Consider the following 72,089-nt stretch of genomic DNA (forward strand, 5'->3'; position numbering starts at 1 on the left):
ATACAGGATTTCAAATCTATTTTTTCCAAAATGAATTAAGAATGGCGAACGACGAACGAAGTTGCTCACTCCTTAGCAACAGAAGGTGTGAGGAACGAAGAGTCAACTTATCTACTAAATGATGTGCCCCTTTATGTTGTTGCGGCAGCGGAAATGGATCGATGGTGGACGGATCCGCCCAACTGAGCCGTATTGTTGTTGGGAGCTGATGATGGAAGGGGTCTCTGGAATTGTTTTCTTCAAGAGACTATGACGTTTCAAAGATAGTTTTCTTTATTGTTGTTTTAAATGCTTCGAGAGAAAATTGGCTCTTTTTAGGCTGGGTTTTTTTATTTTTCTTTTAATGTAACCGTTTCTTTGCCCACTGGCTTGTGTCTTGGAAATTGTTTATTTAATAATATAATCCAACTTGTTTTACTTCAAAAAACAAATTTCCCGCTAATGCTTCACATTAGGCTGATTATTTGTTTGTGTCAAATTATAAAGTAAAAATTTTAAGATTAAAATATGCTCTATGTCATTATACACTTCGTACATTTGAAATTTAGTTCTCCTACTTTTATTTTCAAGAACATAGTTCTCTACTTTTCAAATTTTTACCAATTTAGGTTCAGTTGTTACCATTGTTAAAATTCTTCTATTAAAATTCTTGGTGTGAAATTTTAAAAATTTTAAAAAATTCACTTGATTGTTGTATAATAATGTTAAAAATATTTATTATGTTTTTTTCTTAAAAACACTCATTCAAAATTGTGATGATAAAATACTATATTTTCTGCTGAAATAAAGTTCTTGAGAAAAATTGGCATTATTATTTTGATTGAAATAGTTAACAATATTAACTATTTAGACTAACTAACGATATTATTAAAGTAGATGGATCGAATTGTGTCAAAAAAAATAAAAGTTTCAACATAGTTTAGGGGCTAAAATTGAAAGTTGACCATTGTCTTATAATATCAAAAAAAGTGACGCAAACCTCAATATCTAAGACTTTTGTGCTACGTTTGGTAGCAGTATTATTTTTTTTACACATGTTTTAATATAGGGCTTAACAATAAACTAACTCAATTGGTAATAAAAATTCTATTTTAATATAGGGCTTAACACATGTTTTAATATAGGGCTTACCAAAAAATCTAGTTGTCTTTATCAATTTCAAAATCTTTATTTTAAGATATAAGATAATCATCTGTTTGACTATCTAACTCTATTTTCCTTTTTCCATAAGGATCTATTGTTTCAGTATCCATAGGTTTTGGAATTTCTATATTTTCATCTTCAGATGAAGTGTTTTCTTCATCAGAATTATAAGTAGAGACTTTTATGTCTTCATCTTGATCTGTTGAAGTTTTTTCTTCATCAGATTGTTTTTTTAAATAATTATGTATTTTCAGAATTACTTGAACTACTACATCATCATATTTTAACATATAATGATAATTAAACATATTAAATAGATCTTTATGTTTTTCATAAAGTTCTTCTATTAATTTTAAATATTCAACTCTTTCTAGTTGATCATTACTATTAGTAAATTTTTCTTTTCGATGTTCTATAAGGGTTTTATAGGACTGGAAATCATATTCTTGTTGTTTATTATCTTTTTTTACGTTTTTTTATGTTTTTTATAATTTTTAACATAAATGATGAAGCTAATTCCTCTGACGAGTCATTATCTTTTTCAGATGACACTAATATATTATCTTTACCGTTACCATAATATAAAGGACCTAAATCTACATCAGATTCCATATTATTATTAATAATAACCTGATCTAATTTATTATTAACATTAGTTAATATTTCTTTAGACTCATGGTTTAAGTCTAAATTTTTAATTTCTCCTAAATTATTTACTTTCTCTTCTACAGAACTAACCTTATTATATAACTTAGAAAAATAAAAAGGAGTCATATCAACAAGACTATTTATACCCTTACTCAGAGATGAAATGTTATTTTCATTTCTAGAGTCTATATGCGTAATATGATTACAAGTTTTATCTTGAAATTGACACTCAATTTGTTCCATAATATTTGTTTCTGGTACCTAAGACCGTCTATTATCTTTATCGTCTTCACACAACGCCTAACGTTCTCCCTGGACTCAACGGCAACAAGAAGACAGAACAACAGATATATGGGTTTTGAAACAAATAACTGTGAAACAAACAGAAATGTAAATCAAAGACAAAAACTTACAATGGATATTACGATATTATTTCTCCAGAAATTCGTTACACCGGCACCTCTGAAACCAATGTCTGGGGAGTGAAGGGATTTTAGAGTATGAGCGGAAGGTTTTATAGACTCTAAATTACAAAAGGAAAAGTTTGCAAAAGAGAAAACTAAAAAGGAAAGTATTTGATAATTTTTAAGATGTCTATACAATTGATCTTTCCTCTCTATTTATAGAGGAGATTAAAAATTCTATACAATTGTATTTTGAATCTCAAACAGTGTTTCTGATAAGGATTCAGCTTCAAATCGATGTGGCTGCTTCCACGTCTCATTTGTCTTATTGCTTCTTTAGTTGCATGGTCATGGTTGTTTTCACGTTGCATGCTTGAGTTAATGGCCGCTTCCATCACTACTTGTGTCATGGTTGCTTCCATCACTGCTTACATCATCATTGTTTTGATGATAGCTTCCACGTTTCACAGTATTGTTCCATCATTGATTTGATGGTTGATCCACGTTGCAGTACTTTTTGTCTGCATTTGGATGCTATTAACTAGCATTAATGGTTGCTTCCATTACTGCTTGCGTCATCATGATCTCCTTGTTTTCAAACTTTATTATTGGTGTATAGATTTCCTTTATTTTAGGTTACCATCTTTTTTTACTTCAACCATAGTGATGAATGGTAGAAATATCTTGATGACAATTTTCCCATATGCTTCTAATTTGTTGTAGAATGTTTGATGGGAAATCTTCGATGTCCATATCTGCTATCTTTTTTAGCAGTTGAATACCTTCCTCATCTTTTTCTTTAATAAGATAGGAATGGTATGCCAATATCCTTCTTCCATCAGTTCTGAATTGATAATCTTTTTGTTGAAGAAGATATTTAGCTTTAGCCATTAAATCAATCCCAGCTTGGATCTGATAATAGCTTGAATTATTCTGACACTTGTCAATTGTTTTTGCCAAGCATTCTTTATCTTCATTTAGAGCAGATAATCAGGGGCTTCCGAGCATCGTGTGAATATCCCATATTTGATATGGCTGAAAAAATCTTTCTTTTTCAGAAATATCAATAAGAGTACTAATTTGGATATAAAAATAATAGAAAAAATCAACATTGTTTATGATGGTTTGTAATAAAGATTTTACTACTGCTGTAAAATCTTTTAAAAGATGAAAAGAGAAATTTTGTACTACAATTTCTCTTACAAATCCCTATTCAATATTTGTTTTATCGAATGGTTCGTGATCCAATCTAAATTTTATAGTTGGAATACTATTTCCAATAAAATTGGTAAAGACATAAGATTGGAGAAAATATCCAGAAAAAGTTTTTCTAAATTGATTCTGCTGGTTGCAGATCATTTCAATAATTTTATTAAATATTTAATTTGGTTTGAATTTTCCAGAACTATAACCACATATTAATTCTTCATTATTAGTAGTATTAGCTTTTAAAATACATCCTTAATAATTTTGTGATGCATCTGTTTCCAAGATTAATTTATCACCTATTTTAGGTAAATAAACTTTTGGATTATAAGTTATCTCTGTTTTTAGATTTTTTATACTTTCTGAATCTTTTTTAGACCAGTAAAAAGGATTATCCTTTTTTAGTTTATCAATGATATATTGGTAATATTTTTAGCAAAAAGAAAGAAATATTTTTGCTTATTTTGATGAGGTCTTATTTTTTACTAGAGTTTTTAGTTATCTTTTTAATTTTAAGTTTAAATTTGTACTAACTATTCTTTATTTTTTGTCTAACTATTGTAATACATATGTAACAAATAAGTTTTTTCCACATGTTATTACATTAGTAACTAAATGAGGCATTATGATATTCAAATTATATATAATCATGTAATGTTTTAATCGAAAAATCAACGATATTGATTATTTAGACTAATTAATAATATCATAAAAATACAAAAATAAAATTATATTATAAATTTAAAGGATAGATATTAAAACTCAAATCTAAATTATTGGAGAGAATAAAACTAAGATTTAACCATTTTTCTAAAATGTAAAAAAAATATGAAAATTAAAAAGAAAGAGAGTATAATATAATGGATGTACCATGTGTCATTCTTTTTATATATAAATATATAAAATTTAGATGGATGAATAAAATCTAATCCTTTCAAGTAACTCAATTAATTCAATATTAAGAGATTGAGTTGTGCATTAAAATTAAAACCAATTACAACTTTGTAAATTTTCTCAAATAAGGGTATGTTTGCTTCATTGAAAATGGTTTCCGAAAAATGATTTTTGGTGTTTGGATGATTCTGTGTGAAATATTTTTTTTGTTTGACAGATTTTTTTAAAATATTTCATAAAAGTTGTTTTCAATTAAACATACATTTGAGATTTTCTTATCTTTTCATTGTTTAATTGAGTTTATTTTATATCTGTAAATTTATATTTTACATTGTTTTTTCATATATTAAGCATATTTTGTTAAATTCAGGTTCATTACAACGTCATTTTTTAGTTAAAAATGTGACATCAATAAAATTGACAAAAAAAATTAACAATGTCAAGAATTGGACTTTATTTTCAAATCTGAAAAATAGAGGGACTAAATTCTTAAAAATAAAAGTATCGAGGTTAAGTTACAAATTTGTGAAGAGTACATAGACTTATGACATATTTTAACTTTTATGCTGAAAAACATTTATTATTAATATATTTATAATTGTAATAAATATTTATTATTAAAATATTAATATGTGAAGAATATTATTTAAAATTATTATTTGTAAAATTTATTATTAAAATAAAATCAAAATATAAAATAAATTATTATATAACTAAATATGTATGTTTTAGCCACTAATTGGAAGGATGGGTCTATAAAACTTGAACTCAATTCGTTAGGGTTTCCAAAGGGAGACATGGAAGAAGCTGCATTTCATCTTTTTATGTTTTCAAAGCAAAAGTTGAAACTGTAGCATGGTTGTTGAAGGGCAATGGCCTAGGGTTCTCCTTATTTACACGTATTTATTTATGCTTGCTTTCCTCTCATGCTTTGCCTTTCTAACATAATGAAAGCGAAAAAGTAAAAAGAAAAAGTTGATGTCTCCCACAACTCTCATTAGTTCCTTGCTTCTTCAACGCTCTTCTTCTCAATTACATCCGTCCCTAATAATTACACTTTCTTACATCTTTTCTATAACAAAATGAAATGAGGAGCAATTTCTTTTTGTTCCCAAAGACATGATTGAGGTTTCCAGAGGTTGTCTCTCTTTGAATATGGGAAACAAGGCCAATCCCAGATTCCACCCCCATCATCTTTGAATGTCTATAATAAAACTAATTAAAAATTCAAGTCTAGAATGTATATGGATAAATTGGTATATAAGTAATTATTTGAATTTAAGAATCTATTTTTCTAGATTTATGTTAGAATGATATTTTAAATTTACAAAAAAAAATTAAAATTTTAAGAATATTGTTAAAAATGAGAAATCAAAAATAAAAATTATTTAGAAAATTCAAGTCGAGAATGAACATAGACAAACAGGTGTTCAAATTCGTTTGAATCAAGACATTTATTTGTCTAGATCCATTCTAGACTCAATTTTTTAAATTATAAAAGCTTTAAAAAATGATTAAGAATTTATAAAACATTGTAAAATTATAAAAATGAGAAATAAAAATTCAAAGAAGTCAAAGTAGTATTTATTTTATTTTTATTTCATGTCATTATAAAGAATCTAATTGGGGCACAATTTCAGTGTTTTAAGGCAACCATATTAGCTCAATTAAACAAGTTGAATAACACCTTTATATTGGAGACTCGGTTTTTGTTATGGGAACGAGAAAATAGCTAGCCCACAAATTTGTTTATTATAGCAACTTGTTTTGAGCGCATATTATTTTGTAAATAAACTCCTTTTAATTAGTTTGTGATTAAGCTTTTGAGGGGAAAATATTTAGCGAGAGATTGAATCTTAAATAATTGTACAGGAGAGAGATTACAACATGAGAAGAGAGTCGAGCTTAAATAATGTCTTGTATTGTTGAATTATAGTGAAATATTTTTTGGGCAAGACTCTTTGGATGTAAGAAAAGATTTTGAACTATACAGCCAACTTGTGCGCTCATTTTCAGTTATATTTTTAGTTGCAATTCACTACAATTGACAATTCAACGCTAAAAATTTATATTAAAATTGAACACCAAACGAAATTGATGAAAATCCTACAGCTTGGAAGAAAGCTTGAACTCTAGACCCCTTATGTTGGATTGCTCCAACCATACTCAATAAAAAGCACACATGAGGAGGTTTATCAAGTGGTTTGATGAGAGAGTGTGGAGAGTAATAGTTACTAGATAGGCACCCCGCATAGCTGTTGTAAATGGTGTTAGCACTCCCAGAGACAATTTGGACCACCGAGGTGGATACCTTAAAGGTTTTGAATGCCATTTTTAACGAAGTGGACCCCTAAAAACTTAGGAGAATATCCAAGTGCTCACTGCTTGAGAGACTTGGAACATTTTCGAGACAGCATAGGAAGAATTTTATTTTATGATATCCATAAAATTGTTTGAACTAATAATTTTTAATCCATTCAAATTGGTTGTATTATCTCCTACTACCATGATTGTTTCTATATTTGCCATTTATCCAAAAAGTAAAATAAATATCAGGACCTCACATTTTTCTCCAGCAAAGATTGCTATAACTCTTCATCTAACAATTCCTTACATCTGCCCTTTATAATATAAAAATAACAAATATATATTTTACTAAACAATATAAAGGGCTAAATGTGTAAATCTCACATATAATTTCTTTTTAAAAAAAAATAAGAAATAGATATTAGGTACTTTTTTTCACATTCAAATGATTAATTTACGTCATGATAAGTCATTGTGTTGCACCCCTCTCAAAATTATTCAAAAAAAAAATATTAATTTATGATTGACAAATTTTAACCCTCTTCTTTTTCATTTCAATGTTAAGTTGATATCTATTCGATCATAGAATAAATCATCAATTTTTAGTTGAGCTTTTTTTATTTTGGTGCATTTATATTTGCAATTTTACATGTCCTAATGGTCAACCTAAATGTTCAAATGAAGTCTTAATTAACATAAATTATTGAATTAAGCTTTAACAAAATAAATTTCTACAAACAGTGATGAATCACAATCAATCGCTAAAATTTTATTCTTCACATGCAAAAATCCTTCTAATCATGTAATGAAAAAATAAAATAAAACATTTATCTTTTCAAAAAGAAACGACCGAATGACATCTCGCCACGTCAAAGTGGTAACATGGCTTGGTGGGGGATAAGTCATGACGTGGCGTTATTTTTAACAAGGGTAGCTGTGACTTTTATGGAGGTTTACTGTTTAATTGGGTTTTCTCGAGATCAAAACCTAACTAACGCCAACAACCGGTGACGGAATTGGCTAGGCACTACTGCCGATACCGTGACAGAACCGGCGTTAGCCGGTCATTTCGGAGGCCTGCCTCTTTGACTTCCACACGTGTCCACATCTCTGCGGTTTTTCTTAACCTGATACTAAAATACAAATTTATTATTTACTTTTCTAAAAGGGTAAAACATAAGGCAAAAAAAAGACAACAAAAAAAATCTTTAATAAAAAATGAAGATTTTAATTTATTTCTTTTCCGGCGAAAACCGTTGATTGCGGTTGGGAATAAAGTGCTCTGACAGGGGACCACTCCTTTTTGACCGCATCTTGCATTGTCATTTTCTTTCCTTTTTCACTCGAACAAAAAATGGTAAATCTTAAATATTTGATTTTACATTGTTTTACCGGATACTGTCGGTGGACTTTAGAAAATATTTGTTCCAGTTACAGGCCAGTCTGGTTGTCGGGTTGTCTGGCTAAGCGAATCCTGGTTACACGCCAGTCTTTGGCGATACTGTTGCAGAGGCCAGGCGTTACCATAAATACACCGCCACGTTTTGGGGCTGCAAACGCCGTTTTTTTATTCATACCAATTTATATAATTTTTATATTTTTATAAGATATGATATTAAATAAGTTCTAAACGTAATACTCGTAATTATTTATGTGGTATAAATTTTGATGTATTTAAAGTTGAGGGTAATCTTTTTTTTTTGTTAAAATGGGTAAAAGTTTCATTGAGGTTCTTATAGTAGGGGCGGATTGCATTATGTTTGTTTTACTAAAAAATAGGTAAATTAATCATTATACGTTAAATCAAACAGTAAATTGATCATTCTGTGAAAAATTTGATTCATTTTAATTGTTAAAAACTAATCATTATACGTTAGTATAAGATACATGTGTTATACCATGTGTAATTATTTAGTTATTTTGTTGGCTACGTCGATTTTTAACAGTAGAAATAAATGAAAATTTTAATTTAAAATATAAATTTACTCTTGATTTAATGTATAATGATTAATTCACTTATTTTTTAAGTAAAAAATAAAATATAGTGTAGAAACATCTATAATACTTTTACCACTACAATGGAAATCTTGCCATTTACACTTTAGGTGGTTAGGTTGCAAACAGTGCCAAAATTAAACATGGTCTGCAACTTTGGTTGTCCATTAATGCTAAACTTTTCTAGTTTATCATGGCTATTCTTTTTTGTGTGTTCAGTTATTATTATTATTTTCTTAAGATCTACTAGAATATCTATATTAAAATATTTTTACATATTTAAATTAATTATATTATTACGATAATATTTTTATCTTTTTTATTATTTAAAAAAGTAATAAAAAAGTTATAAACATTAATATTTGAAATCGTATTATTAGTGTCTATAAAATATTTTCTTTATTATTTAAACCAAAAATTTTATTTAAACAGTATTATACAATCTAATGTTTTTACACAAATTGTTTCACCTGTATAATTTATTTATATTGATAACGTTATTGATTAAGTTATAATTATAAATCAAATCGGTACCAACTAAAAGAAAATGGCAATACCATGATCATTAGCGAATATAAGTGGCAAGTGAGAGCCACTATCCCCTTAGCTTTTTAAAAATTTACATAGTACCCCCTTTATTACATTAAATCCCCTAAAAATTTAAATTTTGCATTCAAAATAAAAAAAATCACCAACAGCTTTTAAAGTTTACCCTTAAGTCTATTTTTGGGATGGAATTTGTGGCGTCAACCAATAGGGTTTATCGTTTTTCTAATTTCTTCTCTAGCAGAATGTGAGAGATTACCTTTTGATTTACCAGAAGCGGAGGAAGAATTAGTAGCAGGGTATCAAACCGAATATTCAGGTATCAAATTTGGTTTATTTTACGTTGCTTCCTATCTAAATCTATTACTTTCTTCGTTATTTGTAACAGTTCTTTACTGGGGGTTGGAATATTCCCATTCCGTACGTATTCGTCCCGTATTTCTAGATCCGTCACTGACCATGATAGACAATTGAAATGCATTTAATATTCTTAATTTAATGTATTTAGCTATTTAAATTTTCTTTTACTCACAATTAAAACTTATTTGTTTTCCTTTTAAAAAAAAGTTTTTTTTTGTTAATTCAAAACACACATCTAATTTTAAATGTATAGTTTCCACACACATAATAAAATTTTTAGTATATTATTAATTATTTTAAAAAATAATATATTATTATATTTCTTAAAAATATTAATTTAATTATTTTAGAAACAATTCTTGAGCAATTTTATGGATAAAAAACAAAATTGTTGAGTGATCTTAAAAACAATAGACGTACGTGGAATTAATTGTGAAACATGACTAGTTTGAGCAGAATTATTATTTAATTATAAAAAAAGAAATGGAGAAACAAATAGATATGATTTGTTTGAAGTAATAAAATAGCAGTAATTCAAAAATTGGATTCAAATTGGGCGTCATATTTTAATCAGAAACATGCAAATTAATGGGCACTGCAAACCGTGAGTTGCCTGGAAGATTCGTGACCGATCCAGATGACTCCCAGATTTTGTGGCAATGAAGGAAATGTTGCACTGTAAATTGACAGCGGGGTTCATCCCACAATATGAAGAGCAATAATTTTGAGTTTTCCTCTTAATCTCAAACTTCATGTGATGTTTGTTTAAATATAATCAATGGTGAATCCAAACTATAGTTCCGACTCCCCAAAATATTTATGATCCATTTTTGATATCTTTAAAGTAATTTTCTAGTTCTGCTCTGATTGATTTTTTTCATGTTTTTTTTTATTCTTCAGATTTATTCGTGTCTAATTATCACAACAATGTTCAAAGTTTGAACTTACATTCTCTTAATTCTTTTACTTTCTTTTTTGTAAAGAAAATAAACCTAAGATTAACTTAGGAGTAGTTACAAGTCCTCACTTCCTTCTTTGTCGGCGGCTACAAGGCATGAGAGGTGGCTAGCCTTCTGCGAATCTGAAATGTGCAGCTTAGCCAAAGCATCAAGTGTTCCATTGACACATCAGGCAACATGGCTTATAACGATTTATTCTATGATTCTGATGTATTAGTTAAATAATTAAATTACATATTCAATGTTATTTATGGTGATAATAACTTTTTTTATTGTTTCAAATATTTATAAGAAGATGAGACAGGGCGATGTCGGTAAATGGAGTAAAATTTTAGGTATCGTATTATATAATTTATTTTGCACGTGTTACATTGTACAAATTTTCGTTAATGCTTTTAACACCTTCATCCCACCATCCTAGTTTTAAAACCTGAATCCCTTTTAGCTGGACTAAAAATAATGGCTTTTGGTTCATTTTCTTTTGCTTCATCATCCAACCTTCTTCAATAAATGGCATGCATTAAATATATAAGAAATTTATCTGGAGTACCGTTTTTATAATTTTAAAGGTCACAATGTTATATTTAGAGTATGATAAAAATAAATTAAATTGCTTATAAAATTAGAATAATCAGCATACAAAATATTAACCTTATATTTATTTAAATATTAAGTTACTCGTTTAAGTTCAAAAGCTTACTTGAATTTATAAGAATTTACATAAAAATATTAGTCCAAAAAAATGAGCTTAAATAAAAATTAGACTCATTAAAAATATGGGTTGAAATTTTAAGATTTTTTTTAAATTTATAGTATATTATGTAATTTATCATAAATAAAAATTAAATATATAATGATATATTGTAAATATTAAAAAATTGTATGTTAAATTTAATAAATAAAAACTTATAAATATAAAATAGTAACTTGGGTTGAACTGAATTTAAAAAATCATAAAATCTATTAATATTATATATAAATCAGGCAAGGGACATCACTTTTAGGTCTTAGTTGTAAAACTTTTACCTAATAACATAGACCTGAAATGCCGAACCCAATTATTTGCAAAGCCGAAATTGTCCAATATTTGTAGCCACAAGTTTGTGCAGTGCAGGTTTTGGTAGCAAAATGAGACATGTTTTTCTGACCGATTTCTGGGGTATTACGGACATTCAAAATCTTGAAACCTTCGGCTCCCAGAGCCCTGCGTTTTTTTTTTCTCGTACCTGTTTGGTTTGGCAAATGAGAACTCAGTCTAATCAAAATCAAAACATCACCTTTAGATTTTGTACGTAATAATATTTTCAACATCAGCTGCTATTTTTTTCACCCTAAAATACCATTAAAATCCACACCGACTCTTCCCAGTAAAGAGCCAGAGACACCCACATGATCCTGTTCTTTTCTTTTATCAGCCGTTTTCCTCTCCTCCAAAATGGCAAAATTAATTTTATTATGAAATAAAATTAAATAAATATTGCATTTATTGATCCCTGCCTATTTCTAGCCTCTCGGTTGCTTCCTTCCTTTTGCAATATATAGAGGCTTCAGCTCCTCTTCCATTTCCCATTCTCACTGCTCTCTCTTCCTCTCTATCTCCCTCTTGTTGGTGGGTTCATCAGGAATTTTAAACTGATAAAATTCTACCCACATTGTGTGTTTAATCCAAAATGGGGTCCTCTTATTAGTTTTAGAAAGTTGAAGGAAATCCCATTTTTGCAGTAAAGAAACAGATTTGTTTTTCACTCTCTTGAAATTTGATTTTTAGTGTCTTTCTGATTACTGTGAATACATGGAGAAATCAATGTCAATGGCTCCTCTGCTTTTAATGGTACTCTGTCTTCCTTTTGCATTGGGTTGGCATGACTATAACCAAGCTCTAAGTAAGAGCATACTCTTCTTTGAAGCTCAGAGATCTGGTTATCTTCCTCATAACCAGAGAGTCACATGGCGAGCTAATTCCGGCTTGAATGACGGCAAAGCCAGTGGGGTAAGCTAAACTTGCACTCCCACTCCCACAGTCCCACTTTTTTTTTTTTGAGAATTATGGGGTTGTAATTTGATTGTGAAATTTAACAGGTGGATCTGGTAGGAGGGTACTATGATGCAGGGGACAATGTGAAGTTTGGTCTTCCAATGGCATTCACCATAACAATGATGTCCTGGAGTATAATAGAGTACGGCAAACCAATGGCTGCAAATGGAGAGCTCGGCCATGCCATGGAAGCCGTCAAGTGGGGTACTGACTATCTTATCAAAGCCCACCCGGAACCTTATGTCCTTTACGGAGAGGTATATATATATTTAAATGCACTATTATTTTTTGTCACTAATATGTCCAGATCTTTTTCAAATCACCAACTCGACAGCAACATTGTAAGGCTAAGATCCATTTCCTATCAACTTATTCTGTTTTTTCTTTTTTAGGTGGGAGATGGAAACACTGACCATTACTGTTGGCAAAGACCCGAAGACATGACAACCGACCGTCATGCTTACAGGATTGACCCGAGCAACCCCGGGTCGGATCTTGCCGGTGAAACTGCAGCTGCCATGGCTGCCGCTTCAATCGTCTTCCGCCGCTCCAACCCTGCATATTCCAGCGAGCTTCTTCACCACGCTTATCAGGTATTATTTTCCTACTCCCTTTAGCTTACAATTACAGTTCACGATAAAATATTTATTTATAAATGAAATTAAAAAATTGTTTTTTTTTTAATTTTAGAATTTATTTATTTATTTTGGTGGTAACTGTTCAAGTTCCTTTTTCCCCAAAAACCTGTTTAACTTTTTGTCTCGTCGTTAAAGGAAACGTTGTCGTTTAAGGTAGTTGTAAACTTTTTCGGCGTATAAATCGGATCATGGCGCCCTTGCACTAGTTGTCTTATGACCGTGCAGATCTATTGTACTAGTAAATCTCAACCGTTCATTGTACCGTAAAGGTCTCAATTTAATTTTTCGTTTCTCATGTACTAACACTATGTCGACGGTCCAAATTAAGCTCGCACATCCCAAAATTGCCCTTCCTTCTTTCCACATATTACATACACATTTTGATATTTGGTTTCTGTTTTCAGCTATTCGATTTTGCTGATAAGTACAAAGGCAAATACGACAGCAGCATCACAGTTGCCCAAAAATACTACCGATCCGTCAGCGGCTACAATGTAAGCTTCTTCTTCTTCTTCTTCTTCTTCTTCTTTTTAAAAAATGAAAAGAAATTGTTAAACAAACTATTTGATCCATGTTACTGCAAAATGGGATGCTCATTTTTATTGATTTTGGGATTTGAAATTTTGTATAGGACGAGTTGTTGTGGGCTGCTGCATGGCTGTACCAAGCTAGTAACAATCAGTACTACTTGAACTATCTTGGAAAGAATGGTGACTCAATGGGCGGAACCGGCTGGGCCATGACTGAGTTTGGTTGGGACGTTAAGTACGCTGGGGTTCAGACCCTTGTCGCCAAGGTATATTCGTTGTCTTTATCAACAAGTAATTATTGTTTATGCTACAATTACTAAGTGGTAATAATGTTCTTGGTTAACCTGCAGTTCTTAATGCAAGGCAAAGCTGGTATGCATGCACCAGTATTTGAAAGGTACCATCAGAAGGCAGAGCATTTCATGTGTTCATTGATTGGAAAGGGTACTCGTAATGTTCAGAAGACTCCCGGTGGTTTGATGTTTCGACAGAGATGGAACAATATGCAGTTCGTGACTAGCGCGTCGTTCTTAGCCACCGTCTACTCTGACTATCTTGTTTCCTCTAGAGGAACTTTGAGGTGTGCTGCTGGCAATGTTGCACCAACCCAACTTCTTTCTTTTGCTAAATCTCAGGTGGATTACCTTCTTGGAGACAATCCAAGGGGTACAAGTTACATGGTTGGTTATGGGAACAATTTCCCTCGACAAGTTCATCACCGTGGTTCTTCGATTGTTTCCATCAAGGTTGACTCTAAATTCATAGCCTGCCGACAAGGTTATGCAGCTTGGTATACAAGGAAAGCAAGTGATCCTAATGTCCTCACCGGTGCTGTGGTTGGAGGGCCTGACGCCTATGATAACTTCGCTGATGAAAGGGACAATTATGAACAAACCGAGCCAGCTACCTACAACAATGCTCCTCTTTTTGGCATACTAGCTAGGCTCGGGAGTGGTCATTCTGGTTATAACCAGTTGCTTCCCGGTATATACAACTTATATCTCCATTATGTTTTATGGTTTTAACTTTTTGCAATCATGATGATCATGGCTTTGCCTATTAATGCAGAGGCTGTCCCAGTTCCTAAACCAGTAGCTGCTAAACCGAAGGCAGAGCCAAAAGCCAAATCGACTCTAAATCCTGGTACATGTTTCGTTTGATGAACATACTCGTAATCGATATTGAATCATGAAATCTAATTTGGGAATTCTGTTTTGCAGCCACAACTTCTAGTCCAATTTTCATACAGCAAAAGATGGCAACTTCTTGGAATGAAAAAGGAAGAACTTATTACAGATATTCCATAGTAATGACCAACACGTCTTCCAAGACACTAAAGGATCTAAAGCTGTCTATATCAAAGCTTTATGGTCCAATATGGGGTCTCACTAAATCTGGCAATTCTTATGGTTTCCCAACATATCTCAACTCTTTACCTGCAGGGAAGAGTCTCGAGTTTGTATACATCCATGCTGCTTCTCCAGCTGATGTCTCAGTTTCAAGCTACAACTTGGCTTAACAACAGAAGAAAATTGCTACAACTTGGTGTAAGATTTGTGCAGCTATACAGAATGCAGTCCAGGGGAAAAGAAAATGGTTATTTTTCATTTTCTTGTTTAAGGGGTTTCAAGTACTTGTTGATTTTAGGTAAAATAACAGCCGAAGATGGGAAGAGAAAGGAGTGAATAGATATTTTTAAAAAAGGGAATGCTCATCCTCTTTCTCTTTTACTTCATTTGTTATTTTATATATATGTAAGAGACAAGATTAAGAAGTTAGCTAAATGACTTCTCATACAGATTGCAAGGAGTCTTGTTTTTTTTATATGTACTTCAGAGCAGCTGATTTCCTTTGTTTTTTATTTTTATTTTTATTTTTTATTATCCTTTTTGGAGTTATAATGTTGCTAGCTTTTGTAGCATTTTGTATTTCCAATATAAATATAGTTTGTACAACAATGTTTTGTTTCACTTCTACTGTTCAAGTTTCAATTGAGTTGTGACAAGAATTACATGGCTATGCTACCATGAAAGAGAGAAATAAAAAACAGTTATCATTTAAGCATCAAGAAGTTTACAGTACTGGATCTTTTAATTTATTAAAATTGCTCTCTCCCTTAGAATCAAACAGAAAAATATTTACTGCTTTTGTAGAACAAACATTATATGTTAACCCGTTACCCCTCTGGGATATTAATATTACAACTTGAAAACAAAGTGAAACATATATAAAAAAGAGGGAATATAGAAGAGTGATTTCAAGCTTTCAACTCAACTACGATGACATTGATATTGTCAGTGCTCCCTCGAGCCACTGCTAACTTAGCTAGCATGGCTGCCGCCTCTGCCGCATGATTTCCACTACATCCGTCCTTGTGTTCTGAAAATGTTATCTTTATATGTCCATCTAAATATCTTTTCACAACTTCGCATGCAAGTTCATTCGAAACTACATCCATAAACCATCACTGGCTAATATAACAAAGGTGTCGGATTTTGTTCGTTCAATCACAGACACCTCTGGTTTGGAGATTACATACGGTTTCAAATATCGATCTCCTGAATCAGATTAAACACCATTTCATTATCAAATGATTTTTACCTATATAAGAAGGGATCAAGTATGGAGTTTTAGACAATACCTATAGATCTTGAAGTGGCAAGACCTCCTAAGATACGATTGCCATTAATGTTTATGACCCTTCCTCCAGCTACTTCCACTCGTTCCCATTCATCGGGTCTGTCAGGTGTTAGAACCAAAACCATGAAAGGCGTTTATTACAATTTACAATATTAATATCCAAGTTCCAACATGTACGTGTTCTTTGTTATGAATGGAGAAAATCACCTTATGATCATGGGACAAAGCTACGGCGGTGCCGGCACGACAGAGAACAGCTCTCGAGTCACCGCAATTTGCGACCACTACTTCTTCCCTGCTTACCAACACCACCACCGCCGTTGATCCCATCGTTTCCATGACCTCATCGACTGCAGTCGTTGTCCCACACTCAACACCGGTGACCTCCTCATCCATCTTCTCGAAACAAGTTGACATCACCTTCTCCCATCCTACTCCCTTTCCTCCACCACCACCACCACGTGTCCTTTCCTGCACCTCCTTTACCACCAACCGGTGCATCCTGTCACGGAAAGCGTTAGCGAGTCCTGCTCCACCATGATCGTAGTACACAGCGAAAAAATCATACCTTTGTATCACTTCAATCGCCACCTTCACCGCGTCTTCCATCTCTCTTCACCGTCTGATTACCGATATAAACCCATGTGACAGGCATGTGACACTCTCCCCTTTATCTCCTTTCTTGTCTCTCTTCTGTTCTTCTTCAGACAGTTCTATAAACCCCCCAGAATTTAACTCTTTGAGACCCCTTTTTTCTTGTTAACATTTCCCTCCATCATCACTTCAGAACCAATCACTCTTTTTGCCTTGTAACCCCCCATTAATTACATCTCAATATCCTTTTTTTGATCGTTCGTTGACAAGCCAGTTTTGGCAATGATATTTTTCTTCACTTCATATAAATTTTAATGCGGGAAACATGGAGGGCAGTAAGAAGAAACGATATTGAGCGTTGGATTAATGGCAACTCAATCCGATGAATGCCACGAGTTTCGAAACTTGGCTCAGGATGTTCTAAAAGAAGACATGGCAGCTAACTAGGAATCCAGGTGGCTTATGTATATATAGATAAGAGTTTGTATATTGAAAACATTTTCGGCGGTAGGAATTGAGCCGCTGGTTTCTTTCCATACATTCCTTGTTAATAGACAACGTGGGTTGGGGTCATTGTACTTTGCCGCTTCCAATTTTTATATATTTATAATATTTTTTAGATTAAATGAAGTTTTTGTTATCTAATTTCGATATTTCAGTTCTTCATGAGGATATTTTTTAAAGTCATACATAACCCTGTTTTTAAAAACCACACACAGTTTAACTCAAAAACAGTTAGATTATGGACATTGTTTTGAGACAAATGTCAAAGCTTATGACATAGAGACTTTTCTTTGAATATGGTCTGCTGGATAGTCGAGAAGTCGGCTGTTCTGATACATTCGAGCCGCCGCAATTTATTTTTAGTTATCGACTACTATGCAATAGATTCCAAGGGCAAGTAGCTAAGTTTGTTGACCTAATTTGCATCGAAACTCGATCACCTTTGCATGAAAATACACCCAAATTAACATGCACAATTTGCATGTTTGTTAGGTCATATGAAAGTGAAGAGTGTGTTTACCGTCGTCCTTTTGTTTGAATGGCTTTTGCAAATTTGAAGTGACTATATATATATCCGTCGCTTTGTTACAATGGCTTTTGCTAAATTTGAAGTTTACTTGTTGGAATTGTTGTCCATGATATAAAATATCTGAAACATTTGTTGAATATATATTCAAGTAGGAAATATCATTTATGAGCCTCTTTCAAGACAGCTAGATAGAATGCTGAACAAGTGGTACGTACGAAATATCAAACTTGATTGCTCTTGTTTTACAACAGAGGAGATAATAAGTCAACCATAATCTCTATGAATGGAAACAAGGCCCCTAGCCTTGATGCATACCCAACTAGATTCTTCCTAGCCTCCTATAGCATTGTTGGAGGAGATGTAGTGAAATCATTCAATGTTTTTTTGCCATTGGAAATATGTTAGCCTCCTCCAATAAAACAATCAAATGTCTACCCAGCCTTATCTCCAATAGCCAAAGTGTTTTAATGGAAGGAACTTGTGGATAATTTGCTACTGGCTTAGGAGTTGGTTCATGGATGTACCTTAGTGTTAAAGTATAAGAATACGTTAGGTTGTTATTAATCTATTATACAGATTGGCATATTATTAGTAGATTGGTTAGCAACAATTAGTCACACTCAAGTATATAAGTCATATTCCTGTACTAATCCAAGCAAGTTAATAATATAAGAATATCCAATCATTCATTCTATATTCCAAATTACTCTTTGTTATTCAATTTCATACAGTTACTAACATGGTATCAGTTGCTTGATTTCATGGAGGTCTTTCCCGCTATCGATCCATGGCCAATTTCGCTGATTCAACTGCTGCTGATCGTGGCAGTCCCTCGTTCTCCGGCTCTCGTTTGGTTTAGACATTTCCTCGTCATGATACAGTGAAGTTGGATGAAGGAAATTTTGTGCAATGGCAACATCATATCTGATTAATAATTAAAGGATATGAATTGCTAGGATTTTTAGAAGAGACGTTACCTGCTCCGCCTCAATTTGCCTCTTCTCCATATGGAGTTTTAACTCCGAATCTCGATGCCTCTCTATTTGTTCAGCAAGATAAGCTTCTTGCTTCTTGGTTACTTTCCAAGATTAGCTCTTCTTTGTTATCTTATTTTACAGCTGCAAAACCGACGTGCGAGGTTTGGAGCACTGTGAATCGCCTCTTTGTCGTTGCCACTGGAGCAAAGTTATCATGTATAAAGTACCAACACTCCATCAAGAGAGGGGTAATGTCTGTCAAAGAATATGTTGCTAAAATATAGAATACCTGCGCGTTGCTCGAGGCGTCTGGATCTGGGATATCTAGGGGTGTGCATTCAGTTAATCGACCCGAAATAACTATAACCGAATTAACCGACCTTCTAAAATTTTTAACCATTAACCGAACCGAAATTTTTTCGGTTAATTAGGTCGGTTAACCGAATTAACCAAAAATAGTATGGTTTTTATTTTTGGTTAAAAATTAACCGAATTAATCGAATTAACCGGATTACCCAAATTACCCGAATTACCCGAATTGAATCACTAAATAATTAAAAATATTACATAAGTCTTTGAATCACTACATAATTAAACATAATTCTTGAAATTAAGACATAGTTGAAATGTAAGTCTTTAATATTCTCCATTTATATCTATTTCTTCTCTTCAAAAAATCTCCATTTGCATTAAACCTAAAAACAAAATGTGTAATTGGGTAGATACTTAAGAAATGTGTAATTGGGTAGATATTTAAGAGTTAGACTTTAGTTTTATTTTTATTGGGTTGGTAATTGGGTAGACTTTAGTTTTAGTTTTATTGGGTTGGGTAATTGGGTTGGGTTGGATAATTTTATTTATTAATTTTTTCGGTTAGGTTAACCGACCGGTTTCGAACCAAATTAACCGTTAACTGAAAAATCATAAAAAAAATTAATCGACCCCTGACCCAAAAAATTTGGTTAACCGACCGATTAACGGAATTTGATCGCTTAACTAAAATTTTTCGGTTTTACCTGAATTATGCACACCCCTAGTGATATCGGAGGCAAAGAAGGTGGAGATCATCCTTGCAGGCCTCTCGTCAGGCTATGATGTCGTTCTAACCTTGGCTTCATTCTCGACTGAAACCCTTCATCTACAGAAGCTTATTGATGTGCTTCTGGAGTTTGAGAGTCGTCAAGCTCACGTGGTGACCGATGTGCCCTTTCATGTGCATCTAGTGCAGGCCGCTCTGGCGACACCGGTGGTGGACTCCGTGCGTGGTGGCCGTCCATCTTCTACTGCTTGTGGGCGTGATTTTTGGACTCGAATTTAGTGCCAAATCTGCAGTAGATATGGACATATGGTGCAACGGTGTTATTGTAGGTTTGATTGTGACAACAGTGGCTTCCCTGAATATAAGGATTTTTTTAATTTGGTTGTCTCTGACTTATGGAGACTGACGTCGGTTGTATGTGGTAATAATCTGTCTTATGTTTCGATCATTGACATGTGTAGCCGGTTTACTTAGATTTATCTCATTCAACGTAAGTCTTAGGCAGTTGAGTGTTTTCTTCAGTTTCATAAGATAGTCAAAACTTAGTTTGAAAAAGATATTAAAAGCTTTCAAAGTGATTGGGGTGGTGAGTATCGTGCATTCACATCGGTTCTAGCTGGTCTTGGGATACTTCACCATGTATCCTGCCCACATACGTTTGAGCAGAACGGCGTTGCTGAGCGAAAATAGAGACATATTGTTGAGACTGGCCTTACTCTTTTAACCCAAGCCAATCTATCCATGGATTACTAGGGTTATGCTTTTTGTAGTGCCGTTCATCTCATAAATCGACTACCTACTCTAGTTGTGAAAGGTTAGTCTTCCTATCAGATTCTTCATGGTTGTGAGCCTACATATGATCATTTAAGGGTGTTTGGGTGCTGTTGTTTCCCGTATATGTATCCGTTTACACATCACAAGTTGGATTTTCGTTCTCAGCTACGTACATTTTTGGGGATTTTCATTCCTAGCTATGCACATTTTTAGGATATAGTTCCCAACATAAAGGCTATCACTGCCTCACACCAGATGGTAAGGTAATTATTTCTCGTCATGTTGTTTTTTATGAACGTCGATTCTTGTTTTCGTCGCCTACCATGGACACCGTTATGCCTAGTCCGTGTGTCTCCACATATGTTTCTCTTGTTCAATCTATTGCCTCCCGCCCTGCTGTAATGATCGAGAGACCTACTGTTGTTTCACCTATTCCTCTTCACTGTAGTTCCATACAGTGTACACCAGGTGATTCATCGGTCGAGTTAAGGTCTGCTCGTAAGAAGCATAGTTCCTTCGGCTCCTTCATCTATTCCACCGTAGAATACTCATATTATGATTACTAGATTTAAGACCGAGATTTTTAAACCCAAGGCTTTCTCTGTTGAAGCCATTGGCTATGAACCACACACGATTAAGGAAGCGCTTGTTGATCCAGAGTGGAGACTAGCAGTCCAAGCTGAGTTTGATGCTCTAATGGCTAACTCCACTTGGGAACTTGTTTCTCTACCTTATGGTCGAAAGGTGATAGGGTGTAAATGGCTCTTCAAGGTAAAGAAAAATTCTGATGGGACTATTGCTTGACGAAGGACTCGATTGGTAGCAAAAGGGTGTTTGCAGGTCCTCGAGTGTGATTTCAAGGAAACGTTTGGTCCAGTGGTCAAACCTACTACTATTCGAACCATATTGTTGGTGGCTGTCTATTGTGGTTGGCAACTTCATCAGGTCAATGTCAACAAAACTTTTTTAAATGGTGACCTCACCGACGAAGTATTCATGCAACTGGTCCGACTGGTGAGCACTTGGTGTATCGTCTGACAAAGGCGTTATACGGATTACGTCAAGCTCTACGGGTCTAGTTTGATAAACTGAAACAGTTTCTTGTTTCTACTGGGTTTCTCGTGTCCAAATCCAATACGTCTCTTTTTGTTCGAGTAACGATCGAGTCTGTCATCTATGTTCTAGTTTATGTGGATGATATTATTGTTACAGGAAGTACAGCTGATAGTATAAATGGTTTTATTCAGCAGTTACATAATAAGTTCTCCCTTAAGGACATGTGAGACCTGCACTACTTCTTAGGCATTGAAATGCCTCAGTCTTCCACTGGGAATCTTCACTTATGCCAGCGTAAGTACATCAGGGATCTACTTGACAGAAGTTCTTTGACTAATGCAAAGAGTGTCGACACACCAATGATCAGTTCGTCCACATTATCTAAAGATGAGGGTGATCGTCCTGTTGATCCTACGAAATATCGAAGCCTTGCTAGTGCACTTCAATTTGTGGTATTAACCTGGCCTGATATTGCTTATGCCGTGTGTAATACCCAATTTTAGCCCGGGCTCACATATGAAACATAATTTTCGAGGATATACAATCTTAGATATGATATGCAATCTTAGATATGATATATGCAATCTTAGATATGATATATACAATCTTAGAAGATATGATTTTGTAATCTTAAAGATTTAATTTGTAGATACCCTTTAATCTTAGCCGTTGATGTAATTGATCTGTACCGTTGGATTTGGGGAGGCTTAGCTATAAATAGAGGCCTCTCCCTTCATTGTCCGAAAAAAAAAGAATTAATAAAAAAGGGAGAACGATTGGCAGTTTTTTAAAGGTGGCTTACTGTTTTTTTTCTTTTTCGATTATTTTTTACTTATTTACGATTTTAAAAAAGGAAGAAGGTGATACCACTGCGAATTTTATTTATTTATTTTATTTAGCTCTAATAAAGTGACGCGTTTCAAAGGATGGAGATATTTTCTCATTCGAGCCCTATGAGTTATTCGCGCCTTTTAATTGGGCCCTTCATTTTTTTTAAATTATGTTGATTTTCAATTTAATCCTTAATCTTTCATTTTAGGTTTTTAGTCTATTTTATTAATTTTGTTATTATTATTTTTATTATTATATTATATATTATTATTATACCTACATATATGTGCTCATATGCATGTTAATATATATACATATATATTTTGAACGTTTTAATATATATACATATTATATACATACTTTATTATTATTTTATTTTCATAGTTTTTTATACATATATATATACACATTTATATTTCATAATATTTATACTTTTGCCCATATTCTATGATTTTTATATGTCTATACATTTTTGTAATATATACACATATTTATACTCCATTCAAAGCTTATTATAAATATTTTCCACGTTTTATATTATAATTATATATTTCATTTTTTTGTAAATGCATGAATATATTTTATATGTATATATTTATATTTTCCTTGTTTTCATAAATGCATTATGTATTTTATATATATAGTTTTATAACCCAAAATTTTATGAGTAAATTATCTTTATGTCTTTTATTCTTCATAATTTCAAATGTATATATATTTTGTACCTTTTTCTCTTTATATTTTTTTGTTTATTTCCTTCATTTGCTTATTGATTTATGTTTTCATTTATATTCATTTGATATTTTACATGTTGTTGTTTATGTACATTAATTTCGTTTATTTCTATACCATTGTTGTATTTATTATTACATTTTATATTTAATGTAGCATCACATCATTTTTTTTTCGATTTTAAAATTTTTAAAATTGAGATAACGCTCGTATTTAGGATTTTCAAGGAAATTGAGCCCTAACGTATTGGGTTCCGATTTTCTTCATTAAATCCAACGATCGAGGGTTGCTCATTAATAAAAAATATATAAAATAAAAAGCTTGTTGTTGGGGAGTTAAATATGTTGTATCCTAACGTATTGGATGTGACGTATTGATTTCTCGAGACAAAGATTTTTTGAAAAAATAATAATAAAGGAAATATTTCAAGTTTGGGATTTTGAGGAATTGTGCCCTAACGTATTGGGCCGCGATTTCTTAAATCTTAAACAAATGAATATTCTTTTAAATTTTTGTTACACAAGTTTTAGACTAATTCATTTTTGAGGAAATTAGAATGTTGTGCCCTAACGCATTGGGTGTGACATTTTCTTTCTTCGAAATGATAAGAGTCTTAATAAGTAACATTTTTAAGTTTTTGCTAAGGATTATATTTTTTAAATTTTCGACATTAAGACACTAATTAATTAACTAGGTACCAATTTTGGGCGTTACAAGGGTGCTAATCCTTCCTCGTACGTAACTGACTCCCGGATCCATTTTTCTAAAACTCGTAGACCAAAGCCGTTTTTTAGGTGATTCAATCACACCTTAATAAAAGATTGATGGCAACTCCCAATTTTCTTTTTTTTTTAAAGTCGACAACCTAAAACTTTTATTTTTTCAAAAAAATGATTTCGACAACTTGGCGACTCCACTGGGGACTTTTAAAAAAAAATAAGAGAGTCGAGTCACAAAGTTGATTAATTTTTGTCTTATAGTCAAAAAAATAAAATTCGTTTTAAAAATCCTCTTGCATTCATGCTTAATTGATTTAAGTACTTTAAATTATCTTGCATTGTACATTACATATACTGGATAATTTTACCCTTTAAGTGGGAGCGAGAAACTAGTCATTCATGAGGTTTTCACCTCCGTGCAGGGTAGTGGACTACTTTCGGGATACATCCATACCTATGTCTTCGTGAGATTTCCATCTTCGTGCAGTCATAGGGAAATGTATTCCCCTGAACCGAACTTGATCCATATGAGCCTATAATGGGTGAGGATTGAGGAATCTGCTGGTTCGGGTACCTTTACCCTAGAAGCCGAACTTCATATAATGAACCTTAGGAATCCGCCCTAGGTAGAACTATACTAAACCCTAGTAGATATTCAACTAGGTATTTCTTGATTATATTTTATGTTTTTATATGATACTGACTTTTTGTGTTTTATTTTGATTGCATGACATGGCATTTCATTTCATCATAAAAGGCGTCAGTCCATATTCAGTTGCTAGATAGAAGCTTATCATGGAAAGAGGGTTTCTTGATAAAGTGCAGGACAATACGGCTGTCCGAACTTGGTCTGAAACAACGCAGCAAGAAAAGGGTGATAGTTTGGTTGATCGGTGCGTGTCGGAATTATGGGACTTTACGCGCATCAGTGTAACTCAAAACAATTTGCAAGAATTAAAGGAGATATGAGATCAGTAGAATGACGAGGTTAGACAGCTATTCTATAACAATTATGGGGATTTGCCTTATTTGCTTGATGTGAAGGTAGACAAGCATTTGTTTCGAGCCCTCGCCCAGTTTTGGAATCCCGCTTACAGTTGTTTCACGTTTGGGAATGTCGATTTGGTGCCTACGATAGAAGAATATTTGGCTTTACTCTGATGTTCAAAGTTTCAAGTGGACACGGTCTACTCGAGAGTGGTAAATGTGCCAACCTTTTTAAAGAAGCTGATAGGTATAACAGGGATGAGTGAGCAGTGGGTTGCTGCACGGATTAAGTAAATGGGGGATAGTAAATGCATTCATTGGAGAAGTTTGAAAGATGCAATTCTAACACATCCAGATGTGAGAAAGAGGTTAGATGTCTTTTCTTTAAGTATATATGGCTTGGTTGTCTTCCCCAAGGCCTTGGGGCATGTGGATGAAGCAGTCGCTGATTTATTCGACCGGCTCGATAAGAAGGTTACACTGATTCCAGCAATTTTGGCAGAAACTTTTAGGTCATTGAGTGCATGCCGAAAGACGGGTGAAGGTAGATTTATTGGATGTGCAGAGCTTCTACTCGCATGGTTTCACAGTCACTTTTGGAAGGTGGATAAAGTTTCGTATCGGGTTTTCTCTGAAAATTATTCACCACTAAAGGAGATAGTCGCTACGCCGAGGAGAGATGACATTTCAGAGGAGAAGTGGATGGCAATTCTTCAAAATCTTCAGGAGGAAGACGTTGAGAGGAGAGCTCCTTGGCTGCTTCCAGATGAGATCCTGTATAGGTGTGAAAATTTCGATTAGGTTCCACTACTTGGAATTTAGGGGAGCTGTTGGATATGTCCCATTATTGGTGCTGAGACAATATAGGTCAAGACAATTTATACCTGCGACCCTAGGGATAGCTGATTGTGAATTTTCGTACAAGGATGATGGTTATAGAAAGAAGATTCAAGAGATGTCTAGCACATGGAAACAGACTCGCTGAATGAAAAGGTTAGCAGTGGGTCCGATGACAACTCCTAAGTATAATGAAGGGTGAGTTAGGAGAATCAACGACAATATACCCAAGATAAGTCAAGAAAATAGCCAGTCGAAAAAGGAGCATTTACGAGTCATCCCTTCTGAGTTGGAAATTATAAGACAAGATTTTGCGAGAAGAAATTCGGATTTAGAAAAGAAGATAGAACAAATAGGGGAGGAAAAAGTGAGCTTAAGATTAGACATAGACATTCAGAAGCTCGAAACCGAGAAAATAAGGAAAAGAAAAAATAAGGCTGAGGATGAGTTGGATAGTCTGAAGACAGATTATAAAAAGTTGCGTCTATCAATGAGAACTGCCGGGTTAGGAAAAACTTCAGAATAATGGCGAGCAGAAATTTGAGAAGAAAAGGACAAAGCCGATAGATGGGAACAGAAATTTCAAGAGATGCAGAGGCGAAACGAGGCTTTAGAAAAGAGTTTGTCAGAAAGCCAAAAGGAAAAGGGCGAGTTAAAGGATAGGGTGACCGAGTTGGAAAGATCTCTTCAGCAGTATCGAAATCGAAATTCTGCAATAGAGTTGAAAGTAAGCTTGAGCAAAATTGAAAAAATGAAGAAAAGAATCGGAGAGCTAGAAACGGCGCTGCAAAACGGTGAGATCCAGATCAAGTACTTGAAGGCAAATGAAAGTCGTAATAATGAACAACTCCGTTACTTTCAGAGTCAAGTTAGGAACAGAGATTATCTTATGGAAGAAGCCGTAGTCCAAATTCGAGAAGTAGCCGATCACATACAGACTTTAGCAGTACAGGCTGACATGTTGAGTGTGAAGTATGAATTAGAATCGGATTGGGGGTAAGAATTAGCTTTGTTACTTAGAAAGATTAGAGTTCTAGGTACTAGGGCAAAGTCTTATTTGTAATTCACTTTATATAAAGAAATTTAATTTCTAGTAAAGTTTTCTTAAATGGAATTGAATCAAAATTGACGCATTTTTTGCATTCATTTCATGCATTGCATTACTTCATATGCATTTAAAAATATTAAAAGATACTTATTAATTTAAATCACTCCTCAGTTAATCTGGAAACCAACCAACTTACCAACACCCTTACGGTATCCAAGCAAAGATTAGAAAAATGGAACAAAAATTGGAAAAATTAGAGCGAATGCAGATACAAATGCAAGAGAAATTGACCAAATTTCAGTAGGAAATGAGAGATCAGATGCTAGAATTACAGAGAATCATGATGAGCCAGTTTGACCGATTGCTAGCTGGAAAGTTAGAAGAAATGAAAAAAACCGGTGGTCCACCTTGGGGTTGATAATGAGGATCTTGCTTATTCTCTAAGTGGTACTCCGATAAATGTCCAGGTCCAGCCAGATGGGCGTCCACAAAGGGCATTCTTAGCTATCAGATCCCAACATTATCAGACTGGTACATCAACACCAGTGAATTACTCGACAGGCCTAGGATCCAATTTTCCTGTTACTCTTGTTAAACCAGCAAAAATGTAACAGTCGAGGGTGGAGTACCTAGATACTAAAAAGGCCTCAAGGAAAAAGGGAAATAAATGGGATAATGCAGGCAGATATAACAAAGGCCACTCAAAACCAATCACTGTGGGTCGGCCAAAGACAGAAACCACCAGACATCAGAGCCCTTTAAAGCACGAATCTAGTGGGAAACCAAGTACTGAGAAGCTCCAGTTCACACCAATTCCGATGGCGTATAAGGAGCTGTATCAAAACCTATTCGATGCGCACGTTGTTGCACATTTCTACTCAAAACCCCTACAACCTCCGTACCCTAAATAGTATGATACAAACACGCAATATGATTATCATGTGGGAATTACGGGACACTCAGTAGAGAATTACATTGCCTTCAAAAAGCTAGTTGAAAGACTCATCAATATAGGCGTTGTCAAAATTGATGGTTCATCCAGTGCAGAAAATCTACTACCCAATCATATCGATGATAGGGTGAAAGCAATATATGAAGAAGGGTTAGGAAGCATTAACATCAATGCCGTGCATGAAGACAACTGAAAAGGGTCCTTGTTAGATATTCGCCCTTATCAAATTGGAGGTGTTCTAAGTAATTGAATTGCGGAAGAAATCTCTGTAGTCTTTAGTGCTTATTTAGAGTAATGTTCAGAATATTCTTGTTGTTTTAGCCTGAAAATGATAGGAATTCCTTTGTGCAATAGGCTCATGTCTGAACATTATTATTCTAATAAAATATATCTTTGCATTTATTTTTGAGCCAATATTGTTTCATTCTTTGCGAGTAATTATTCTTTCATTCTTTTGGATTCTCTTCCACATCATTCTTTCATTCATAATTATATTGTACAAATAATTATTCATAAATTCATACATTCTTTTGTACATTCGTTTGTACTTGCTATAAGTCCCCAGATATCAATGACGTGAGTGACGCTGTGACAGACTCAGAATTTTCTTTTTGAGCGAGGCATGTGTTTAGGGAGATCTCATGACTTTGAAAATGACATAGATTGTAGCCTATCTCCGGACTTGTTGAGGATGGTAGAGCATTAAGGAAATTTTACTTCCTGAGGAGACAATAGAGATTGTGACCTTAAAGGAATGTACATAACCGGAGAAACAAAACAAGACCTTGTTGAGTTACCTCAAGAGTTCAAAGATGTCCTCACATAGCCATACCAGGATATGCCCAGGTTAAGCATTGTCATTATAATTTGAACAGCAGCACGACATCAAAAATTTGCAGTATGTTCTTGATAAACAGCACGAACAATGTAGTTAGAATTCTTTTTTGGGGCAATGCTTTCTTTTTTGGCTCATCATAGTTTTGCTCGTTAAAGTCAAGTTGCCATTTCTTCGTATTGAAAAGGAAGATCTAAAGTTTTTTCGTCACAGTTAAATTTCGTCCCAAAAGGCTCTACGAGAGAAACCTGATACTGAAGAAGATCTTTCGCATACAAAATGAAAGTGGAAGATTTTTATAAAACCTTATCTAGAATGACATTGATTCTGATCGAAAGGGATGGCAAGGGCTTGTCTCTGTCGGGGCTTTACCTTTCTCTTGGGCCTATCGCGATTTTTGCCTATTGAAGACAAGATTCTTTCTCTCTGAGTTTTTGGATCCAATTCTGATTGAAGAGGAATATTCAAAGTTATCCATCATGGTCAAATGCACCAGAAGAAGATAATGCGAACTAACAAAAGGTTCAGCCTAGAGAATTCCACGAGGGTGACCTAATGTTGAAGATCCTCACTCTACAAAAATATATTTTGGAGGGAAACGGATTGGGAAGAACCTTATGTTATAGAGAAGGTTTGTTTTTCAAATGAGCTTTGATTTTGAAAGAGATGGATGATAAACCTGCAAAGTCCTGTAAACTCAGATTCAGTCAGGAAATACTCCGCTCGAAGAAAGAGATGACCAAGGTAAGAAACCCGCAAAGGGCACTTTGAGTCGAAAAAAATGACGAAATGAAAAAAATGAAAAAATGAAAAATGAAAAAGTAAAATGGAGAGGCTAAGGTGAAAACCCGAAAAGGGCGCCTTAGACAAAAGGGGATTTGAGTTGAAAACCCGAAAAGGGCAGCTCAAATATTGATCAGAATGGGCATGAGGTAATTAGAGTAGCTCAAATGTTGATTAGAATGGGGCATGTTGTGATCTTGCTATGCCTTAGTCAGCAGGAAAGGGTACGCGACATCTTGGGGCATCGACAGAGTAATGTAGATCTCCTAAATACATGTCAAACTCAGAATGGTCTTCAGGAAGTTTGTACAGAGAAGTTCAAGCTGCGATATCTGGGGCACCTCGTCTCCATACTATTTATTTTGAATTTGTTGTTCTTGGAATACTTCATTCTTTTCTAAGATACGCATTCCCAATCAATTTCTTTATCCTTCTTTACTATTTTTGATAATTTATTCCTTTCGAGCTATGCTCAGAACTAACTTTATTCTTATCCATTTTTATGACCTTTTTCGCAAGCATGTTGCATTGGAATAATGATTAATGGACTAATAAAACTTTCACAATGGAAGTTTTGCATATTACTCTATAAGTTTCTAAATAATACAGGAGCCTGAAACATGACTATTATTTAGAACGCACCAGGTTTAAAAGTTGGAAATCTGAAAAGGAAGAGTCTAAATTAGGACTTTCTCTTTGGATTTTGTTGTCAAAAACATTGGTTGAACCAAATGATAAGATGTCGTGTTGATAACAAAGCTTAAATCAACAAGCAAGTAATGATCACTAAGCAATAAAAAGAGGCTACCTCCGGGAAGAGAGCTTTCATTTGCGCATGAGCCTTTGGTACGACACCCTAGGAATGGTGTAAGAGACCAGAAAGATTTAGACTCTGTATCCTTGAATTGTGATAGGAGTGGATTGAGAAAAAGCTATATATATCCACCCTCGAGTTACAGTGGGAGAATGATGGTACAAATTTTGCGTCCTAGTGGATTGAACTTTGAAGTTTACAGTGGGGGCAATCTGACTAAATAAAGATGTCAGCTGAGCGAAGGCGTTATAGCGCGTCAGTGATAAAACCTTAATAAATGTCGAGCAATGATAACTTAAGCGATAAAGAAATATCGTTATATAAAAAAATGAAAATGACATTCTATATTCATGCAAACATCATTCATACATATTTAGTTAGGAGCATTTGACTCATTCTGATCATGACATCCTAATCACTAGGCATAATTAGGTTCATAAAATGAATTATACAGGTCATGTTTCCCAAAGAACAAACCGGTGATACACTAAGCCTTGTCTCCCTGAGCAACAGCGAAGTAGGTTGAGGATCGTAGATCTTATCTCCTTAGCAGTAGTGGAGTAGATCGAGGACGACAAATCTTATCTTTCCAAGATAGTGGGAAGCAGATTTAAGCCACCAAGCCTTGTCTCCCTGAGCAGCAGCGGAGTAGGTTGAAGATTGTAGATCTTATCTCCCTAAGCAGTAGTGGAGCAGATCAAAGATGGCAAATCTTATCTTTCCAAGATAGTGGGAAGCAAATTTAAGTCACCAAGCCTTGTCTCCCTGAGCAGCAGCGGAGTAGGTTGAAGATTGTAGATCTTATCTCCCTAAGCAGTAGTGGAGCAGATCAAAGACGGCAAATCTTATCTTTCCAAGATAGTGAGAAGAAGATTTAAGCCAGCAAGTCTTATCCTCCTGAAGTTGCAGTGGAGCAGATTAAAGCTATAAGTCTTATCTCCCTGAAGTTGCAGTGGAGTAGGTTGAAGCATGAATTCCTATACCTCTGAAGATGTAGTAGGATGGATGTGGCTGCTTGAAGAAGAAGAGCACCAAGATTCAACGTGACCGGGCAAAAATTGGCCATTTCTAAAGTCATTGCTCCGTTCCTGTTACACGACAACGAGCAAAAAGAGGCAGCTGTAATACCCAATTTTAGCCCGGGCTCACATATGGAAACATAATTTTCGAGGATATGCAATCTTAGGTATGATATATGGAATCTTAGATATGATATATACAATATTAGAAGATATGATTTTGTAATCTTAAAGATTTAATTTGTAGATACCCTTTAATCTTAGTCGTTGATGTAATTGATCTGTACCGTTGGATTTGGAGAGGCTCAGCTATAAATAGAGGTCTCTCCCTTCATTGTCCAAAAAAAAAAGAATCAATAAAAAAGGGAGAACGATTGGCAGTTTTTTAAAGGTGGCTTACTATTTTTTTTCTTTTTCGATTATTTTTTACTTATTTACGATTTTAAAAAAGGGAGAAGGTGATACCACTGCGAATTTTATTTATTTATTTTATTTAGCCCTAATAAAATGACGCGTTTCAAAGGATGTAGATATTTTCTCATTCGAGCCCTATGAGTTATTCGCGCCTTTTAATTGGGCCCTTCATTTTTTTTAAAATTATGTTGATTTTCAATTTAATCCTCAATCTTTTATTTTAGGTTTTTAGTCTATTTTATTAATTTTGTTATTATTATTTTTATTATTATATTATATATTATTATTATTATACCTACATATATGTGCTCATATGCATGTTAATATATATACATATATATTTTAAACGTTTTAATATATATACATATTATATACATACTTTATTATTATTTTATTTTCATAGTTTTTTTATACAAATATATATACACATTTATATTTCATAATATTTATATGTTTGCCCATATTCTATGATTTTTATATGTTTATACATTTTTATAATATATACACATATATTTATACTCCATTCAAAGCTTATTATAAATATTTTCCATGTTTTATATTATACTTATATATTTCATTTTTTTGTAAATGCATGAATATATTTTATATGTATATATTTATATTTTCCTTGTTTTCATAAATGCATTATGTATTATATATATATATATATAAGTTTTATAACCCAAAATTTTATGAGTAAATTATCTTTATGTCTTTTATTCTTCATAATTTCAAATGTATATATATTTTGTACCTTTTTCTCTTTATATTTTTTTTGTTTATTTCCTTCATTTGCATATTGATTTATGTTTTCATTTATATTCATTTGATATTTTACATGTCGTTTTTTATGTACATTAATTTGGTTTATTTCTATGCCATTGTTGTATTTATTATTACATTTTATATTTAATGTAGCATCACAACATTTTTTTTCGATTTTAAAATTTTCAAAATTGAGATAACACTCGTATTTAGGATTTTCAAGGAAATTGAGCCCTAACGTATTGGGTTCTGATTTTCTTCGTTAAATCCAACGATCGAGGGTTGCTCATTAATAAAAAATATATAAAATAAAAAGCTTGTTGTTGGGGAGTTAAATATGTTGTATCCTAACGTATTGGATGTGACGTATTGATTTCTCGAGACAAAGATTTTTTGAAAAAATAATAATAAAGGAAATATTTCAAGTTTGGGATTTTGAGGAATTGTGCCCTAACGTATTGGGCCGCGATTTCTTAAATCTTAAACAAATGAATATTCTTTTAAATTTTTATTACACGAGTTTTAGACTAATTCATTTTTGAGGAAATTAGGATGTTGTGCCCTAACGCATTGGGTGTGACATTTTCTTTCTTCGAAATGATAAGGGTCTTAATAAGTAACATTTTTAAGTTTTTTCTAAGGATTATATTTTTTAAATTTTTGACATTAAGACACTAATTAATTAACTAGGTACCAATTTTGGGCGTTATGAGGGTGCTAATCCTTCCTCGTACGTAACTGACTCCCGGATCCATTTTTCTAAAACTCGTAGACCAAAGCCGTTTTTTTAGGTGATCCAATCACACCTTAATAAAAGATTGGTGGCGACTCCCAATTTTCATTTTTTTAAAGTCGACAACCTAAAACTTTTAATTTTTCAAAAAAATGGTTTCGACACCGTGAATCGTATTTGTCAGTTTATGCATGCGCCTACTTCAGTTCATTTGGTGGCATTAAAAAGAATCTTATAGTATTTACATGAGATTATTGATCATGGGCTGATTTTTCGTCCATCCGACAAACTATCTCTTGTTGGTTATGCTGATGACAACTGGGGATTGGATTTTGATGATTGTCAGTCTACGACAGGATATTATGTGTATTTTGGTGATACGCCCGTCTCGTGGTGTTAAAAAAACAAGTTATTTCTCAGTTGATAACTGAGGCTGAGTATCGAAGTCTAGCTGCAGCTACCAGTGATATTACATGGTTAGTCTCTCTGCTAACGGAGTTACAAATACATTCTGCCAGTCCACCTGCTGTTTGGTGCAACAATTCTAGTGCAGTTGTGGTTGCTGCAATCCGGTCTTACACTCCAAATTCAAACATGTTGAGCTTGATTTATTTTTTATCCGTGAAAAGGTGGCTGAAGGCTCGCTCATTGTCGGTGAGGTACCAGCCTGTGACCAAGTTGTTGACATTTTCGCAAAGCTCTTATCTGTCTCCATGTTTACTTAGTTTCGAAATTTGCTTCGAGTCTTACCTATTGAGAAGCTGGGTGAATGTTAAAGTATAAGAATACGTTAGGTTGTTATTAATCTGTTATATAGACTGACATATTGTTAGTAGATTGGTTAGTAGCAATTAGTCACACTCAAGTATATAAGTCCTATTCCTGTGCTGATCCAAACAAGTTAATAATACAAGAATATTCAGTCATTCATTCTATATTCCAAATTACTCTTTGTTATTTAATTTCATACAGTTACTAACACTTAGAAAGACATTTGGAATTTCATTATCCAAGTTCTGAGAGTTGTTGGATTCCCTCGTCGATTCAAGAATTGGATAATCGGTGGCTAGAAATGGGGTCTAATATGGTGTAAAAGAGTTAGAGAGTGGGCCATTGTTCCATACCTAATCATATTTAGGGATGAATGTACTCTTAAGCGTCTTGAATATGGCTGGAATTCATGGGGTATTTGAGCATCATCCCAAATGCAATAGCTGCAATCTACTCATTTCAATTTTGCTGTTGATCTTCTATTCATTAAAGGGTTTGCTAATTCGATCATGGTTATTAGCAACATCTTAGAGTTCATTTAATAAAAATTTCATTGATTTATGTAGGATATTGAGAGAGAGCATTTAGCAAGTGAATTTTTTTTATATGAATGATTTCTAAGTTTTAAGGTATTTTTTTATAAATATGGTTGTTATTGATTTTTAAAATTTGGAATTTTTCATGTAAAAAATTGCACTTCCAAAGTAATGAAATTCCAAGAATTAATTTTTTTCATTGAATTGCAACATTAATTTCCCACTAAACTAGAATATTAATTCAGATTCAGTATAATATTATTTATTTAGTTACATGGTTATTAAATTTTAAAATATCACACCAATGAATTTTAAAAAATTAACAAATAAATCTGAAAAGTGTAGAGATTAAATTTATAGAAATAAAAGTATAACGACGTTATATTTTAACATTTTATTAATTTTAATCCATATTTTATTGTTCAATATAAATATAATTTGTAGAAAAAAATTATATCATTTATCATCCCTATTACGATCAATGATCGGAGATCGTGACTATCCGTCTCCAAAGTTCGATCCCAAGTTTTCTTCTTACAAGCTCAATATGCTTTATTATAGCATGCAACTCTTGTTGGTAATTTATAAAATATTTTAATATTTTATTATACATAAACATTTTAATTTAATATTCTAGCACTATTATTGATCTGGCTATCTAATATCTATCCTGGGGAGCCTATACGCTTCGTTTTGGCATTTAGACAGATGTATAATCATTCCACTTTCTTCCACATTTCACAGTTCGTGAAGGGCAAGCAAACCAAAAAGCCTAAAATAGTTATTGACTTTGAACTTTATCTTTTCTTAGATTCAAGGTTTGAAAGATCAAAGAGAAGCAAAACGAGAGCGTGATCTATCAAATTCGACAGAAAAACAAAAAAAATGGAGAAAGAGAGCGAGTTGATTCGGCGATGTATAGAAGCAGCTTGCCAAAGCAAAGAGAGCGTGGAGAAATGGCGGAGACAAAGAAGAACTCTGGAGCGATTGCCTTCTCACCTTTCTCAGTCACTGCTTCGGAACCTCCTCCGTCGTCGCCTTCTCTTCCCTTCCTTGCTCGAGTACATTAACATTCCTTCATTATCACTTCAATTTTTCTTATATTTTTTTCTGTTTTCTATTAGCTCAATTGTTAGATGTTACGTTTTCTAAACTAGATCTGAATTGTCTGCCAAAGAAGAAGAAGCTGTGAATTGGAATTATGTATTTTTATTTATTTTTCAGTTCAATTTTGAAACTTTGCTAACTGGTCCCTGTTGAAGTAGATTATTCATTTCATTTGATAATGCAGAGTGTTCAAATATAGTGTGGAGGAGATAGATCTTAGAGGAGAGAATTCTGTTGATGCGGAATGGATGGCGTATTTAGGCGCATTTCGTTATCTACGATCACTTAATCTCGGTGATTGTCACAGAATTAATAATTCTGCTGTTTGGTCTATAGTAGGTATGTTTTTGAGTTTTTCGTTTTTTAAAAATGTACAGAAATTATAAGAAGTTATCTGTTTGAATATGAAGCTATTTTAGATGCATTAAAAGAATAACTATTAAAAGAAATGGAGATCAAAGCTCAAATTTTTTTCATATTGATAAGCTCAATATCTTTTAAAAATTTGTAGTTTTTTTTTCTTTCTTTCTTGGTTTTAGGGATGACTAGTCTAAAGGAGGTGGACCTTTCGCGATGCATGAAGGTTACTGATGCTGGCGTTAAACATCTTATATCCATTTCAACTTTGGAAAAGTTATGGATTTCAGAGACCGGGGTAACTGCGAATGGGGTTGCGCTGCTTGCATCACTTAAGAATTTGTCTGTATTAGACTTGGGTGGTTTGCCTGTTACAGATTCCGCATTGAATTCTCTTCAGGTATTTTTTCTTTACATGTACATATTTTTATCATTGGCTGAAGGATGCAATAATCCACAATCATTTCTGAAATTACTGAGCATCTATGCCTCTTGAGTTTTGCTGGACTCTGCGAACTTTGTTATGGTAAATACTGTTTCTTGTACGTACTTCATTTAAATGAGAACTTGGGTGTATCAGTTGTTAAATTGTGTAAGTGAGTTTCTTCGCAGTTGAAATCATTGTAAGAACTAGATGAGCTAAGTTATGTTTCAATTACCATAGATTGCTATTTTTAGCTCAAGTTTGGTGGTTCCATTTTGAAAGATTGAATTTTAAATGATTGATTCTAAGATATTATAGTTAGTTCCGTTTTCAGGGTAAAATATTCAGGTTAAAATGAGTTATTGTGGCTCTTTTGTTTTAGGCATTGACAAAGCTACGGTACCTTGATCTTTGGGGGAGTAAAATATCTAACCAAGGGGCTTTGGTCCTTCAAAGGTTCCCCAAACTGAGCTTCCTCAATCTTGCTTGGACCAATGTTACACGCTTTCCAAATTTGTCTGCTCTTGAATGTTTGAATATGAGTAATTGTACCATTGATTCTATCCTTGAAGGCAATGGTGATAAAGCTCCTTTGCTGAAACTTGTTTGTGCCGGAGCAAATTTTATGAATGAGGCTGAGGCCTTTTTATATATCAAGACAAGTTCCTTATCTTTGTTGGATGTATCCAAATCTTCCCTTAGCCGGTTTGGCGTTTTAGCTGATATGAAAATGCTTGAACATTTGGATCTCAGCTCTGGCACCATGGGGGATGATTCTGTTGAAATGATTGTATGTATTGGAGCCAATCTGAAAAATCTAAATCTAAGCAGCACAAGAGTCAGCTCTGTCGGAATTGGGATTTTAGTCGGACATGTTCCCAAACTTGAAAATTTATCTTTATCTCACACAGCAATCGATGATGTTGCCTTGTCATATATCGGCTTGATGCCTTCACTTAAGGTTATCGACTTAAGCAACACAAACATTAAAGGTTTGGTTTCCTCAATACAAACGTTAAGTTGTTTCTCTTTTGGATTAAACATGAATATTGCTGTAGTCTTGATATTTTCACGGCTCTATAATCTGTTTTGCTTTTGCCTTTGTTCTTCATTTGTGGCCATAAACCGAATTATTAACCCTTGGCATACCCTTTTAGTTTAACAATTCTTTTGCAACTTACAGGTTTTTTTCTCCAGCTAGGCACTGAGTCGCATGTGGATAGCACACTAACAGCACTTCAAAATCTTAGTTATCTGGAGAGCTTAAACTTGGAGCATACACAAGTTAGGGATCCGGATTTGCTCCCTTTATTGAGTTGCAAAAACCTGAGCCATTTGTCTCTCAAATGTGCGTCTCTTACAGATGCCACTTTGCATCTCCTTTCGTCTCTCCCAAAGCTGACAACACTTCATGTCCGTGATGCTGTATTAACAACTAATGGTCTGGACACATTTAGCCCACCAACAACACTGAGAGTACTGGACCTGATGGGTTGTTGGCTTTTAACTGAAGATGCTATCTCACAATTCTTAAAGAAACATCCTCAAGTTGAGATACGACACGAAATTGTTCAAAACCTTTCAACAGAGCATCAAACAATTTCGAACCGCCTATCCACATCACAACAATCTTTGAAGGGACCTCAAAGGAACAAAAAGCAGGGAAATCTGCCTATGCCTGAGTTTTTTGTTGGTAAGACTTTCACAATGATTTGCTTTTAACACCAAATATCGAATCTCTTTTGTAATCTAAATTTCCTTTCCTTTTTTTCTCTCTGAAATATTAGATCAAAGATTGAAATATAACAGAGAGGAGCTACTTGCGCTACAGTTTTCACCTCTATCCCTTCAATCTCCCCATGATGCAGGTAGTGTCACACCCAAAGTATAATCATATCAAATGGTCTAATTCAATTGACAACAACTTCTTGACATAGTGGTAACATGAATATATTGAGGCACGTAAGCTTGGTTTTGGTTTAAGCATCCCACCCTGGATCCCCAATGTATATATATGCTACCGGAGTCGTGTCCTAGCACTTGTATGATGAGCTGTGTTTTTGTCCCCCTTTCTTCTCTAGTATTTTGAGTTTTGAATGAAGGTTTTGAATCCTAGCTGGCCGATGAGGTTGATCTGCAATTATATTTACTTGAATTAGTAATGGAAAGTTGAAAACTGGATTGGCTTCTCATTCACACCCTCTCCATCATCCCTATCGTTACAAGTGTTTAGATTTGAGTGGCCTTAAATATTTTGTGGGTTTTCATTTATAAAAATTCTGGGCCAAATTTTCATTCAATGAAAGTGTCACCTCCCTCTCTCGTTGTCTAGCGAGCACGATGTCAAACCAAACACTAGTTTTTAAGTTTTCGTTATATTGGAACTTGATTATTTGTGTGGTTGTATTGTATGTTTCTTTTTCATCCAATAATAAATATGTCAAAATTATATGAAATATATTTTCTCTATTACGTAGTTTGTTTAAGTTTAGTGTTACATATACTAGGAATATAGGTTTGATTTTTAATAATTTAATTAATTATTTTTTAGAATATAAAAAATATATTAAATTTTATGTAATTAACAAAAGTCAAGTCATAGTAATTTATAAATTTAAAAAATTATAGCAATTGAATTATAATTGATGTTCAAGATTAAATATATCATTTGGATTCAACAAAAGTAAATATTTAAAATCCAAACCATTATCGAATTTATGAAATCCAATAAAAAAACAAATTAATTTAGATTCAGATGATTTTTAGACGCCCGATAATTTACGTCATATTATTTTATTATTATTTTTTAATTTTAATAAACAAAATTAAATGCCAAAAGATTCGTCTACTCGTCTTGGCTTAATTTCAATTTTATATTTGTTTTGGTCGGTGTGAGATTTAACTTAGATTAATATGATCCATATCATATTTTTTTAGACTATGAATAATATAATATATTAAGAAATATCAAATTAACTCTTATCACTATATTTCAATTCTATTAAATAAATAAATCAAATGCTCAAAAAAATTTGTCTACCCTCATCTTTCACAAGTCCCGAAAACTCTCGACTCTGAAATCATAATTTTAAAACCCTAAAACTTAGTAAATTTGAAGAGTAAACCTTAAATTTTAAATATTAATCCTAAATTTTATCCATCTTAAATCTTAAGTTTAACCCTTTCTCTGAAATCATAATCCTTAAATTGAAAAAAAAAATTAAACTCACCATATCAAACAATAAATCTTGTTAAACATAGAAGGCCATAAACCTTGTGTTTACTATTATTTATTATTTTTATTTAATTAATCAACACTAATTAAGATTAAAATATTATTAAAGAGAATTGATCTATTATTAGAAAGTGCATTATATTAATTAGAATTTCTTTTCGAAAATTATGATTAAGCATTTTTATTAAATGCCTAAAAAATGACTTTTTAAGATCATCACAATATAATTTAAATTTATAAAGAATATATATATATAAAAAAAGAAAATTTTAAAGATGAATAACTCTACACCAAAAGAATAAAAAATTAAAAGAAAAAGAAATTGATTGATGAATGCCCCACAATTTGGAAAATAATGATCTCTAATCTAAATTTATTGGGCAACTATAATAAAAAAAAACTGTCAAGACTTTAGGAATGAATTTCACAACCATATATGAATTTTGGTTTAATGTGCAGTACGATACATGAATTTTGATTTTATATAACTTTATACATATCATTTTAATTTGATCCATTTTTCATAAACCACTGACATCATGATTGATATAACAACATTTTGCATTTACAAATTATATAAAAAAATAATTATATTTATCTAATGTAAAAATAAATTTATGAATTCATTTATTTAAATGTGTATAAATGAATTAAAATTAAAGTTTAATGCGTATAATTGCACAAAATCAAAGTTTATGTATCAAATTGCACATTGGATCAAAGTTGATATTTATTCCAAAATGTTATGATAAAAAAATTGAGAGAAATAAAATATTGGTAAAAAACTTCATGCTCAAGAATAAACTTTTTACAATGAAATAACAGAAGAAAACTTAGGGCACGTTTGGTTCGCTGTATTGGATTAGAGGCGTAATGGAATAGAGGTGTAATAGCAAATCAACTGTTTGGTTGAATGTAATGGAATAGAGGTGTAATAGTAATCTTGTGTTTGGTTGAATGGAATAGAGGTGTAATAGCATAATAGAAAAAACTAAAATGACTAGAATACCCTTAGCATAAATTTGTTTGGGTAAATGATTATTGTTATTGTTATTTAAATTTTAATAAGATTATTAATATCAATAATAAATAATTTAATCATATTTTAACAGAATTATTATTAAATATATTATAATTAAAATATATAATTTAATAAAATTCTTAATAATCAATATTCTTATATGAATTTACTCAAATCATAATATATGATACTATAAAATATAATTTGAAATAATTAATATTAAATATATTTTAATTAAAATATATGATTTAATAAATTTAAAATAATTATAACTAATAAATTTTCTTATATGAATTTGTATAATTTAAAATAATTATTATTAATTATAATTTAATAATAATATATTATTTCATAAAATTATTGATAATAAATTTCTTATATGAATTTATATAATTTAAAATAATCAATATTAAATATAATTTAATAATGATATATAATTTCATAAATTCTTGATAATAAATTTTCTTATATGAATTTATATAATTTAAAATAATTAATATTAAATATAATTTAATAACGAACGATCAATGGTGTTGGTATTTTTAATCAATAAAAGCCAACATGAACGATGAAAATGGGAATGTGTTAGCTACAAATGCGGTTTAAGAGAATAGTCACTTAAAATATACATGGTTGTAGTAAATACTGAACATGGCTATGCTTAAATAATATATTTTTTAATTATTTAAAAATATTTTTAATTAAGAGAATAGTCACTTAAGTAGTTGCCACCGATTCAAAAGTCGATATATATGTAATATTATTAAAATAATATTTTTATTATTATTTAAAAATATTTTTAATTAATGCGGTGTATATGAATATACACATTTAATTAGTTTTATTTTTAATAAAATTTTTCTAATTTATTTATTCAATTTTAACCACCTTACAATTTATTCATTGTATTATATCTACTAATCCAATTTTAATATATTGAATATTTGTTTTTTAATCAAGTTCTTTACTTGATTATATCTAATGTTCCAATTTTAAAAAATTCGATTAAAATTTTCAAACTACATCAACTTAAGAAATTCGATCCCAAATTCAAAATTTTCAATACCAATAAAAATCAACTTACTACATCACCACTTGCAAAATATAACTCTCCAAACATTACTATGGAGTAAACCAAAAAAAAAAAACAGAACATATATTCTCGTACATCACCACTCAGACGCAAGTTCATTTTTTGGACAACCGATTCATACATGATAATAAGGGTAAAATAACTTGCATGTGAACATTAGCAATCTAACGTATGCATTCATGATAATATGAAGGTCAGGAAGCATGATTTACAACAGACCAAACACATCCACAACCATATGCAAAAAATCAGCATGTATGTGTTTTACTGTGTTTCTCTATATTTGATTTTGAAGTCTTACAATTTTTCTTTAGTTTAGAAGGTTGGATAAGTTACCAAACCTCTTGAATTGCAACTACAGCTTCAGCTTGCCAACGATTTATGTCTGGAGCAAATCGGTAGCTAACAGTCCAATACGTACAAAATTCCACATAGAACATCAATTTACTAGAACAACAGTGACTGTTCAGAATAATAATATATGACTTATGTAACTATTACACAAGTAATGGTTTTACATTTCAATGATGTGTTCAGAATAATGCATATATTGACAACGCTACTATGACTTGAGAACAATTCAGGGACAACATGAAACTGGAAAAAGATCATCAATACAAACTACTACAGCAGCAATAAAATTTTATTGCTTAAGTGGGGGCGGCACAGCAATATGTTGACTCAAATTTCCACATTTTCAACACTATTAAGGACATGTTCTGTCATGCCACTAAAAACCAACAAATCAAACACCCTTTTTCTTTTAGCTTCAGGCTGGTTGGACAAATGAAGGCCATGTTCCTGTTTTTATTAAGGCCATGTTCCTGTTTTTATTGTGGCCATGTTCCTGAGTTGAACAATATGATTAATAGAAACAACCCAAACATCTTCTATTTGATATGAAGGTTACTAACTCAAAAAAATATATATATGAAGGTTACTGGGCTAGCTACCATAATTAACACTTGTCTCGTGACAATGAACTTTAAAATATAACATAGGATAGAAGCAAATAAGGCCTTTTCATATGGTTCAAAGGAACTTAATCAATTATATGCAGTTACTTTAGAATTTCAGAAGTATTCCATATAAATGCTTTCGATAGAAAAACAACAGGATACCTCATCTGCTGCATGGAACTCAGATAAGCTAATTCTTCGTTCCACTAGCTCAAATTTTTCCTTTACAACAAGCTCCATAATCTGCAATCCAAACGGCATGAAAGGCATATCAGTGCCAATGATACAATATAAAAATACAAATGAAATAGTTAAAATTCTCATGACAAAATTGTCTACTTGAGACCAGGAAGTTCTGATATTTACGAGCCTAAATATAAATTACAGCTGAAATGAATGTTTAAGAAACTTACAGTTGCTCGAGTAATCCCAGGAAGACAATAATCAGCATGAGGGGTTAAAACACGGCCTTTTTTGACCAAGAACTGCAACGTAAAACATAAGAATGTTTCAGTTAGAGATTTTCAACTTTCAAAGCATATGCATTAGAAAAAAAAGCTTTTCCTTCTATAACCAACTAAATGCATTTGAACATTCCACACCGTCAATGTTATCAGTTATCGAGATGAATGGCAAACTACGGTATTTTTGCAGTTTTCCATTTTTGGTAAAAACAACGGAAAATAACCAAGAACAAAAATGAAGATTATTGATGCATATCGATACCATACTCAGTCTTAATGTTCCCCAAACCCCCAATTCATATATAGATCTAAGCTATTGGGGGGAAATCCTAGTATTACAATGTTTGTGGCATTTGTTTCAGATACATAACCATCATTGTCGAGCATGATTGCATCATTGGCATTCGCATTATTCCCTTCTATCTGCATTGGACCACACAAATCATTTTTTTCCCAAGAGGTAGTTTAACAAGAATGCATATCTGGCATTAGTCTGAGAAACATAATCTCCACCATAACACAGGAAAATATACAGGTCATATCATCCATCATGGTTTACACCCTTAACCCAAACAAAACAAAAATAGCCAAACCTAGAGAGAAAGGTCTACTGAAGCTTTCAGGTAAGAAAATCTGAAACTAAATATAGTTGTTATCTTGCGAAATTTGATTAATCAGTTGATGATACTGTCAGAAGCATTTAAAGATAGTAAGCCGTCAAATTGAGAACAATACTTGCTCGAATAGCATGAAAGAATGAAAACAACATTCAAATCATAGATAAGATATTAGAACATCATCTACTTTCAGCTTTATCGTAAAATCAAATGAAAGTCCTGCATTGGACAATACCTTTGCCAGTATGTTATTAGAACATATTTTTTATGCTCCATGATTAAAGATTTTGTGTGATCATTCATACACAACAATCAGTGTTCATTTATCAGTGGGTTTGTAATTTGTTTACTACTCTTTGTTTAACACAACTTGCATGGCAGATAGGTAAGACCAAAGTTTTCCTTAGAGCTGGTCAGATGGCTGAGTTAGATGCTAATAAAACAAACACGAAAAATAGAAAATAAAATTATTCAAAAAGAAGTAGAAAAACAATAAAAGAATGTAAAATTAAATAGATAATCAATCTCTGCAAATAGCAAGACAATTTCATAGAACAAACAGAGAGCAATTTACACAATATAAATGGACTTAAGCAGGTTTGGCCAACAGCAGCAAGGTTAGAAAACAATCCAAAGTTATTACTCCATTAAAATTCCACAACTTCAAACAAAGAGCATAAGTCAAAGTTAATAACATGCAGAACCCAATCCTTAATATACGCAGGTTTTCTGCGTGGACAAAACCTTTCGATATTGTTGAAAAAAAACCAAAGAAAGCTTACCCACTAATTAGATATGCAAAATGGCAGCCAGCTCTCAGAAATCATTTCCTCTTTCCCCACGCTGCATTATTGTATTATAGGATTGAGCTGCGTTGCTTTGTTTTGCCCTCAGTCCCTCACCAATTATGTTACTATGCTTGCCAGAAACTGGGGCAGAAAAAAGAGAATTTTGAGAGAATAAGAAACGGTGAAGAAGAAGAAAACAATCTAAAAAACTAACCCAATCTCAACAAAAAAGATAGATAGAGAGAGCAAATCTGCAAAAATAATAATAATAAAGGTTGTATCTTCTTTACCAGATCTAATGGACAGAACACAGTTTCACCGATGGAGAGGAACGGAAAACGTGAGATGGAGGTTGCTTTCTGATCGGTGTTTGAAGTCCAGTTGTGACGCCAAAGAGAGGTAAAAAAGAGAAGGAGAAGATGGCGAGGAGAGTGGAGAAGAAAGGTAGAAGGAAGAATCAGAAGACAGTGATTTTGGGTAAGACAGAAGCGTGAATCGGAGGGTAAAACAGGGACCAAAACTGAATCCGGACCTAAACTGTGCGCAAGAAAGGGATTAGGAATCGGTGAATTTTGGGGATTACATCAGTAATGTAATAGGCCCATATTAGGCTAATACATCCAACCAAAGAATGTATTAAGTAGCCCCACGATTAGGGGTATAATGGCTATGCCAATATACCTAACCAAACATGTTGTTAAGGTTGCTTGTTACTTTATAAGAAGACTTCAATTGCTCTTGAAGCGTGTTTATAATTCATTTTTTACTTTAATTTTGTCGTTTCTCTCATTTTACGAATTCCTTTATTTTCACCTTATTTATTTATATTTCAAAACAAAAAATTATTTAACTATTTAAAAATAATTTTAAAATTTTTAATCTTATATTTTAAATTTTTTATCTCATGAAATTTCTATTTTCATAATTTAATTATTTAGATATAAAATATAATGTTATCATACTTCAAACATTTTGGAAGGTTTTTATCTTTCTTCAATCTTTTTTCTTTTCTATTTTTCACCTTTTATTATGTTGAAATTCTTTTGCTTTTTAATATATGCATATTTAGATATCTAAAAGGAATATTTTTTTCCACACATACCATAACTCGAATCCACAACATGGATCATGAGAACACTTATGATCGATAGGCCAACTCTAGGGTTCCTAAAAAAAATTTAGAGAGAGATTTTACTTTTATGATATTTGAAAATTAAAAAAACTTTTCAAATAATTCATTAACATATTTATTTATCTATATTTTTCATCTCACCATAACATATTGATGCTATTTTTTAATTATAAACAAACAAAATGTAAAGAAAATAATTTGTTTAAAAGAAAATATTTTTTGAGAAAATTTTAAAAGGGTGAATTTAAAATATAGAACATTTTAATTTTAAATGATTTCATTCTCGTATTTTTCATTCATTCTCTTGAGATCTATTTGTTGGCTCGATAATAGATTGAAAAACTCAATCAAAATAGCTAAGGGGGGTGAATTTGCCTTTTTAAAATTTTGATGGAAGCAAAGAAAAAATATGAAATAATTGACACAATAATTTAGAGTGGTTTGACCCTAATTGCCTACTCCATTACCTTAACTTTCTAGAACTATGATTTTTCCAAATTTACTAATTTGATCAACCTTTGAGGATAAGATTTAACTTTACAACTCCCTTAAGATTTCTACACAAATCTTAAAACTCAAACCCTCTCAAAAAGAAACAAATAAGCAAACAAAGAAATAACCCTTACAAGATCAAAGTGTTTGCCAATTAAGCACAATTACAAAGTAAAACACTTCAGCTAATAGAAAAACAATGAAGTTCACAAGTGTATGTAAGAAAAGTATGGAAAATTGAGCACAAAGGTTGTTTGATTGATCTTTAAGCTTTAATAATCTCTCTTGTTGTTGTAGGACCTTTAGAAGATGGTATTTATACTCTTCAATTGATCTCCAAACGTTGTGGTTGTTGGGATATTGAATAGAGCTATTGGGGATGAAAATACTAGTGCATTAATTTCACCTGCAACAATAGATATCGATATTTTTCTAAAAGTATTGATATCAATAGCATTTAATGCCTAATTTAATGACTGTTGGAACCAAAAATATCGATTCCAACAGAGCTTTATCGATACCAAACAATAGGTATCGATACCGTATTGATACTTAATGAATCCTTTGGAAGTCAGGATGTCAATTTTGTATTAATATTAAAGAATGTATCGTTAAATGTATACTCCTATCAATACTTAAATAAATTTATTGATACCAAGCAAAATGTATCGATACTGGATCAATACTTGGTAAATATTTTGGAAAACAGAATGTCATTTTCGTATTAATACCAGAAAATGTATCGATAATTTTTTTAAATTTATCGATATTCATTTAAATTTATCGATACTTGGCAAAAAGTATTGATACTGGATCGATACTTTTTGGCCTGGAACAATTTTGACATATTTGAAAAATGCTTGAAGGTTTGTTTAACAACTTGGCGTTAAAATATTTTCTTAGTGTAACACCCCTAACCCGTATCCGTCGCCGAATTAGGGTTATGAGGCATTACCGAACAAACACAACCATTTTAAAAAAAAAACAAACTGATCACAAACATAGAAATTAAACCATATTTGCATGGCTAATTATATTATACAATCCAAATCTAACAAAAATCATACTCAAACCTATACATGCCATAAGATCGAGTTCAAACTATTAACAAAATACCAAAAGAAGTCGATAGTGTGATAGACTATGCTGATGATCCCCGAGCTCGTAACGCGTCTCCAAAATCTATAAAATAAATAAACAAAAACAATCAAAGTAAGCTTCTATAGCTCAGTAAGTTTATAGCATATCCAAAATACATATAAACGATCATATTTATTATCATTATATACCTAAAAATCAAGTTATATGCATAATCATTAATCGCATATATAAATTCCAAATATACTTATCATTGCATTACATTGAATGCATGTTTATGATCTTTCATATACATATGTCAAAAGCAAATAATTATACTTATCAACCACATGTGCCGAATGCACACACATATATATATACTTTAGTTCACATATGCCGAACGCATAGATATATATATACTCACCAAACACAAAGATTCGAGCTTTTATATGCTCATCAAAAACATAGCAACAGATGTTCATATATTTATCCAATACAAATAACCAGATCATATACATATATACCCAATGTTTATAATCACTTAATTAAAACAGATTCAACGACACTTAGCCTGCTAGACTTATAGCCTGATTTAGATCACCGGCACGTAGCCTGCTAGGTTTATAACCTGATTCAGATCACCGGCACGTAGCCTGCTAGGTTTATAACCTAATTCAGATCACCGGCAATTAGCCTGCTAGACTTAAAGTCTGAAAAATTCACCAGCATTAAGCCTGCTAGGCGCTTAGCCTAAAAATCTCAATTTCACAGATACAAGGATGATTTCTCGTATATTTCTTAATAGCAACACACGTTCATAACATTTATATATAAGTCACAATCTCAACTCTATCCCAAGAAAATTTGTAATCCATGTTCGAATCATACAAGCATTTAAAATTTATACTTTTAATTCAATGCAAATCTTAAACCTATATATATACATATACATTCGACCATGTATATCAATATATAATTCCATACCCAATTTCAATACAAGAAATTATACATGTACATATATATATACATAACTATATATTCGAACCTCACACATATGCATATATATATAACATTCATACTCAACTAATTTTCAATACATGTACTTTTAATTTTAGCTCATCAAATATACAATAGATGTACATTTATATATATATGTACATATTCGAACTCCATTTATGCATATATATATAACACTTATACTTAAAATTCATTACAAGAACATATACATATATGTAAGCATGCTTATTCAAATATAGCATATACATATAAATTACAATTCACATATACATATCTATTCGAAACTTCCCATACAATCATGGGTTACATAACTTTAAATAAATCCAAGAGTTTATACATGTATATACCTATATATATATTCGCACCATATATATATTATACATTCCTTTGATTAAAATCAAGAATTTATACCGATGCAACATTCATACTTTAACTAATTTCAATAACTTATATATATATACATGCTTATTCGAATATCAACTATACTCTTATACATTTCTTACCTTTATTTCAAACCATAAATCTATACAAGATTATACTTGTATATTCGAACATGCTATATATGTAAATATCATCCACTCTTCAAAATTTATTCAATCAATATACTTTTAATTATAGCTCAACACAAAATACAATTAGTATACATGTATAAATATTAACTTAATAATTTTTAAATGCTAATAGACTTACCTCGGACGATGGAAAATCGAAGTCGGACGATTATTCGACTAATTTGGCTTTTCCTCGATCTAACTCCGATTTCTTTGGTTCTCGATCTAAATATATTCAAAATAAGATAATTTATTTATTAACACATTCAATTTAGTCCAAAAACACATAATTTGGAAAATTACTATTTTGCCCCTAATATTTACACTTTTTGCAATTTACTCATTATTACATAAAACACAATTTACACAAAATTGGCCCATACCACACAAGGGCCGAATATTCATGGTTCTCATACAAGTCCACACATTGCATTTATTTCACATTTTAGTGCCCCAAAAATTTAATTTCACAGTTTAGCCCTATTTACTCAATTTCACTAAAAATTCCAATACAAAACATATTAATCTATCAATATCTTTCATTTTTCATCATCAACTATCACAAAGTCCAAGCATTCATCAACGACACATTTCAAAATCATCAACAATTCACAAAATTAAAACATGGGTTTTGAAGAACACAAAGCAATGATCTCAAAAACATGAAAATTATCAAAAAATCGAACAAACAACTAATCTTAAATCAAGCTCATCAATGGCCGAACCTAGCTAAGTTTTCTTATTTTTCTTTTGTTTACATTCGGCTAAGAAGAAGATGATAATGGCTTTATTTTTTTGTTTTATTTAACATATATTAGCATATATTTTTAGTTTACTAATTTAACATTATATAAATAATAAACAAAACATATATAATAAGGACATATTAGTCCTTTGTCGCCCACTATATGTATATTGGTTTTATTGCATTATAAATCCTCCACTTTATAAAGACAACAACAATTAGGTGCTTTTATAATTAACCCCTAAATTTTCATTTTACACGATTAAGCCCTTTTATTAAATTAAACATTCAAACAGTTAAATTTCCACACGAATTTTTCACACCTATAACTTAACATATAATAGACACTAAAAATAATATTAAAATATTTTTTTGATTCGGATTTGTGGTCCCAAAACTACTATTCCGATTAGGGTCAAAATCGGGTTGTTACAACTCTCCCCCCTTTAGGGATTTTCGTCCCCGAAAATTCTTACCGGTGAATAGGTTAGGATAACGCTCTGTCATCGTATCTTCTGACTCCCAAGTTGCTTCTTCAACTCCGTGTTTATGCCACAATACTTTAACTAACGGAATTTTCTTATTTCGTAATTCTTTGATCTCACGAGCCAGAATGCTAATCGGTTCTTCTTCATATGACATATCAGAGTTAATTTCAATCTCCGTCGGATTAATCACATGTGAAGGATCAGATTGGTATCTACGGAGCATCAAAACATGGAATACATTATAAATCTTTTCTAACTCAGGCGGTAACATCAATCTATAAGCAACCGGTCCAACACGCTTTATAATCTCATACGGTCCAATGAATCTTGGACTCAATTTGCCTTTACGACCAAATCTGAGTATTTTCTTCCACGGTGAGACTTTCAAAAACACTTTATCCCCGATCTGAAATTCTATATCCTTTCTTTTCAAATCCGCATAAGCTTTCTGACGATCTGATGCTGATTTCAGACTATCTCGAATCACTTTCACTTTCTGTTCAGTCTCTTTAATCAAATCAACCCCGTGTATCTTATTTTCACTGAGCTCGGTCCAATACAATGGTGTACGGCATTTACGACCGTACAAAGCCTCGTAAGGTGCCATTTTGATACTTGATTGAAAGCTATTATTATAAGCAAATTCAATCAAAGGTAAGTATCGTTCCCACGTACCTTCAAACTCGAGAATGCAACATCTTAACATATCCTCAAGTATCTGAATGATTCGTTTGGATTGACCATCTTGTAGTTTTTTACCTAAAGCATCTTGTAGTTTCTTCCAAAATCGCGATTTGAATCTCGGATCTCTGTCTGAAACAATAGAAATAGGTACACCATGCAACCTCACAATTTGTGAAACACACAATTCTGCAAGTTTATCGAGCGAAAAATCTGTACGAATCGGAATAAAGTGTGTCGATTTTGTTAACCTATCAACAATAACCCAGATTGCATCTTTCTTGCTCGGTGTCAACGGTAAACCGGATACGAAATCCATCGTGACTCGATCCCATTTCCATTCAGGTATCATGATCGGCTGAAGCAACCCAGATGGTACCTGATGCTCGGCTTTAACTTGCTGATAAACTAAATATTTTGAAACAAAGTCAGAAATGTCTCGTTTCATACCATGCCACCAATAGTGCTGTTTCAGATCGTTATACATTTTTGTACTTCCCGGATGAACAGAAAATCGGCTATTATGAGCTTCATTCAAAATCACCTGTATTAACTTTGAATTTCTCGGAACACATAATCGGTTTCTGAATCTCAAACAATCCTCAGCATCAACTAGAAATCCTGAATCAACATTTAAGTCACACTGAGCTCGTTTTGCAATTAAATCATCATCAGCTTTTTGAGCTTCACAAATCTGTTCAATAAGTAACGGTTTTGCTTTCAATTCAGCTACTATCGCACCATCATCAGATATAGCCATATGTGCGTTCATTGCACGCAAAGGAAACAGTGATTTTTGACTTAAGGCATCAGCAACAACAAAGCCTTTCCCGGATGATAGTCAATCACGAGCTCGTAATCTTTTAGCAATTCTAACCATCGGCACTGTCTCAAATTCAGATCTTTCTAAGTCATCAAGTACTTCAGGCTTTTGTGATCGGAATAAACATGACATTTTTCACCAAACAAATAGTGGCGCCATATTTTCAACGCAAATACAATAGCTGCCAATTCCAAATCGTGCGTCGGATAATTCTTTTCATGCGTCTTTAATTGTCTCGAGGCATAGGCTACAACTTTGCCTTCCTGCATCAAAACACAGCCCAAACCATTTAAAGATGTATCACTATAGATAACAAACACTTTACCCGATTCTGGCTGAACTAATACTGGAGCTTCGGTCAAAAGAGCTTTCAACTGATCGAAACTTTTCTGGCACTTTTCTGACCACTCAAACTTAACGTCTTTCTGTAGTAGCTTTGTCATCGGGGTTGCAATCATAGAGAATCATTTTACGACCCGTCTATAATAACCAGCAAGTCTCAGAAAACTTTAAACTTCTGAAACATTTCTCGGAGGTTTCCAATCAAGTATAGCCGAAATCTTGCTCGAATCAACCCGAATGCCTGATGCCGATATAACATGGCCTAAGAAACTGACTTCACGCAACCAAAACTCACATTTACTGAATTTTGCATACAACTGTTTATCTCGTAAAATCTGTAACACAAGTCTCAAATGTTCGACATGCTCTGCCTCATCACGGGAGTAGATCAGAATATCATCTATGAATACTACTACAAACTGATCTAGATACTGTCTAAAGATCCGATTCATCAAATCCATGAAAACAGCAGGTGCATTTGTAAGTCCAAAAGGCATAACAAGAAACTCATAATGTTCGTACCTCGTTCGAAAAGCAGTCTTTGGCACATCAGAGTCTTTAACTCGTAATTGATAGTAGCCTGATCTCAAATCTATCTTCGAGAACACAGTAGCCCCTTTCAACTGATCGAACAAATCATCAATCCGTGGTAACGGATACTTATTCTTTATAGTCACCTTATTAAGCTGTCGATAATCAATGCACATTCTCATCGTTCCATCTTTCTTTCTCACAAATAGAACTGGTGCCCCCCAAGGAGAGAAACTCGGTCGTGCAAAACCTTTATCAATCAACTCTTGCAACTGTGCGTTCAATTCTTTTAATTCAATTGGTGCCATGCGGTACGGAGCTATCAAAATTGGAGTCATCCTCGATACTAACTCAATACCAAACTCTACTTCTCGAATAGGTGGTAAACTCGGTAATTCTTCAAGGAACACATCTGGATACTCACATACAATAGGTACTAATTCAATCTTCTTTTCTATCACTTTACTATCAAGAATATATGCAAGATAAGCTTCACAACCTTTTCTCACATACTTTTGAGCCAACATAGAGGATATCACTGCCGATAAACCATTCAGATCATTAGATTCAATCCGAATAATCTCGTCATTCAGGCATCTTAAATCAATAGTCTTCCTTTTGCAGTTAACCATAGCATCGTGTAAAGTCAACCAGTCCATCCCCAAAATTATATCGAACTCGTCAAATGGCAACAACATCAAATCAGCCATAAAACACAAATCTCGAATCATCAACGGACAATTCTTTCACACTTTGTCAACCAACACACACCGGCCCAGGGGGTTTGATACTTTAATTACAAACTCAGTAGACTCAACAGGTAGAGTCTTACTGAATACTAAGGTCTCACACACATAAGAATGAGTCGAACTAGGATCAATCAATGCAATAACATTAGTATCACAAAGAGTGAAAGTACCAGTAATACCATTTGGAGAAGAAGCCTCCTCTCGAGCTCTGATGGCATATGCTTTGGCAGGTGCACGAGCCTCAGATCGAACTGCTGTGTCCTTTGTCCCTCTCTGACTACCACTTACATTACCCAAGTACATTGGCGGTGTACCCCGTACTGACATATTTTGGTCTGGTATTCTGCACAGTGTTTTAATCAGCTACCATCGGACACTCTCGAATGAAATGATCCTTTGAACCACACTTAAAACAAGACCGATCATGAAATCTGCAACCTCCAGGATGCCATTTCCCACAATGCTTGCATTCTGATCTATTTTGTTGAACACTACCAACGCTAGCAACTGAAGTAGCTCGTGAACTCACAGGGGGTCGATCTCGATCATGCTTAGGAAACCCTGCAGTAGCTTTAGATCGGCTATGATCCTCTCTGGATTTCCTTGAGGCCGACTGGAATGATTTACTAAATGATCTTTTACGGGAATCTCAAGCTTCATAGTAAGCTTTTCTCTTCTCTTTCCCGAGTTCCTCGGCTTTACAAGCTCGTTCAACAAGTAATACGAACTCTTTTATCTCAAGTATTCCCACTAACAGTTTAATATCTTTATTCAGCCCATCTTCAAATCTTTTGCACATAATAGCTTCAGTCGAAACACACTCTCGAGCATATCTACTGAGTCTTACAAATTTCCGCTCATATTCTGTCATTGTCATCCGACCCTGTTTCAATTCAAGAAATTCCTTACGTTTCTGATCAATGAATCCCTGGCTAATATATTTCTTACAGAACTCAGTCTGAAAGAATTCCCAGGTCACTCGCTCTTTCGGAACCACCGATACTAGTGTATTCCACCAATGATATGCAGTGTCCCGTAACAAGGATATGGCACATTTCAAGCACTCGTTAGGGGTGCAAGACAACTCGTCAAATACTCGAATGGTATTTTCAGCCAAAATTCAGCTCGCTCAGCATCATCATCATCAGTAGCTCTGAACTCTTCGGCTCCGTGCTTTCGAATTTTATCAACAGGAGGTTTAAGTAATCTCATCGGATCACTTACTTGAGGTATAACAGGAACCGAAGATAGATTAGTCGGGGGTGGAGGTTGTTGTGCAACCGGATTAGTTCGGACATATTTAGTAAACCAGTCATTCATCATTTGGTAGAAGGCTTGTTTAGCCTCTTCCTCCTGGTTACTCGAGGTTGGTCGAGAATCTACCGGTTCTGTCCTTTGTGCGGGAGCAGGCGCTATACTCTCAACATCATCGGCTACGGCTCGATCGAGATCCATTACTATACGAAAACACGTTTTTAGATGTCAGCAGTCATCACACTATCTCAGTATAAAAATTATGGCATGTATAGCTAGACTCATACACACTACGTTAGTCCAAGAATCGACTAAACCGTGGCTCTGATACCAATAAAATGTAACACCCCTAACTCGTATCCGTCGCCAAATTAAGGTTACGAGGCATTACCGAACAAACACAACTATTTTAAAAAAAAACTGATCACAAACATAGAAATTAAACCATATTCGCATGGCTAATTATATTATACAATCCAAATCTAACAAAAATCATACTCAAACCTATACATGCCACAAGATCGAGTTCAAACTGTTAACAAAATACTAAAAGAAGTCGATAGTGTGATAGACTATGCTGATGATCCCCGAGCTCGTAACGCGTCTCCAAAATCTATAAAAAAATAAACAAAAACAATCAAAGTAAGCTTCTATAGCTCAGTAAGTTTATAGCATATCCAAAATACATATAAACGATCATATGTATTATCATTATATACCTAAAAATCAAGTTATATATATAATCATTAATCGCATATATAAATTCCAAATATACTTATCATTGCATTTCATTGAATGCATGTTTATGATCTTTCATATACATATGTCAAAAGCAAATAATTATACTTATCAACCACATGTGCCGAATACACATATATATATACTTTAGTTCACATATGCTGAACGCATAGATATATATATACTCACCAAACACAAAGATTTGAGCTTTTATATGCTCATCAAAAACATAGCAACAGATGTTCATATATTTATCAAATACAAATAACCAAATCATATACATATATACCCAATGTTTATAATCACTTAATTAAAACAGATTCAACGGCACTTAGCTTGCTAGACTTATAGCCTGATTTAGATCACCGGCACGTAGCCTGCTAGGTTTATAACCTGATTCAGATTACCGGCAATTAGCCTGCTAGACTTAAAGTCTGAAAAATTCACCGGCATTAAGCCTGCTAGGCGCTTAGCCTAAAAATCTCAATTTCACAGATACAAGGATGATTTCTCGTATATTTCTTAATAGCAACACACGTTCATAACATTTATATATAAGTCACAATCTCAACTCTATCCCAAGAAAATTTGTAATCCATGTTCGAATCATACAAGCATTTAAAATTTATACTTTTAATTCAATGCAAATCTTAAACCTATATATATACATATACATTCGACCATGTATATCAATATATAATTCCATACCCAATTTCAATACAACAAATTATACATGTACATATATATATACATAACTATATATTCGAACCTCACACATATGCATATATATAACATTCATACTCAACTAATTTTCAATACATGTACTTTTAATTTTAGCTCATCAAATATACAATAGATGTACATTTATATATATATGTACATATTCGAACTCTATTTATGCATATATATATAACACTCATACTTAAAATTCATTACAAGAACATATACATATATGTAAGCATGCTTATTCAAATATAGCATATACATATAAATTACAATTCACATATACATATCTATTCGAAACTTCTCATACAATCATGGGTTACATAACTTTAAATAAATCCAAGAGTTTATACATGTATATTGGGTTACATACCTATATTATACATTCGCTTTTAAGAAAGCGCCGCTAATGCTCAGGGCTTTAGCGGCGTTTTTGGGAAAGCGCCGCAAAAAAACCTAAGCCCAACGACGCCGTTTTCTGAGCTTTCAGAGATTTAGCGGCGTTTTTAAGAAAGCGCCGCTAATGCTCAGGGCTTTAGCGGCGTTTTTGGGAAAGCGCCGCAAAAAAACCTAAGCCCAACGACGCCATTTTCTGAGCTTTCGGGGATTTAGCGGCGTTTTTAAGAAAGCGCCGCTAATGCTTAGGGCTTTAGCGGCGTTTTTGGGAAAGCGCCGCTAAAAATATTTTATCTTAATTGGTTTATTCATATTAAATAAAATTCAATTTATTTCTAATTGAATATTTAAAATCTTCAGAAAAAAATAATGACACGTAGAAATAATTTGAAATAAAACACATGGAAAAATTAAAATACTATTATTTAAAATAATTGTAAAAGAGATAATAATAATTTTTTTAGGGTTTTTGATTTAGGGTATATGATTTATTTAAGATTTAAGGCCGGTTTAGGAGTTCATATTTTAATGTTTAGGGAGTAGGGTTTAGGGATTATGGATTAGGGGTTGAGATTTAAGGTTTAGGGGTTAAAGGGTTAGGGGTTTAAGGGTTAGACGTGCTAGGGGTTAAAAGTTAGGGATTTAGGGGTTGAGTTAGGGTTTTGGGTTTAGATTAATTATTTTTTAATTTATATTTTAAATATGTTCTTATATAATTGTAAAAGAGATAATAATAAATTTGTTTAGGGTTTTTAGTTTAGGGTATATGATTAATTTAAGATTTAAGGCCGGTTTAGGAGTTCATATTTTAAGGTTAATTTAGGAAGTATGGATTTAAGGATTATGAATTAGGGATTATGGTTTAAGGGATTATGGATTAGGGGTTGAGATTTAAGGTTTAGGGGTTAAAGGGTTAGGGGTTTAAGGGTTAGACGTGCTAGGGGTTAAAAGTTAGGGATTTAGGGGTTGAGTTAGGGTTTTGGGTTTAGATTAATTATTTTTTAATTTATATTTTAAATATGTTCTTATATAATTGTAAAAGAGATAATAATAAATTTGTTTAGGGTTTTTAGTTTAGGGTATATGATTAATTTAAGATTTAAGGCCGGTTTAGGAGTTCATATTTTAAGGTTAATTTAGGAAGTATGGATTTAAGGATTATGAATTAGGGATTATGGTTTAAGGGTTGAGATTTAAGGTTTAAGGGTTAGGGGTTAGATGTTAGGGGTTAAGAGTTAGGGATTTAAGGTTTAGGGATTCAAGGGTCGAGTTAAGGTTTTGAGTTTATATTAATTATTTTTTTAATTTATATTTTAAATATTTATGTATAATTATTTATTTTGGAGAGGACCAAATTATAAGAAAAAAATACAAAAATAAAAATGATATGGATATATAGATAATTATTTAATTTAGATAATTCTAACTTAATAATTAATTACAAGCATTTTATCATTTGTTTTCTTATTAAAATATACAATATTTATTTTGAGAGTACTAGTTTTTTTTTAATTTTATAAAAAAATCAATTTATAAAAAAAAATAAAAAATTTTTAGCATAGCAAAATAGCGTCATTTTGTTCAAAATGAAATAATATTTTGCGGCATTTTTATGAAAAACACCGCAAATAATAAATCAATTAATAAAAACCAAAATAGCAAAACGGCGTCATTTTGTTCAAAATGAAAAAAAAAATTTGTGGCGTTTTTAATAAAAACGCCGCAAAAGATAAGCAATAGCGGCGTTTTTATAAAAAGCACCACAAAAAATAAATCAATTTATAAAAAATAAAATAAAAAATTTTAGCATAGCAAAACGGCGTCATTTTGTTCAAAATGAAATAGAAGCGTTTTTGATAAAAACGCCGCAAAAAATAAATCAATTAATAAAAACCAAAATAGCAAAACGGCGTCATTTTGTTCAAAATGGAAACTTTTTTGTGGCGTTTTTAATAAAAACGCCGCAAAAGATAAGCAATAGCGGCGTTTTTATAAAAAGCGCCGCAAAAAATAAATCAATTTATAAAAACTAAAATAAAAAATTTTAGCATAGCAAAACGGCGTCATTTTGTTCAAAATGAAATAGCGGCGTTTTTGATAAAAACGCCGCAAAAAATAAATCAATTAATAAAAACCAAAATAGCAAAACGGCGTCATTTTGTTCAAAATGGAAACTTTTTTGTGGCGTTTTTAATAAAAACGCCGCAAAAGATAAGCAATAGCGGCGTTTTTATAAAAAGCGTCACAAAAAATAAATCAATTTATAAAAAAATAAAATAAAAAATTTTAGCATAGCAAAACAGCATCATTTTGTTCAAAATGAAATAGCGGCATTTTTGATAAAATGCCGCAAAAAATAAATCAATTAATAAAAACCAAAATAGCAAAACGGCGTCATTTTGTTCAAAATAGAAACTTTTTTGTGGCGTTTTTAATAAAAACGCCGCAAAAGATAAGCAATAGCGGCGTTTTTATAAAAAGCGCCACAAAAAATAAATCAATTTATAAAAAAATAAAATAAAAAATTTTAGCATAGCAAAATGGCGTCATTTTGTTCAAAAGCAAAAAATAAATCAATTAATAAAAACCAAAATAGCAAAACGGCGTCATTTTGTTCAAAATGGAAACTTTTTTGTGGCGTTTTTAATAAAAACGCCGTAAAAGATAAGTAATAGCGGCGTTTTTATAAAAAGCGCCGCAAAAAATAAATCAATTTATAAAAAAATAAAATAAAAAATTTTTAGCATAGCAAAACGGCGTCATTTTATTCAAAATGATTGAATTTAATTTTTAGTGGCGTTTTTATTGAAAACGCTGCAAAAGTTATACAATTAGTGGCGTTTATTATAAGCGCTGCAAATATTACAATACCAAAACGGTGTCGTTTTCTTCCCCAAATCAAATTTGACTTAAAAAAACTTAAAACTGAGCGGGTGTCGTTTTCTTCCCCAAATCAGATTTGACTTAAAAAAACTTAAAACTGAGCGGGGTTTTGTATTACCAAATGCCGCCACCCCCCCCCCCCCAAGTTCTGAAAACAAAATCCTTCACTTCAAAATTTCGCTTTTCCTCACTTCAAATACCGCCGGCAATGCCTCCCCTCAAGGTCCCTTGCCTATCGTCGTTATTTTCTAAGTCCACCATCACTGGCGCCGCTTCCACCTCTCTTTTTGCTCATAAGAAGACCAAGGGTTTTTTTCTCAGTTCCCGAAATGATGTTCCTTTTCCTGATTGGTCCAATTTTTGGGAAGAAATCATAGTGAATTCTTTTTCTAGGATTCCAAAAACGAAAATGGGTTATATTTCGGCCATGGGTTCTTTTTGCTCACTGAGTTTTCTTGCAACTCATGTATATGTTGCGCATACTTTTTCTGTCTAACATAACAGTAAGTGCATTTGGCCTGCTTCTAAATTTCTATGATATTTCAGCTTCCATTAGATCAAGGAGGTGGTGAAGGAAAAGCAATTTTTTTATTTGTTTATTTATAGATTTCTGAAGAAATGTTCCTTATTTTTGGGTTTTTACTTGTTTTTTATTTATTTAGAGCAAGCATTGCACCAGGGACTGTGTTAATTTTGTTGGCTGGAAGGTTTATGGGGAAGAGAGTTGTTTTCTTGAAGCATTTAACTTTGTGTGTGCTTTTCTAATTTTTCTTTGCCCTTGCTGTTGGGATTCCCCATTTTTGTTTCAAATACAAGGTAATAAGCATATCAAATTAGCAAGCTGTGCAGTTATTTCAGAATCATCAGTTTATAAATCAGAAGCCCATCTTTCAAATTTTTGAAATGTTTATAATTTTTCCCCAAACATAAAATCCAAGCAACGACATGGAGGCAGTGCCTATACAGAGTGAAAACTTCAAGCTAGGGTTCATCTGAGCAGGGAAAATGGCAGAGAGCATTGCCAGAGGAGTGGTACAATCTGGTGTTTTGCCTCCCCAACGTATTTCTACTGCAATCCACTCAAATCCCAGTCATGGTACTGCCTTCCAGTCACTCGGCATCTCTGTTTATAGTCACAACACCGACGTATGGCGCTTTCTTTTCCCCTTATTCTTGTTACATTTAGTACCGTTTTTATTATGTTGAATTATTAAAGATAAGACATTTACTCCCAGGATCAAAGAAATTTAGTTAGTTCTTTTTTACTTTGGTTTAATACTTTTAAAGATTTTTTATAAGAATAAATAAATAGCTTTATATATATCAGTGATGTCAAGGTAAGCACCTAGGCGCTAAGGCGCAGCGCAAATGGCCATTACCGCCTCAGCCACCTCAAGGCGAGGTGACATCAATCAGGCTTTCGGGCGCCTTTGTTGCAAAAGCCCGCCTCACTAAAGAGCCGTTCCATTCTCCTGTTTATTTTTTTATTTATTTTGGCTTTTAAAAGAAAAAAATAATAAAATATAATAAATGAGTTTTTAATTAATTATTGATCTAATTTTATTATATAAAAATATAGTTAACTCTTAAAAGTTAAAACTTTTCAAGAGAAGATGAACGAAATTTAGAGCTAGTTTCTGGTGATGATATTTAGTTTCATTCTTATGGTGTTTTATTTTACGATACATTAAGAAAATTATTACACATAAAACTATTGAACAATGTTTTGAATTTAGAAATTGAACTATATTAAGATTTATCTTTCTTTTACTAATTAATTAATACTTATTGATTATATGTATTAGTTATATATGCTTTTATATACATTTTACATATATATTTATATTTATATGCTTGAGCCTTAGACGGGTGAGCGCTTTTTTTGTGCCTCAGGCTATATAAAGGTCCTAGTGCTTCAAGTGCGCCTGGCGCTTTTGACAACATTGATATATATATATATATAAGGGGTAAAAAAACAAACAAAGAACCAAGTTGGTTTTGACTATTTGACTTACTCTTATTTTGCTTTTCACCATTTGCATATACATATTTTAGTTCTTTACAAAGTGGAAAACAAATAGCAAAAAAATGTATTCCGTTAGTTTTGTTTGTATGTGGAATTGGAAGGAAGTGAAAAGATTTCACTGAAGACTTAATTAAAGAAAAAAAGAGAATAGAAATAATCATCCTTTAAGATTGTTATGGTGTTTAGTTTTAATAATATGGTGTTCTTATTTTTATTTTGTTTCTGATCCAAGTTATGGATATATGGAAGCAGGTTGTGGATGCTAGTGATGTGATAATTTTTTCTGTAAAACCCCAAGTAGGTAATGCTATTAGCCTGAGTGCTTCCTCTTTCATTGCCTCTACGCGCTTCCCTTTTTGTTTTTGAATTTTTAAAGCTGGCAATACCATTCTTGCAGTAGGTACCTTTTTCTCATGCTTCCTCTTTCATTGCCTCTATGCGCTTCCCTTTTTTGTTTTTAAAGTTCTAGAGTTGGTGATACCATTATTGCAGCACGTACTTTTTTTCTCAATTATTATAATGAAAGGCTAGAAACTTTATTCTCAATTATTATAATTACTTGATTCTCCTAGCTTACTTTAGCTTTCAAAATTTACAGATGCATGCAGAAGCTGGAAATGGTCAGTATGAAATGGCTTTGGGGTACACTGCTTGTACATATGCTACTGACAACTTGATTTTCATGCGCGAAGTTGTTAGGGCTATTGCAAATAAACATGGTCTGTTGGCAACGTTTGTCCCCAAGTAAGTTGTAACTTTTCTTATTTTGACCAATGCTTTCTACCTCATCTTCTGGTCATGGCTTATAGTTTCTGATATTTTTCGCTTTTGCTTTGGATGAAACTCAAATGGTTCATTAAAATATTTATTTTGTCATGTAGTGGTATTGCAGATGAAGGGTTTATTGAATGTCTACTAGTATACCAATTTATGCTTTATCATTCCAACTGAGTTAGTGAATCTTTCTGATTATATAATAGATATTATGGGAGGCTCGTCTGATAATCATTTGAATTGAGTTAAACTTCATATATTAGTCAATGCTGTGAGGCTTTCATGCATGTTTTGCCCTTAACGTTAGAAACTTGGAATACCCAACATTTTAACTATGTTTCTGCCCAGGTATGCTTTGGATGACATAGGTTCTGGATCCCATGTGCACCTCAGTTTATGGCAGAATGGACAAAATGTTTTCCAAGCATCAGATGCATCTTCTCAGCATGGAATGTCTAAAGTTGGAGAGGAGTTCATGGCAGGGGTTTTAGATCATCTTCCCTCAATTTTTGCATTCACAGCACCACTTTCAAATAGGTTTATTCTCTACTTCTTGCACACGTGTATTTGCTGCACATGATAATATTCTTGTAATGCATTCATGTATTCTACTTTGATTTTATGTTCAACTTTTTTTTGTCTTCAGTTATGATCGCATACAACCTAATACATGGAGTGGAGCATATCAATGTTGGGGCAAAGAAAACAGAGAAGCACATTGTATTTTTTTTTACCTTGCAATGTGTATAGTCATAGGCGGGTTCAACTAGTTAATATGTTTCTCATATGTATTATTTCTTTTAGTTTTGATTCTAAATTTTTATTTTTACTTTAATATTTACGACAACTTGAGTTCTAACTTTTGGATTTTAATTCAGTTATCAATTATATCATATATCTTTCATTGAATTTGAAGTATCATTTAAATTTGCCATTTTTGGTTGGATTTAGTGTTACAAGAAGGATTGCATATGGATGAAAAATCGGATGATACAATTTTGCCAAAATTAGTGGCGTTTTTCCATAAATGACGCTAAAGAATTGTACTTTTAGCGGCGTTTATGATAAAAGCGCCGCTAAAGAGCATATTTTTTAGCGGCATTTGTGATAAAAACGCTGCTAAAGATCATGTTCTTTAGCGGCATTTGTGATAAAAACACTGCTAAAGATCATGTTCTTTAGTGGCGTTTGTGATAAAAGCACTGCTAAAGATCATGTTCTTTAGCGGCGTTTATAGGTAAAGCACCGCTAAAGAACATGTTCTTTAGCGGCGTTTTGATTTTAAGCGCCGCTAAAGAACATGACCTTTAGCGGAGTTTATTTCTGTAAACACAAATGTTAGCGACGTTGTCGTTAGCGGCATTTTTTGCGGCGCTTGTGGAAGGCCGCAAATGCCTTTAGTGGCGCTAAAAAGCGCCGCTAAAGGCCTAAAAAAACGCCGTTAAAAACCTATTTTGGTGTAGTGAGTTGTTGTTTCATCCATAAAACTTAAGCACAACAACTACTGGCAGAAATGTATTACACTTCAGTAGTGGACAATGCAACACTATTCTATTTCTTTGAAAACCATGATACGAGCATGTTGCCTAGGAATTGCCAAGTATCGAAGGTGTTTTTCCAATCTAATTTGCAACCTACAAAATTCGCATATGAGAAGGCATGAAAGTTAAATGAAGAGTCTCTAGGATACCAAAGGCCTAAATTAGGAATGCCTCTAAGGTATTTAAAGATTCTCTTAATAACTTGTAAATGTGATTTCTTAGGATAAGATTGATATCTAACACATAAGCAAACACTAAATATAATATTGGGTCTACTTGCAATAAGATAAAGCAGTGAATCAATCATTGACCTATATAATTTTATATCAATACATTTACCTTCCTTATATTTGTCAAGCTTTGTAGAGGAGCTCATTGGTGTAGCTTGTAGTTTGAGATTATCCATCTCAAACTTCTTGTGTATTTCCTTGGTGTACTTAGCTTGATTGATGAAAATGTCATTCTTCCTTTGCTTGATTTGGAGTCCCAAAAGAAATTTAGTCATCCCATCATGCTCATCTCAAATTCACCTTGCATTAACTTGGAAAATTCTTGACAAAGAAGATCATTAATAGCTCAAAAAATAGTATCATCAAAATATATTTGAACTATTAACAAATCCTTGTCTTTTATTTTGATAAAAATTGTTATGTTAACTTTCCTTTTACAAAAACATTTTTCAATAAGAAAATTTAAAAATATTTCATACTAAGCTCTAGGAGCTTGTTTTAAACCATATAAGGCTTTTGAAAGTTTGAAAACATGATTTGAAAATTTTGAATCATCAAAACCGGGTGGTTGTTCAACATATGCTTCTTCATTTATAAAACCATTTAGAAAAACACTTTTTACATCCATTTGATACAATTTAAAATTATTAAAGCATGCAAAAGCTAAAAGCATCCTAATGACTTCCATCCTAGCTCTGAGATTATAAGTTTTATCATAATATATTCCCTCCTCTTGAGTATAACCTTGAGCTACAAGTCTAGCCTTGTTCCTCACAATTTTACCACTCTTATCTAGCTTGTTTCTAAAAACCTACTTAATTCCTATAATAGATTTTTCACAAGGTATTTCTACTATGGTCCATACATTACTTCTCTCAAATTGATTTAACTCTTCTTGCATGACCAATATCCAATATACATCATTTAATATTTTTTTATATTTTTTGGCTTAATGCATGAGATAGATGCAACGTAATTACAAGTATTTCTAAAAGAAGATCTAATGGTTACCCCTTTTGATGGATCTCCTAAAATTTTACTATCCTTCACATAATTATACTCTCTTGGATGATTGATTTCCCTTTAATGTTAGGCTTTTTTTTAAAAAAAAGTTCATAAGGAGTTTTCTTTAAAATAGGCCTAATCATTACTCTATTAACAATATATCAAGCGGTGTTTGTGGCTTTCGCCCAAAAATATTTTGGTAATTTTTTTTCACAAAGCATAGTTCTAACCATTTTTTCTATAGTTCTATTTTCCCTCTCAACAACTCCATTTTGTTGAGGGGTTCTAGGTGCAAAAAAATTGTGGCTGATACCATTTATCTAAATCAAAATCAATTTTCGGAAAACCTCTTACTACGTCATTTTTGACTAATTTATGCAATATGTTCATGCAAGCATATCCTATTTTTCTATTACAAAATAAAGAATTATTTTCAATTTTAGCGATAAGGCATATGTTTGATTCATGCATGTCATCTAAATGCAACATGTAAATATTTCCTATTTTATATCCTACAAGCATAATCTTATTAGATACAATGTCAATTAATTTACATCCATTTGACTAAAAATGGCATTAAAACATTTATCACATAATTGACTAATACTCAATAGGTTATGCTTAAGACTGTTGACATACAAAACATTTTCAATAAAGATTTAAGAGTTTTTAACAATAGATCCAATGCCTTCAATAAGTCCTTTGGAGTTTTCACCAAATGTAACTTCTCCTCCACTTTTTGGCTTCAATTTGATAAAATTACTCTAGTCATCGGTCATGTGCCCTGAGCATCCACTATCAAGATACCATAAGTTTTTGCTTGAATTGCCCACCTGAGGCAATGCTCTTTTTCCTACAAACATAGAATTAATTTTTTATTTTTGGTGCCCAAATTCTTTTGGGTTCATAAGTATGTTTCCAAGATTTTAGTCCTTTTAGGTATCCATTTAGAAATGATATCATTATCTTGAGTAGTGATGAGTCTTTTAGGGGCCCATACACTTTTAGCTAATTTTCCTTTATAAGTTTTAAAATGACCTTTATGTTTATAGTACTTAAGGCTATTTTTAACAAAGTTTTGTTTTGAAATTTCTCTTTTTTCAAGCCTTGTTGGAAAAACTTTGTTAGAGTGAGCCGTTTCACTCTTAAGCAACTTGCTTTTCATGATCCTCATGAACTTTTGAAAGTAAATTATGCAAGTCTAAATTGTTTTTCTCAAAATCATCAATAGTTTCTTGCATTTTGTTTACTTTCTCTTCAAGTTCATGATTGGTTCTGGAAAGTAAGTCATTTCTATTTTTCAATTTTGAAATATTTTTCTTATGCTTTGCAACCATTACTTCAAATTTCAAACCTAACTCATCATAGGCATCGTACATAAAATGAATAAGAAATTGAAATAGACGAGTTAGAAATTACCTTAGAGTCATCAATGGCCATAAGGTAAAGGTTGAATACTTCTTGATCTCCTTTATCGAAATAATCCTCATCACTCTAAGTAGCCACATTGGCCTTAAGCTTTTGTTTTCTTGATCCTTTTTTTCTTCCATTGAGGACAATCAAACTTCATGTCCCGGTTTCTGGCAGTCATAGCAAATAATGATATCTTTCTCCTTGGTAGATTTAAGCTTCAATTCTTCCTTGTTTTGGAATCTTCTTCCTTTATTGGACTTCATAAACCTTTTAAATATTCTAGCAAATATGACCACCTCTTTGTCTTCATCCACCTATTCACTTGATTCACTATCTTCATTTGTGGTGGATTTAAGAGCAATACCAACCTTTTTCTTCACAACTTTTTCTTCTTCAGCCCCTTTATTGAGCCTCATCTCAAGTGTAAACAAAGAACCAATGAGCTAATCTAAAGGTAATGTTCCTAAATTCTTTCCTTTTTCAATTGCAGTTACTTTAGCTTCCCAAGATTTAGGCAAGCTTCGAAGCATCTTCTATAACACCCCTATCATATCTCCGTCGACAAATTAGGGTTATAAAGTATTACACACATAACACAACAATTAATATCATTTAACCAATCATTTATCAAATTAAATATCAAATATTCAAATATTCAAATCTAAATTTCATTCATAGCATAAATACATTTATGGGCCTAAAATCGAGTTTACGGGGCCCTAAAAATAGTTTAGGAACAACCAAGGACTAATTTGAATCAAAACAAAAAAAAACGTGAAAATTTTAAAAAAATTGGAAACAGGGATCACACGGCCATGTGAAAGGGACCAACCCGTGTGGCCTTAAACATGGTTGTGTGTAACCCATACGCCCATGTGCTCAGACTGTGTAACTAATTGTGCTCGTGTGAAAAATCCTACACCTAAAATTAATAAGACACATGACTGTGTGGCCAGGCCGTGTACACCTTTAAAAGCTTACAAAACAAGACAAATTTTCACATATCACTTGGGTACCAAGCCAAACCTAAAACCAACCCTTATACACCTTCAAAACACATTCAAGCAAGTTTTTAAAACATATTAAAACATACAACCTAAGTGTCTAACTAATGTGCCCTCATTGACACCAAAATTCAATTTTCAAATCAATTAGCATTCAAACTTCATAAATTCGTTCATTTCATTCATTCAAATATCAAGAACCAACAACATTATCATAATAACTTGATACCAAATATCCACCTACATACCAATTTAGCATGACCTTTTTCTCACATTGCCAAAAGGACCAAACCTACAATACATGTATCAACTTTGCATATAAAAGCATTTACAACCAAAGTACCAAAACATTTTCAAACTTAATAAAACAAACACTCTATATACATGACCAACTTTATTAAAATAAGTAGCCTACAACCACAATTCAAGACTTCAAAAGCTACCGATATCAGACGATGGTAGGTGTGAGCTCCGTTGATCTGATCGACTCACTCCACATATTCAGGATCTACAGAAAATAATAACAGAAATAAGTATAAAGAATACTCAATCTGTTCATACACCTCAATTTACTAACTTAACATACACATTTAATTGCTAAATGCATATGACCTTTCAAGTGAAAACCTTATCACAACATGAGTCAACAACTTCCTGGTCAATAAACATTTAAACATACAGATAATCAGAATTCATAATTCATTTATTTCATTGAAACAGTTTCGTATCAACTAACCTTTATTCTTCCAATGGATCTTTGTAAAAGTATTCAATACATAAGTTCAGAAATAGATGATGCTCATATGAGCTAATCAGATACAGAATAATTACATCAAGTTACCCGTTCGGGCTAAACCAATGACAACACAGAAAAATAGCCTGACCAAGGCTATGTATGCATTTAAGGTTATCAGTCCAGGCTAAATCCGAGTCACATGTATATCCGAGTCTGCAACACATGCAGAAGCTCAGTCCAGAATAGAAATTCAGTCAACAATCTCATGTATGAAACTTTTACTCGATCCATCAAAACCACTTCAGAGATTCACAATATTTCACATAAATCAATTTCATTTCTACAAATTTAAAAAATATGATCCTCATTAACAACAATTAACAATGAATTATAACTAAAGATAACCGTATGAACTTACCTGTAAGATGATTCGACTATCAGGGACTAATCAATAATTTTTCTTTTTCCTTGTACGTTCCCCACCCGTTGAAATTCTTGATCTAAAGTACAGCTTAGATTAATTAAATCAATTCAAACCAAATAAAAAAATTAATTTATGCATTTAATTCCTTTTTGTCACACTTACAAATTTACCCCTAAAATTTACCTTTTATACATTTTAGTCCCTAAACTCAAAATTATTAAATTGAGCATAATTAAGCTTAAATCAAGCAAGCTGATTTTAATATATCCCATGATCAACCCATATATTTATCTATTTCACAAAATATTCATGAGATTTACAACTTTAACAAATAAATCTTTAATCATCCAAATCAATAAAGTTTACTTTACAAACTAATGTTATTTATCTATCAAGCTTACAAAACTATCATAAAACTTCAAAAATCTCATGAATTCAACAATGTCACATGTCAAAACATTTAACAGTTTTGTAAATTAACACTCGGGTTAGCAGGACCTTGTTGCAACGATCTCAAAAACATAAAAATTGCTAAAAATAGAAGTAAAAAACCTACCATGCATGCATCCCTAAGCTTGGCCGAAATTTTCTCTATTTCATTTATGGTGTTCTGCTTTGGAAAGGGTGAAAGAAAGAAGATAATGATGAATTTTCCATCATGTTTTGTTTAAAATTCATTTATTTACTCAATTACTATTTTGCCCTTTTATTTAACATCAAACATTTAACAATTTCAAGCCCATACCCATCCACTATAATTAGTGATGATTTAATTACCAATTAATTATAAATCTATTATTATTTAACATCTTTAATTATTAGAACTAATTGTTAAAGCTTTTAAAATTTAGTCTTTTTTAGTAAATTAACTAATTACACATTAAAATTTCTTAACCAAATTTAATACGACTCAATAGTAACTCTATAAGTATTAAATAAATAACATAATACTAACTCATTTTTCAGAATTGTGGTCCTGAAACCACTGTTTTCAATGCCACTGAAAAACGAGATGTTATTATTCCTTACCACCTCTTCATTTGGATAGATCTTTCCATAAGACTTCAATCCATTTATAATGATTGTAAACCAATCGAACATCGCCTTAATATCCCCTTCAGGCTTCAACTTGAAGGTTTCACAGTTGAGTGTAAGGATTTTAACTTTAGACTTCTTCACTTGGCTGGTACTTTCACGGGTGACTTCAAGCTTGTCCTATATCTCCTTGGCGTTAGAATAAGACAAAACTCTACTATACTCATCGAGACCAAGTGCACAAAATAGAGTGTGCATAGCCTTGGCATTAATTTGGATATTCCTTCTATCTTCCTCGTTCTATTCTTTCTTGCTCTTTGGAGCTAGAAGCTCTCATTCTTGTTTAAGTGGAATAGAATCCATGATGATATCCTAATCCGTAAGGTCATTGGCTTGAATAAATAACATCACCCTCATCGTCCAATAAGAATAATTTACACTATTAAAATAAGGAGGCTTGGAGATAGATTGAGATTCTTTATAGAAAACTGACCCGAAAGTAGACGTCGTTCTTGTGGATTGAGTTGGTGATTGGAAGAGTTTTCCCAAATATATTCTCTTGGTTGTTAAATTGTCTTTTAGGGACTAGCTCTGATACCAATTGTTAGCTCGATAATAGATAAAAACTGAATTGAAATAGCTAAGAGGGGGTGAATTGGCCATTTAAAAATTTGGTGGAAGCAATGAAAGAATATGAAACAATTGACATGGAAATTTAGAGTGGTTTGACCCCAATTGCTTACTCCACTACCTTAGATTTCCACGACTAAGGATTTTCCCAAATTTACTAATTTGGTCAACCTTGAAGGATAATGTTTAACTTTATAACTCCTTTAAGATTCCTACACAAATCCTAATACTCAAACCCTCTCAAAGAAAAACAAATAAGCAAACAAAGAAATAACCTTTACAAGATCAAAGTGTTTGCCAATTAAGCACAATTACAAAGTAAAATACTTGAGTTGATACAAAAGACAATACAGCTCACAAGTGTATTTAATGGAAAAATTGAGCATAAAGGTTGTTTGATTGATCTTTAAGCTTTAATAATCTCTCTTGCTATTATAGGACCTTTAGAAAATGATATTTATACCCTTCAATTGATTTCCAACCGTTGTGGTTGTTGGGATATTGAATAGAGCCATTGGGGATGAAAATACCAGTGCATTAATCGATACCAATAGCATCTAATGCCTAATTTAGTACCCGTTGGAACTAAAACTATTGATGCCAAAAGGGTTTTATCGATACCAACAACAGGTATCGATACCATATCGATACTTAATGAATCGTTTGGAAGTTAAAATGTCAATTTAGTATCGATATTAAAGAATGTATTGATAAAGGTGTACTTCTATTGATACTTAAATAAGTTTATCGATACCAAGAAAAAGGTATCGATACTGGATCAATACTTGGTAAACATTTTGAAAAATAGAATGTCATTTTCGTATCGATACCAAAAAATGTATCAATAAATTTGTGAATCTATTGATACTCATTTAAATTTATCGATACTTGACAAGGCTTGGAGCAATTTTAACATGTTTAAAAAATGTTTGAATGTTTGTTTAACAACTTGGCCTTAAAATATTTTCTAAGTACGAGTTCAACCAATTTTCTTTTTATATGTCATTTGAAATGGAATTTTTGCCAAGTTAAGTTTAAAAGTGATTTTTATTCAAAACATAATATCTCTTATATCAAAATTACTTGCCAAGTAAAACTTAGTTTAACACTATGACTTGTAATTTTTACGAATCCAATAGCTCCCATTTATCCATTCATTCAATAAAATATAAGATAAAAGATCTCAGTAATTGAAAAACATTTAAAGAAGGTAGAGTAGAAAAAATGTAGGGCTTTTATTTTTGCATCCCTCCATCATATGTTGATGTTATTTTTTAGATAAATATACAAAATGTAAACAAATAATTTTTATTCATTAACTTATAATTAACATAATTTAAAATATAATACTTTCCGTAATTTCTTAAACATTATATATATTTTAATGATTTTATTCTCATAATTTTCTTTCATTTTCTTAAGTTTCAAGAATTCACATTTTTTTCTTAGAAATCTAATTGCTCCTATATATTCAATCATTCATTTAATAAAAAAAATGAAGTTGCAGTTATTTTTTTTAAAAAATAAGAAATAAATTGTTAATAGAAAAATCATTCTAAACACCAAAAATTCAATAATTTACATGTAAAAAAATTTACCTTTTCAATGTAACACCCCTAACTTGTCTTTATCGCTAGATCTGGGCTACGGAACGTTACAGTACAAATCGGGACATTTATCATCAAACAGAAACAAAAATATAAAATAAATGATAACATTCAATAGCTTATAAAAATCAAGGTAAAAATACACTTATGGGTCTTGAATTGAGCTTATCGGGCCTTAAAAATGGTTTGGGAACAATCCGAAACTAATTTGAATCAATATAGAAAATTATGCAAAAATTTGAAAATTTTGGAAAGAAGGGGTTGTGGATTCTTCGTGTTTTCAAGGCTTCTTAAGACTTCTACATACCACATTCTATCTTTCCATCTATCTTCTTTGTTTTCTTCCTTATTGTTCTAATCGTAGATTTATTATTCTATTTTAATTATCTTAGTTATTTATTTTAATTGTTTTATTTGACTTGA

General features: G+C 32.4%; 4 protein-coding genes and 2 pseudogenes across 12 annotated transcripts; 4 read left to right on the top strand and 2 right to left on the bottom strand.

Moving 5' to 3' along the window:
• Nucleotides 1–11,534: 11,534 nt before the first annotated feature.
• On the top strand, nt 11,535–15,635 carry LOC107950757 (endoglucanase 6). The gene is made up of 8 exons (XM_016885709.2): nt 11,535–12,452; nt 12,542–12,754; nt 12,890–13,090; nt 13,540–13,629; nt 13,767–13,931; nt 14,016–14,649; nt 14,734–14,808; nt 14,886–15,635. Exons 1-8 carry the CDS (start codon nt 12,255–12,257, stop codon nt 15,182–15,184), a joined length of 1,875 nt encoding a protein of 624 aa, XP_016741198.2. The 5' UTR covers nt 11,535–12,254; the 3' UTR covers nt 15,185–15,635.
• On the bottom strand, nt 15,408–17,064 carry LOC107950084 (protein phosphatase 2C 51-like; annotated as a pseudogene).
• A 9,409-nt stretch (nt 17,065–26,473) lies between these two features.
• On the top strand, nt 26,474–28,077 carry LOC121215460 (uncharacterized; annotated as a pseudogene).
• Nucleotides 28,078–35,138: 7,061 nt separating this feature from the next.
• On the top strand, nt 35,139–38,897 carry LOC107950758 (receptor-like protein 53). The gene is made up of 6 exons (XM_016885710.2): nt 35,139–35,615; nt 35,846–36,000; nt 36,201–36,418; nt 36,825–37,434; nt 37,626–38,135; nt 38,230–38,897. The coding sequence occupies exons 1-6, from the start codon at nt 35,440–35,442 to the stop codon at nt 38,331–38,333; spliced, it is 1,773 nt and encodes a 590-aa protein (XP_016741199.1). The 5' UTR covers nt 35,139–35,439; the 3' UTR covers nt 38,334–38,897.
• Nucleotides 38,898–42,049: 3,152 nt separating this feature from the next.
• On the bottom strand, nt 42,050–45,306 carry LOC107956040 (branched-chain-amino-acid aminotransferase-like protein 2). 4 transcript variants are annotated; one of them, XM_041089977.1, is made up of 6 exons: nt 44,910–45,305; nt 44,614–44,760; nt 43,554–43,637; nt 43,164–43,235; nt 42,913–42,993; nt 42,050–42,615 (listed from the first exon to the last, which is right to left on the bottom strand). In XM_041089977.1, the coding sequence occupies exons 3-6, from the start codon at nt 43,599–43,601 to the stop codon at nt 42,514–42,516; spliced, it is 303 nt and encodes a 100-aa protein (XP_040945911.1). In that variant the 5' UTR covers nt 43,602–43,637; nt 44,614–44,760; nt 44,910–45,305; the 3' UTR covers nt 42,050–42,513. The 4 variants fall into 4 exon arrangements, 2 of the variants coding, with proteins under 2 accessions (XP_040945911.1, XP_040945912.1); XM_041089978.1 differs by having other exon boundaries at nt 42,210–42,638; XR_005911284.1 differs by lacking the exon at nt 43,554–43,637 and having other exon boundaries at nt 42,255–42,638; nt 44,910–45,306.
• A 14,002-nt stretch (nt 45,307–59,308) lies between these two features.
• On the top strand, nt 59,309–62,950 carry LOC107950759 (type-1 glutamine synthetase 1). 6 transcript variants are annotated; one of them, XM_041089980.1, is made up of 6 exons: nt 59,309–59,744; nt 59,904–60,387; nt 61,520–61,564; nt 61,866–62,011; nt 62,390–62,578; nt 62,688–62,950. In XM_041089980.1, exons 2-6 carry the CDS (start codon nt 60,247–60,249, stop codon nt 62,809–62,811), a joined length of 645 nt encoding a protein of 214 aa, XP_040945914.1. In that variant the 5' UTR covers nt 59,309–59,744; nt 59,904–60,246; the 3' UTR covers nt 62,812–62,950. The 6 variants fall into 6 exon arrangements, with proteins under 6 accessions (XP_040945914.1, XP_040945913.1, XP_040945918.1 ...); XM_041089983.1 differs by having other exon boundaries at nt 59,372–60,057; nt 60,180–60,387; XM_041089981.1 differs by having other exon boundaries at nt 59,372–59,744; nt 60,058–60,387.
• The last annotated feature ends 9,139 nt before the right edge of the window (nt 62,951–72,089 follow it).

This window comes from Gossypium hirsutum, chromosome D03 (genome assembly GCF_007990345.1).
Source record: "Gossypium hirsutum isolate 1008001.06 chromosome D03, Gossypium_hirsutum_v2.1, whole genome shotgun sequence".
Classification (NCBI taxonomy): Eukaryota; Viridiplantae; Streptophyta; class Magnoliopsida; order Malvales; family Malvaceae; genus Gossypium; species Gossypium hirsutum.

Excerpts from the sequence above, each read along its gene's own strand:
- LOC107950758 (XM_016885710.2), top strand. The coding sequence starts at position 35,440 with ATGGAGAAAGAGAGCGAGTTGATTCGGCGATGTATAGAAGCAGCTTGC. Across the intron at positions 36,001-36,200 it reads TGCTGTTTGGTCTATAGTAG|GGATGACTAGTCTAAAGGAG; the intron begins GTATGTTTTTGA and ends TCTTGGTTTTAG. Across the intron at positions 37,435-37,625 it reads AAGCAACACAAACATTAAAG|GTTTTTTTCTCCAGCTAGGC; the intron begins GTTTGGTTTCCT and ends TGCAACTTACAG.
- LOC107956040 (XM_041089977.1), bottom strand. The coding sequence starts at position 43,601 with ATGCTCGACAATGATGGTTATGTATCTGAAACAAATGCCACAAACATT. Across the intron at positions 43,236-43,553 it reads AAACAAATGCCACAAACATT|TTCTTGGTCAAAAAAGGCCG; the intron begins GTAATACTAGGA and ends TTTACGTTGCAG. Across the intron at positions 42,616-42,912 it reads AGTTCCATGCAGCAGATGAG|GAACATGGCCTTAATAAAAA; the intron begins GTATCCTGTTGT and ends CAATAAAAACAG.
- LOC107950757 (XM_016885709.2), top strand. The coding sequence starts at position 12,255 with ATGGAGAAATCAATGTCAATGGCTCCTCTGCTTTTAATGGTACTCTGT. Across the intron at positions 13,091-13,539 it reads TTCTTCACCACGCTTATCAG|CTATTCGATTTTGCTGATAA; the intron begins GTATTATTTTCC and ends TTCTGTTTTCAG. Across the intron at positions 13,630-13,766 it reads GATCCGTCAGCGGCTACAAT|GACGAGTTGTTGTGGGCTGC; the intron begins GTAAGCTTCTTC and ends AATTTTGTATAG.
- LOC107950759 (XM_041089979.1), top strand. The coding sequence starts at position 60,247 with ATGGCAGAGAGCATTGCCAGAGGAGTGGTACAATCTGGTGTTTTGCCT. Across the intron at positions 61,565-61,865 it reads TTTTTTCTGTAAAACCCCAA|ATGCATGCAGAAGCTGGAAA; the intron begins GTAGGTAATGCT and ends CAAAATTTACAG. Across the intron at positions 62,012-62,389 it reads TTGGCAACGTTTGTCCCCAA|GTATGCTTTGGATGACATAG; the intron begins GTAAGTTGTAAC and ends GTTTCTGCCCAG.